The sequence below is a fragment of the Silurus aristotelis genome, assembly GCF_946808225.1.
Source record: "Silurus aristotelis genome assembly, chromosome: 9".
Classification (NCBI taxonomy): Eukaryota; Metazoa; Chordata; class Actinopteri; order Siluriformes; family Siluridae; genus Silurus; species Silurus aristotelis.
Window position 1 is genome coordinate 3,501,497 of NC_139582.1, and position 72,089 is coordinate 3,573,585.

The window sequence follows — 72,089 nt, forward strand, 5'->3', positions numbered from 1 at the left end:
TCTAATTATTATATTATATTGTAATTATATAAATTATTCTGTATATTATATCTTCTTATATATGTACATTATATCCTAGTTCAAATGGCAACATTATATATATATATATATATATATATATATATATATATATATATATATATATATATATATATATATATATATATATATATATATATTCTGTATTCCAATTTAATATTCGTAATGTCTATATTGTCTCACATTGTCTGTATTGTCTTGTCTTGTCTTGTCTGTATTTTCTTGTATAGTCCAAGCTAAATGTATAGTGTTATTTATGTCCAATAAACCTGACTCTGATTTTGATTCTGATGTAATGCAGCGGCCATATATGTAAAACAAATAAGGTTTCAGGCTTATGATCATTTGAATAGATATCAATCAGTGATTTACTTATCATTATCATTCTATTAATAGATCAGTGAGCTGAGAGTAACATTCAAGTCTTTTTACATAAACTGAGTTGATTAAGCAAAGAGTCTTGTGACAAAAATGATAAAAAGCAAACGAAAGCAAATACTTCTGTACTTTTACTCAAGTGAAAGTTTAAAGGGACACTTTGACTCAACTACATGGTTTGTGTACTTCATCCACCACTGAAAATATATATATTTATTATGGTAATGAAAGTTTAAAGTATGACATGTTGGTCATTGCACAATTATCAAACTACTGGGGTATAATCAGAGATGGGAAGTAATGAAGTACAAATACTTTGTTACTGCATTTAGTGGGTTTTTCTGGTATCAGTATTTACTTCAGTATTTATTTTTAAACTTTTTACTTTAACTTATTACATATTTATATTTCTACTTCTTATATTTTTAAACCAGATTTGTTACTATAATTTTAATTCGGTGACACGATCAATATATTTTTTTATTCCTGATCATCATCATCTTTTCTCTGCTTGTGTTCTATATGGTGGATGTTCAGCCTGGATACATTTATTAGAGAACATTTGAAATTATTTTGTATTAATATATTAATATGATGTATGGTTCAGTTACCAGCGTGACACTAAAACAGGTAGTAATAAAGACTACTTTTTACTGAAATACATGTCAGAGCTTGAACGTCTTTACTTGACTTAAGAAAAAACATGAGTATGTGTACTTTTACCTGATTGCCATCTCTGGGTATGAATGCAATAAAATTAGTTCCTGCTGTTTTTGGAAAATGATTAAAAAACCTATTTCTAAATAATCATCAGCTTCACACCAACCCATTGCAATTTTTTCTTGTTTATAGCTTATTTCATGCATTTTGCAAAGCCCTGTTAATAATATAAATTTTCATCGTTACTACATGATATATTTTAGGGGTTATATTTTTAGAAAACATAAATGACACCGCAGGAGACTCTAAAAGACTGCACTTGTGTCATTACAGAAATGACCAAAAGGAAAAAAAAAATTCCAGATGTTTCGTACGAGTTGTTTAATAATATGTTTATAGATGTGTTTGGAAACCATGAAGAAAAAAATACAACTTTTATAAAATACTCTGAACAGGTATCGTAAGCTATTTAATAATTACAAAGGTAACAATATTTACATCAATGTGCTCTGTATAATCATTTCAAACAAACAGTTTTTTATAAAATCATACAATACAATACAATACAATACAATACAATATATACTTAATGGGGAAATCATATTTCAAAGGCAGGGCATAAAGTGACTAAATCCTCAGGCTTGTAATCCCATCTTTATCGCCATGACACCTCTCTGGATTGCAGGACTGAAAGACATAAAAATGGATTGAGCTTTCTAGTGAAATAGAAGATGATTTATCTTTCTATTATTAGTTTACTTTCAGCACACCAGGTTGGACCAGAGATTCATCTTTTCAAACATTTCACATTGTTTATGAGGTTTAGAGGAGTCAGACTCCAGTCCTTAGGGCCAATAGTCCTATTAAAATGTTTTTGTTTCTTTTAACATTACACATTTTGCAAACTAAGGTGTGTTATAATTGCAGTAAATATTAGTTCTAGTTTCTAATAAATAGAAAGAATTGAACTGAACTGAGAATGTCTGACCTTTTAGGACTGTAGTCTGATGTATTGGGAAAAAAAACAGTGAGCAGAAAAAAAAAGGAAAAGTTCAAAAATCCAGGAAAACAAAGTTATCAGTGATCAACTCGACCCAGAACATTGAAAGCTCACAAAAACCACATTGTCCTACATTAAACTAGTGTCAAAGCCCCCTCTCATACAGGTGTCATAATGATCCAGATATGAAATTCATTAGTTGTTAAACAAAAAACAGACTGATTTCCGTACCCCAGATAAAAAGCCATTTTTAACAGATGTATCGGAAGCAACAAGGATGAAGTAAAAAAAGCCAATCGGAGTAGGAACAAAAGACGAGAGGAGCACAGTGAGGAGAGTGTTAGATCTGAGGAGCAGGGAGAAGAAGGCTTGGAAAGCACCACAGGTGGTTCTGAGATGATCATGTCACACATACACACCCTCTGGATGAAGGCTGGACACCAGCGGGTTTTGCAGGCTGCGAGGGTTCCCCAGGATCTGCTTGGCAGTGGTGCGAGGGTTAAACTCTAACACTGAGTGATTGGAGTCTGTGACAGAGTGAAAAACAAAGTTAGACGTTTTTTTCATGTAGGACAAATCTGATCATTTTATCCTCTTCAGCCTGCATGATTATGTGGAATACACTGAAAGTCAATTGATATTATTCCTATTCTTCTGATTAATTTACACACAAATGTTCACACCAGAACCAGAAATTTGTTTTTGTGTTAACGTGCATACCAGCATGTCTGGAGACACATGTCTAGACAGTGAAGACCATAAGTGTGCCTTTGATGCCAAAATATGCATCAGGCTGTTGGGTGATTTTACACGTACTTATACATGTCAGTGGTGAATATTCCCAAGTTAACTAGATGGACTAAAATACCGTAACAACATTCGGCATAAAAAGAAAAAGTCTCCCTTCAACATTTGTGTTGTTGTTAACTGGGTGCCAAAAAACCTCCAGGCACTGAACCAAACTCCAAACTCCTGCTTGTTCATGAATGATCTCTGAACAATCCCACCTGCTCCTGTAGTTATGTTTGTTTCATATTCACATTCATTTAGTGCATTTTAGTTCAAATACACTATTTGTTTTTAAAAGTATCTGGACCCCTAGCATTAATCACAGGCAAATACAGCATACTTGGTGAACATCTCAGGTCAGATTTTGTCTTCATTTACTGCTAACCTCCACTTTCTTTTAGATTATAGGCCATGGTTGTGGGGGAGAATTAGTGTTTAATCAGCTACAAGAGCATTAGGTACTGATGTGTAGGAGGTCTGGGGTGCACTTGGTGTCCCAGTCCCTTCTAAATGTGTTATTTAGGCTTGAGCTCAAGGGGTCTGTTCAGGACACTCATTTCATGGAGCTCATTTTTTACACTGTGACAATGTAAAGATTCTTAGTTCCAGTATACTGCATATAAAGACATTCTAGACAGTTATTGTGCTTTACAGTTTGAGTAAGATCCATGTATGGGTGTGATGTTCAGTTGTCTACTTATTTTTGTTTATGTCACATAATTCTGTGTAGCTTTACAGAGTATCTATCTATTACTTATCGATCTATTACTTATCTATCTATCTATCTATCTATCTATCTATCTATCTATCTATCTATCTATCTATCTATCTATCTATCTATCTATCTATCTATCTATCTATCTATCTATCTAGCGAGCTAGCTAGCTACCTAGCGAGCTAGCTATTTTATATTTTGTGTTTTGTGTACTGTGTATTGTCCTGCACTGTCTTGTGTTGTCTTTTTGCACTGTTTGCACCAGTTGCACACATGCAATTTATGTGGCGAGGATCTTAGTTCTTGGCCCTGTGTTTTTATGTTCTGTGATTGTTATTTTATGTTGTTTTATGTAGCACCTGGGTTCTGGAGGAAAGTTGTGAAATGACAATAAAAGCTTCTTGACTTGACTTGACTTGACTTGACTTGACTTGACTTGATCTATCTATCTATCTATCTATCTATCTATCTATCTATCTATCTATCTATCTATCTATCTATCTATCTATCTATCTATCTATCTATCTATCCATCTATCCATCTATCCATCCATCCATCCATCCATCTCATGTCGTCTTTAGAGGCAAAAAGGGCAACTCATTTATCCAGCATGTTGAAACATTTTGCTGATGTACAGCTACAGAACTCATCCTCAAGTTTTTTTATATTGCACTTCAATTACTTTTCCACATTTCTCATCCTACAACCCATTTACACCCTGGACAACTAGCAATTTCACCAACCACTCTTCCCCCAACCCTCATATATAATGCTTTTGTTTTGGGCCATTTCCTTCTCACTTCTGTCAACCATCATGTGTAATTTTACTTACATATAGTCAGTAATGTGCAATATTACTAATACAATGTGCAATATTATTTATTACCTTCACACATATATATTCATCTGTATATTATTGTTCATAGTACATATACACCTGTAAATTACTGTTTATAGTCCTATAATACCATTCTATTTAACTTATGTAAATCATGTAAACACTGTATATCCTGCACTTGCGGATATTGTACTCTGGTTAGACCCAAACTGCATTTCGTTGCCTTGTACTTGTACATGTGTAATGACAATCAAGTTAAATCTAATCGAATCTAATCTAAAGCATGTACTAATGTACATGTACTGCAATGTACCTGTTTAAATGGCAATAAAACTGAAACTTGAAATGGCTACTGATAATCTGATAGGATGTGTGATCATTTTATATCTACACTGGCGAACTTGATTGGTGAACTTGATTGGATGCAAAACTGATCCCTTCTGTTTGAGGTAAAGTGAACAGTCACTGGAAGACAAGTGAAGTGTAAACCTTTGAAAATTAGAATTAAAAGTATTTTGTTTCATCAGTAAGTAACCTATATATGATAAATATATATGATAAACATTAAACTATTTATGTAATAGTTTATGTATAAACATGTTCTCTATAATTCTCCAAATCAGACAGAATCTGTGTTTATTCTCTTTACCTTCATCGCTCTGTCCGTCTGGCATGAGGTAAGCTAGTTCTGGGTCGTCTGCTGAGACACTGAGCTGAGTTGAAGGAACTGTCTGCTGGATGAACTGCTGGAGATTACACTGCCGTAGTTCCTTACTTACTTCTTCCAGCTCTCTGCTCTTAGCCTGCGAACACAGAGTTCATTACTTTGTATTACTTATGAGTGAATTCATTTACATTTTATTTACACTGAAGCAATAAAGTACATAATTGATGATGATCATGAGCCTCATTCGAAATCTGTTACATAACCTTCCTTTCAACCACACCTCCTCAAATATTACAATGGGGTTTTTTTTGTTGGTTTTTTAATGTAATGTCACTTCATAAATTAGCCACCAGGAGGCAGCAACAAATTCAAAGTTTTAAATCAAACATAATCTCCCATTTGGCAGACATCTTGTAATTTGGCAAACGTCTACCTCTTTGAACGACTTACAATTATGCAATTTACACAACAGTGCAGTTGAAGGTTAAGGGCCTTGCTCAAGGGCCCAGAGGTGGCAGCTTAGTGGTGCTGGGATATAAAATCGCAACCGTCTAATTTGGAAGGTCCAATGCCTTTTTACATTTACATTTACATTTGCGGCATTTGAGGAGACGCCCTTTTCCCGAGCGACGTACAAAAGTGCTTTGAGTCTCTATCAATGAATAAATCTACACTGGTACGCCAGATTACAACTTAAGATAAACCTCTCAACAGTGTTGTAGGCAGATTTTTTTTTATTTATAAATTTTTTTATACAAAGCAAACTTGGAAAGTGTTTTTCAGGAAACACTTAAACTCACTTTACATCACATTCCTTACCATTTGTACTCTTGCAATACATTTAGATGCACTTTTTGTTTCCGCGGGAATATCATACCACAAGAAATAGTGAATACTCTTCGATCAAGGATCTCTCTCATATCTATCGGTTCTGCGTTTTTATGTTTCACATCTTCACATCACAAGTACAAACATGCATTTTCCACCATTTACATTGATCGTTTGCGCCATTTTGGAAATGGTTTCGAATTCAGAATGATTGCGCTGAGTATGATCGACTGCCTGGATTTTGTGTTACTATTTTATGAGGTATTCATTGTTAGACTGTTAGTGTTACTAAGAGTCTTTCCTAACAGTGTATACATGCTACAAGCTTCGTTTCAGGACCTGTGAACAACTATGAACTAGCTATTAATTGACCAAGTCAAGTGCCAGTCTTGTGTGTTGTAATTGTTAATCTTTAACACAATAAGCTTTTTTTTTACCTATAGGTTCATTTTAGGTGTGTTTTTATTTAAATTTTTTCATTCATTAAAAAGTACCGGGATATAAAATGGGATATAAGAACACAACTTCGAGTCTACACATTTGTATCGTCCGCTACCTGTGTGTTCTGCTTCACTAGAATTCATTATAGCTTCTGTAAGAATGATTGCAGCCTTGGAGGACAATAGAACACAATTCTATTCCTTAAAAACCTCACAGGGCTGTGATGAAGGACAGATTTAACTGCACCTTTTAGGCGCAGTTGCCCTGCGGTAAGCTTAGTCACACTGCGTTTACGCTATCTCGCTAACTCACTGTGGTGCCTTGGGGGAAAAAAAAAATAGCAAACAGTGAACTTTGCCTTAATTGAAACATTTTGTGAAGAGAAGATGGTGACAAGCCTGGGCAACTGTTCTGAGGAAATTATAGTGGTTGTGACATCAGGGAAAAGCTCCATTTTAGACACTGTCTCAGCATTGTATGTTAGAGTATATAACAATATTGCATGAAATTACAAATAACTCTGTGTGGAAATGGTTAATTTGCATCAGTCTTTGAAAGAAAATGCCCGGAAAACACTCGGAAAAACTTTTCCAGCCATTTGTGATTGAAAACATTTTCACCACAGAGTTTGAGCCACACGTGTTTGGGTGTGTTTGCGTAAAATTTTCCATTCACTTCAACTAGGAGACCTGAACCGGTTTCATCATTACACTGCCCCTGTACACAAACTCCATGAAGATATGCTTTACATGGGTTGAAGTGGAAGAAGATCTCCTGCTATAAAGCACCTATGGGATGAATTGGAATGCTGACTGCACCCCAGGCCTCCACACCTCATGGTACGACTCAGTGATTTGATGATACGGCCAATTTTAATTAAATCAGTGACATTTCCATTCCAGATCTGATCCCAAATGAAATGCTTTCCGAATTCACCTATACAGGTACCACAAATTGTAGGAAAGACCTCTAGTTAAATATCCTTCGTCTACTCAGAATGATAATACCATAATAAATCTTACCTGTAACAGTTCCTCTGTTATCCAGAGATTCTCTTCTGTTTCCTCAAGGGCAGAGCCCAGATCAGATCCCTGATGCTGCACCGTGTCCAGCTGTGCCATGATCTGTCCCAGAGATTGTTCCACGTTCGCTTGTTGGTAACTCATACCATTTTTCCTCTCCTCGTTTAAATGGATGTTCCGCTCGAGGCTCCCAAACTGTGTTTCTGTTTCGTGAATCCTCCGGTTGTGCTCATCAAGAGCTACGTTGAGCTCCCGTAGTTGTTTGAGCATGCTTTGTTCTTTTTGAACCTCGGCGTGATACTCCGACTCCCAATACTCCCCATGAGCCAGTTCGGCCTCATTTTGCCTAAATTTGTCTCCCAGGTAGTTCATCTCCTCTATAAGGTTTTGGGAAAAGCTCGGGGGTGAAGGCTGCTCCAAAACCCAGGCCTGCTTATCCAGAGCGTCCAAGTGAGCATGGAGATCCTTTAATCTACTCTGCTGATGGAGAATCTGTCGGAAGACCTCTTCTTTGGATGGGCCAGCTTGGGCATGGGATGACCCAGGAGGACCCTGGGGAACTTGTACACCCGGAGAGTCCTTCGGTACATTTTTGGGTTGTTTAACAAAAGTTTGTGAAGAGGTAGATGGCCCCAGGTTAAAGCTGAGGGCCTTCTTGGGCACTTTACTCTTCGGAGGTTCTGGATCGAGGAGTTTTGGGAGGGAAGGTACTCGGTCCAGGTCGGAGCCCTCGCTGCTGGTGGGTCCAGTGCGCCGCAGGATGAATTGTACTTCACTGCTCAACTGGCCCAGTTTAGCCAGGGCTTCCAGAGGACGCTCATTTGCAACCAGCTGACGTTCTTTGTCCCTCATCTTCTGGACAAGAACATAGCGACCTGTTTGCCCTGAAACAATTTCATAGGATTTATGAATGGACAATAATGAATGGACTTCCTCTGAAGATTTATTTTTTTCTCACCACTGGCTCAATTATTTGGGATAAACTTATACACTTTTTTTATATTACTTTATTTACATTAACTGCATTTGGTAGATTATTTTAACCAGAGCCACTTACATTTATCTCCTTTATACAACTGAGCAACTATGGCGTTAAGGGCCTTGTTCAGAGGCCCAGGAGTAGCGGCTTGGTGTGTCTGGTATTTGAACTCACAACCTTCAGATCCTAACTCCAATGCCTTAACCACTAAGCTACAACGTTCCCACTTTATAACTGCTTTATCTCTGTAAAACTGCTTTGAGACAATGTGCATTGTTAAAAGCACTTTACAAATAAAAATGAATTGAAAATTGAATTGAATGTAAATTCTGCTAGGAAATAAATTGGTTTCTTCATTTCTGGCTTCTAATAAAATATTTTCCAGTCTATCACTTAGTTCCAGCCCGAGCTGGAAAAATGAGCTAATCAGTTTGGCTTTTCCTTTAAATATGGCTATGTTGTATACATAACCAAAGACCAGCAATTTCACCCCCATGCAATCTAAAGCTACAGAATCTTCTTAACACCTCACTTGCTGTATAAACTCAGTCTTGTTTTGGTTTAATTTGCTTTGCCTAATTGCTGGAAATGTTCAGAAATAATGATCAGTCCAAATAAAACACTACAGCAATACATTTTTCCATTATGCTTATTCTAAATGGAAATACATACCTATTGCCTGAGCAAGAGCGATGACCACATCCTGACAGGACGTCTCTTCGGACAGGCCGCAGACAACTCGCTGCACGCCATCCACCCACACCTTTAGCTCCATCTCTATGTTCGAACTTCATGCAGCAACTCCTTTCACATGGCAGTGTCCTGCTGAAGAAAGTGGAAGGCTTGTAAGGAAAATAATGAATTGATAATGAGAAGAAAAAGCATATTGTCCACAAAAGACAGGTAACTTGTGATATATATAGCTTTCTAAAAGGACAGTAGGAGAGGGATTTACTGTGAGTTGTTATTATACTGTTCATAAGCTTGTGCAACATCTAGTATATTTTAATTAATGTAATAAAACATAGTGAGTCCAAAAAATGGATACTTCATCAACAAATTTTTTGCCAACGATAGTTGATTGCTGGAACTCTTGGATATTGGCAAAAATCCATCTGATTTATCCGATTCATCTGTTTACACCTGATACTGCACGGAGAGCGCTATATTATATTCATTATTTACAATTAATTAATTATGTAAATGTATTTATTAACACATATTTTTTTCCTCACATTTCGTTTTAATGATTCAATAATAATTTTTTTTTTGTTATAAAGTTTTTATCCAGTATCCATTTTGAAAATCAGTTGATTAATCAGCAAGTACGATCCAACCTAGCTTTTGGTATCGGGTAAATACTGATAAATAGTTATGTACAGAATAGAACTTCCAATCCGGATCAGCTTCTTAGAAAATGACGCATTAAATAAAAAGATCTAGAAAAAGTGAAAATATGTTGGATAAAAATAGTAGCAGTAGTTAAAAATAGTACCAATAAGGAGAAATGACTGAATCATAATAGAACATTTTCTTAGAATCCACTTAAAGTATCTTTCTTACTAAAAAAGTTACGGACCGTCGCTGAAGTGCAGTGGAAAAACTTAACATTGGCTTGAAAACATTTCACTGAATATGAGCTATAAAATGTCACCCGAACCAGATACTGCCTACTCGGCAAAAAAGAGCAACATCATTAGAAGGGCAGCTCCAATAATATTTGTACAACAATTAGAATTTTACAGCATAATTGACTTTGTAAACATGTAACATGATTTCTTATATCATTAGAATGATCTATAATTGATCAAGAAATAAAAAAAGCGAGGAAAATCATATATATTAATGTATTCGACTGGCTGAATAGTTACAGTTATATAATAAAATGTTTATTACTTTAGGAGAAGAAGACAAAGAAAGAAGAAGGAGCAAAAAATAGGAACTTCTACTTCATGATGATCATCTAGATGCTGATATTTTGTGCTTCAGCAGTTGCACTTGTTTCTAGATGAAGAAAATGTGGACTCAAGTCATAGTGTGTGTGTACAAAGGTTTAACAAACAATGGTTAAAGCCCAAGGCACCTAACACTCTAAGCCTGCCGCTACCTCCATGATCAACACCTGAATACGTGTAGTGATACACTTACACACACATTATACTTTGAATACACTCAGGAATGCTGCATTACAGGTTTGAGAGTAAGAAGGACATGTAGTATGCAGATTTATTCATGATATGAGGCAGAAAAAAAAAAACGCTTGTCATGTTTACTGTTGCTCTATGACCATTCTTTATGCATTACATCGCCCAAAATGAAGTTCCTACATGGTTCTTATGTATTATATACATTATATAATCCAAAGCTTTGCGACTCCTGATTTTTCTCAGCCATATTTAGTTCTTCTCCAAAGCCAAATCCAGCTCTATGAAGATGTACCTTACATCCGTTGGAGTAGAAGATTTTGTGTGGCCTGCTATAGAGCTCTGACCTCAACCCTATTAAACACCTTTGGGATGAATTGGAATGCAGACTGCACTGCAGGCCTCTTCAACTAACCTACTTTAGTACCTGACTTTCTGAATGTGGCTGAATGAGTACAAATCTTCACACTCCAAAATCTAGTGGAACATCTTCCCAGAAGAGTGGCGGTTACTATAACAGCAAATGGAGACTAAATGTGGAACGGGGATATTCAAAAAGTAAATTGTGTGTATAGTGTCTGGGTCAGGAGCAAAAATGTGTCCCCAATATCTGTCAAAACTGTAAAATCTGCTCCCAAACACACACTTCTGGAACAAAATTGTTCTAAAAACTAAAGCTTGGGGAGCAAACAATGTCAAGAAAATATTAAGCAAAATTGTTTACATACATCTTGCCTCAATCGGCACACTGATTCATGTCTCCGTAATAAAGCAAGTTGTGAATTTAAAGATCTGCCTGCGAGGCCACGATAAACCAGTCCTGCCATGTCTTCCTTATCAAGATTTTCATGCTCTAGAGGCAGAGCCGACCCTTAGGGCGTTGTTTGCATTTGCACAAGTGAAGACCTGTAATGAAGTGAAGTCACGTCGTACACCACTGACTGTGCGGCGTTAACTTTCTCCTGCGCTGGGTGAGGGTAAAGAGCGATGTGGAGGTGGAGCACTTTTGCACCAACTTGTGTTTGATTCAAACTCCACGCCTCAGGCAATCATTAACCAACACTGACATTCCTGTACATTCCGAAACTCACTCACACAAATCCAACTCAGAATGTGCATTTAATATATGTAATATATGTGTGTGTGTGTGTGTGTGTGTGTGTGTGTGTGTGTGTGTGTGTGTGTGTGTGTGTGTGTGTGTGTGTGTTAGTCCCCTGTACAGTGTTTCTTTAATAATATCTCTATTAATATTTGTATAATATTTCAAATTTTAGGGTTTAGGGCTCTAGTTTGTCAAATTTCTACTGTGACTCTGCCAATTTAACGAACTGTGACTGTGATTGTGTTACTATGGTAACAGGTGCTTAAGTAGAACAATAATCGAACTGACAAATTATTAATCTTAAACAATAATTGAACTGACCAACACTATGTGTGCATTTTGAACAACCTCCAGCCAATCAGAACTGACCTTAGCACGCACACACACACACACACACACACACACACACACACACACACACACACACACCTATACTCTTATTATGCTTCTTTTTCACTACAATACCTATAATACCTATACAAACACACACACACACACACACACACACACACACACACACACACACACACACACACACACACACACACATATACATATATACAGTGGAACCTCGGAGCTCGCGGCCTCAGCGCTCGCGACCTCGCATGCTCGTGACTTTCATTCCGACCGGCGACTCTCTTTCAGATCGGCTCGTGAGCAACCGCGAGCTGCTCAAAACGCTAGTTTTAACATTTCTAATCAAGGTTTATTTTATTAAAATTGTCTAAAAAATGCTTTAAAACTATTTTTATTATGTATTATTATACTGTACTTCTCTACTGCATACTTTGCTGTACCTGCACTTTATTTTTTTTTTAATTAAGCATTGTAATTGCTGTTAATTTACATAAAGTATTGTTAAAATAGTCTAATAATTAAGTGTTATGGAGTGAAATAGTGTTATTTACTCATTTAAATCGATTTCGTATAGTGTTCTTTGGGTTTTTACTGGGTTGGAAGGGGCGTATCAAAAGGTCGTGAAAAGCTCCAAGGTTCCACTGTATATATATATATATTGTTATTGTATAGTCATACACATATACTGTAAGTCATTGTTTTTGATTGACACAAATCTCCAGTAGCACACTCCAACATCTAGTGGAACATCTTCCCAGAAATGTGGACGTTATTGTAACAGGGGACTTAGTGTGGAATGGGAGGTACAAAAAGCACATAAGAATCTTATGGTTTGGTGTCCACAACCTTTTGTTTGTTTAAATATATCAATATAAATATATGAATTCGAATTCATTTTAACGACACAAATTTTATCAACACGCAATTCAGGCAGCGCACATTTCGTTTTTATAAAATATATAAATGAATCAATATGATAGAAGAGAAATTGAAACCGTTAACTCAACACACATTTATTTACGATGTCCTTTTTTTACTCGGATACAAAAAGATTTACGCCACAGAAAAAAATTAAAATGTTCAACTCAAATCGAGCACCAAAATCCGCCAATTAAAACGGTCCGTGTGGAAACATAGCAAAAAAGTGCCGTTTGGTGTCCTGATGATTTACGTCATTTCAAACACCATCATTAATTTAAAACATTGACAAGAATATTTTGCTCTATGTTTAGTTTGGTTTCACTAATAATAAACATACATTTGCATAAAGCGCCCATATTTGACCATGCGCATGTTGATTAGCGTATTAAAAACTTGAAAAGTATTAATTCAAGGTCTATTTAGAAAAGATATAAATGTTGCGATTAATCACGAGTTCACTCATGACGATCGTGATTAATCGCAATGAAATATTAATATCGATTGACAGCTGTAATATATATCTATATATCTTGAAAAGCTTATCATGGCTTTTTATTACGGGTTTGAATTAACAATTTATTCCGGTCCCCTGAAGTATAAGGTTTCTAGTAATTTGTGACGATCTCAACCGCAAAACAATTGCCACCTTAGCTACGGTTCAGATGTAGTCTGTACAAATATACCAGCAATCATAACAGTACAATACAATCCTTACAATCCTACATGATCTCTCAACTTATCAGGTGGATACAAACTACTACAGAGACCCATATTATGGGATTTACTGTATATTTGCTTTACATTATAGGATTTTTCTTAGGACAAAACAAGAATGCTTTCTTTTTTCTCTTATTTGGATCACATTCCCTTATCAGCATCCACAATTTCTTAAATTCTTATACTTTATTGAATTTGGAAGTATTGTGACGTCTATTGAATATTAGCAATTAGATGTAAAGTAACGACAAGGTTTCTGTGAAACTATCAAATGTCACAGAGAACAAGTTTCCCTCGAAACTCATCTATAACACAAGCCTTAAGGTTGTTTTTGAGAAGGTCAGTAAATGTTTCACACAAAGCTGTAATTATGATTTTCCTGTATAGCTCGAGGGTTTAGAGAGAGAGAGAGGGTTTACAGACGAACTGCTTTCTCTTTTCCTCAGATTTATATTTCCACATGTATTGTTGTATTTGTGTGAATATTTAACGAACCGAATTGAACACTTCTTGATGGAATTCAGTGTTTTCTTGTTGGGCTTTGGTTTCGTTAAAGTGTTTCTCAAGTCAGCAAGAAGTCAACAAGTTTACTGTGGTTTTTCTCATCACTAGGAAACATGTTGTAGGTAAACGCCCAGATGTCATGAGGTAGACATTGGTGTAAAAAATATTTTGGTGGTCATGAATTTGATAAGTATTCGCAGCAGGTGTTTAACCAGACTGGATAAAAAAAGGTGAGAATGGAAAGGTAAACATGAAAATCATCTTTGCAAGGTCTGTGAGTCTAAGGGTTGAATATTTCACTGGAGATAAAGCCTTGTTTTGCTTTCAAGTTATCAATTATTAACTGATCCCAAAACCATTTCACAGACCGTGTTAGAATGGCAGGCGTTTACTTATTTACTTATTTACTTACTTACTTATTTATTTAATTTGCTTGTTTGCTAATTAATCTATCTATCTATCTATCTATCTATCTATCTATCTATCTATCTATCTATCTATCTATCTATCTATCTATCTATCTATCTATCTATCTATCTATCTATCTATCTATCTATCTGTTGGTTTGTTTGTCTGTCCATCCGTCCGTCAGTCTGTCTGTCTGTCTGTCTGTCTGTCTGTCTGTCTGTCTGTCTGTCTATCTATCTATCTATCTATCTATCTATCTATCTATCTATCTATCTATCTATCTATCTGTTGGTTTGTTTGTCTGTCCATCCGTCCGTCAGTCTGTCTGTCTGTCTGTCTGTCTGTCTGTCTGTCTGTCTGTCTGTCTGTCTGTCTGTCTATCTATCTATCTATCTATCTATCTATCTATCTATTGGTTTGTCTGTCTGTCTGTCCGTCTATCTATCTATCTATCTATCTATCTATCTATCTATCTATCTATCTATCTATCTATCTATCTATCTATCTATCTATCTATCTATCTATCTATCTATCTATCTATCTATCTATCTGTTGGTTTGTTTGTCTGTCTGTCCTTCCGTCCGTCTATCTATCTATCTATCTATCTATCTATCTATCTATCTATCTATCTATCTATCTATCTATCTATCTATCTATCTATCTATCTATCTATCTGTTGGTTTGTCTGTCCGTCTATCTATCTATCTATCTATCTATCTATCTATCTATCTATCTATCTATCTATCTATCTATCTATCTATCTGTTGGTTAGTCTGTCCGTCTATCTATCTATCTATCTATCTATCTATCTATCTATCTATCTATCTATCTATCTATCTATCTATCTATCTATCTATCTATCTCTGCATCTGTTTGTTGAAAATGACACAACACTCTTGCACAACATAAAAAAAAAAATTACATACAAATTATAATACACGGATTAATTGCTAACTATTTATTTATTTATTTATTTATTCATTTATTTTATATTGCAAGGTTACAAAAAAACACGGAAAATAAAATAACATTTACAATAATTTTATAAAGAAATTTGAATGTATTTATTTATTTATTCCCTTATTTATTTTACAAAACACAAAACTAAACTCTAACATTAGAAAAAAAAAAAACTATTTGTTTGTTTGTTCGTTTATAACCAGTTCTTTCTATTTGTTTAATTGTATAAAATTGTATAAAATAAAATTATAAAATAATAAATAAACTAAACGGGCATACAGTTTTCTTAACTTCTTAAAACACACACACACACACACACACACACACACACACACACACACACACACACACACACACACACACACATATAATATATTACATTCCCAAAGGTATCAGTGAGCAGAGTGTCAGTGAATAAGTTCCTGTTCTGCTCTGATCAATAGGGATATTATTAAGGTTTGGTTAGTGCACACACCACTGATGTGTGTGAAATTACACACCCTTTCTCCGAGTCAGCAGAGCTGCACCTGATTACAGTCTGCTGAATGTCCCTGACAAAAGAGTCATCTGTTCTCTGAGCTTCTCTTCCAACCACTCAGAGGGAGCATATGAAGGATGAAAGCAGAGGGACAGAGAAGCCAGTGCAGGTGTATCAAGTCCATGTGGGAAACTGGGGACATCAAAGATCCAGGTGTGTCTGCGTTCATAAGGAGTTTTAATAAAGAACAAACCATGGTGTATGTGTGTGTGTGGTGGTAGTGATCGCTAAGATGAAATGCATTCTTTCATTTAATGAAGTTTTTTTTTTTGGAGCTTCTGGTATCCATAAACACTCGCATTTTCCCATGTTTTACCATCAACATGGAAATTTGATCACTTGGTCAGAAGGAAACGGCAACATAAACAGTAAAATAAATACAGGTGGAAAAAAATCATGCTGGTTTTCCTGGACATCATTCTTTCTCCAGATACCAGATACCCAAGGAGTTCTACAGCGAGTGTGTTATGACTGTATGAGAGCTGTCAGTGAACAGAAAATCATTTCTGACCATTTCTATCCATCAAGATGGACGGAGGAGTGAGTGTCCTTTCCTTTTCAGTAAAACTCTCTCTATATGATACTATGAACAAACCCTGTTTAAACAGTCCGAATTCCAGAGAGTACATGACCCGACTCTAACATAGGCATCGAGTTTCGCATGTCAAAAAGGGTGAAACGCATTCTCAGAGCCAGCATATCTAAGCCTTCCTCATTGTGTACAAAGGGAGGAGTGTACTTTCTAATTCCTCTATGAGCTCACGAGCATGGAACTAAAGAATGATCGCAAGCCAAACACCAAGCTGATGGCATGCGGTATTTCAGGTGGATCAACTCACTGCCCAGGAAGTCCCTTTTCGAGAAAAAAAAAACAGAAACTGAGCAAATATCCTACTAGAGTTGAAATAGCATGAATTTTTTTATTTTATTATATTATACTATATTATATTTATTATATTATATAATATTATATTTATTATATTATATTATTTTATATTAGATTTTATTTCATTATATTTATGATATTATATGATATTATATTTTATTATATTTATTATATTATATTATATTATATTAATTATATTATATTATATTATATTATATTATATTATATTATATTATATTATATTATATTATATTATATTATATTATATTATATTATATATTGTACTAATGATTGATTTGGGAACAACATGGGACTTCTCACTCAGACATTTTCCACACTACTCAATGTTGTTTATACTATAATTTTGCCTTTGAGACACACACAGACACACACACACACACACACACACTCAAAGCACAAAATAGCCTCGCACAACTGATCCTTGCAGTCCAACGTACAACAATGTAATGGGAAAAAAAAGGGCATCATTCACTAACAGCTAGTTGCCCTTCTTTTTTTATGATTGACCTCATATTTACACTTCAGCAAAGCGAATTTATTGTACAACTTTTGTGCTGCGGGAAGGTGGAAACCAAACACACACACACACACGCACACACACACACCTTTATGAACTGAAAGAGAAGGGACCGGGTTGTTGCGTTTGCATATCCAAATAAACTGTCATCAGATACAAGGGGCTGGAGTTAAAAAAACAGCTGAGTGAATCATCACAGGTTCCTGGATGACTTCATGTTTAACCCCTTGTGCTCTTGCAGGGGAACAAGATCGTGGATTTAAAATAGAACCGCTTCAATATTAATCTATTAAACAAGCTGTGTTGTTTATAAAAGTCCATTCTAAATGACATAAGGATTAGTTATGGACATAAATGCATCCCAGGTTTTATACTGCCTTATAAGAAGGAATAGTCCATTTTTGTTCCAGGTTTAAAAGCAACTGTTTTTTTACAGAAATACAGACATGTACGTCTTTTTCAAAAAAGCACAAGCACAATCTCCGAGTACAACATTCTGTTTATCAGATGATACAAGTGAATAATGATTGCTATTAAATTTGCCCAAACCTTCTTTATAAAAGTTTATAGTAATCAAAGGTCTATGTAAATTGTTTTACATCCTACTTTTAATTATAATATTGATCATATACCACGTATTGTATGGTATCGTATTAGTATTGAATGATAGTATATAGTATAGTGTAGGTATGGTGTTTCTCAAAGCATAAACATGACTCTAAATACAAAAACGTCCCTAGAAAATATATACAGCTAAAAAATCACACCGACACGTGAGCAACTGAGAGACATCATGGAGATATACTTAACAATGCACTAAGGGAAATAATGTAATGTATAGTAATATTTTATAGAGCCTGAAGCGCCTTTCAAGAGCTACTAATTTATACTAAACTATAGTCTAAGGAGATAAATGAATCCTTTCCTTGCAGTATAGTGCTGATTATAATACTGCGTATCATTCTCAGCCTGTAATCTTAAATCAACATAATGACATATCATAGACTTGTGGTATATCATTTTCAACTGATCTTTTACACATTAAACATCTGGCTTTTCTATTGCATCTCAGGTTAAAAGACTAGAGCAGACATGAATACTGGAAGGAAATCAGGTACAGGTACTGATTGACCTTGTGGAAGAACTAGACAAACCTGCTGCTCAGGCACAGGAGACTATATTTACCTTCGAGCTGAAGCCTCTCTCCTGGGCGACAGCTTTTCCAATCACCATTCCGAGCGAAACCAATGAAACTATTGCTCTGTAGGAAACACTAAATCCAATAATGTTCAACAGGTGATATTCTGTTTCCAACTAATGAAGGAAATGGCGAAAGTAAAGTGTCAGAAAGTGTCTCTTTTTCTCCTCCTTTCCTTCTTCTAACTACTATGTTATGCTGGCACATACCATGGCTGTCCCATGCTCCTCCCCTCCAACAGGTAGGAGTCACAAAAATGCACTTCCTATTTAATCTCTCTCTCTCTCTCTCTCTCTCTCTCTCTCTCTCTCTCTCTCTCTCTCTCTCTCTCTCTCTCTCTATCTATCTCTCTGTGTGTGTCTCTCTCTCACTCTGCCTCTGTCTCTTACACTCTCTCTTTTGAATTTGTCTAAGGTGTTGGAAAGAAACCATGGCAACGGGAAAACAACACAAACTTTGTATCTACATTTTACAATAAAATAAATACACCTACTACACAATACACACCCAATGACTCGAATTAAGACATACACTCAGTATGTAAACAATATTAAACAGTATATATAAATGTGTGTGTGTGTGTGTGTGTGTGTGTGTGTGTGTGTGTGTGTGTGTGTGTGTGTGTGTGTGTGTGTGTGTGTGTGTGTGTGTGTAAAGGAGCTCTTTTTAGGTATAATATTCCCATTTACATGTTTTAAAACAATAATATATTATATATAAAAGTTATCCTCTAAGGAAACCACCTCAGCAGCAATAAAAGGAACTTTTTATTACCGTTTTAATGAGAATACTACTGAAGAGAGGATCCTTCCTCTCTTTTGGGACAATGAAGTTCCTTTACCAGGTAAAGATTTGTATAAATATGAACAGTTATGTACACACACACACACACACACACACACACACACACACACACACACACACACACACACACACACTAAAACAAACACAACACAACACTTTTTATATTATTATTAATATTAGTAGTAGTAGTAATAGACATAGTCGTAGAACTATTATTGTTATCATCATCCTAGTCTTTATCATCACACCATCATATTATTATTATTGTTATTATCATTATTATCATTTTTACTTACAAGATTTTTTTTTATCATAGCTTGAAGCTTTAGAAAAGCATTGTCTTGCCTCGACACTTATATACAATGACGCCTTTGTTGTTTAAAAAAAATAAAACTACAGATGAACTAACATTGTGAATGAGAATTCCATACTCAGGTTACACCCCCTTAATCTCACAGCCCAGATCAAACCCAAACCACTAAAACCAGAAACCCTGGTCCACTGATTATTCCTCAAATCACAAAGCCGGCACATTCAGAATCCTTGTGTGGATCTTGCCAAGATAGCTGTAAATAAGATATAATCCAGACACTACTCATTCTTCCACCATTTTACACATTACTTCAATGTCTTTTCACCTCACAACCTACCTCAGTGACAGCACAAGCACACCCATCTACAATTATTTTATATTTCTGTTATGTTTGTGCACATTACAATATTTTCTGCGTAACTGCTGTTAAGGAATAAGACTTGTCTCTATGCAATATTTTAATATATTCATTGTATAGGGAAGCGTTAGCTCAGTGGTTACTGATCTGAAGGTTGGCGGTTCAAGCCCCAGTATCACCAAGCTGTTGCTTTTGGGCCCCTAAACAAATCCCTCTTAGCCCACTGTGTTCCCAGTGTGCTTAACTTCCTCCTTGATCTTCTTCTTTTCCTCCTTCCTGGTGGCTCCATCCTCAGCATTCTCCTACCGATATACCCCATGTCCCTCTGCACATGTCCAAATATCTCAATTAATCTTCTCTCACTTTGTCTCAAAAACATCCTAAACATGCTGACCCTCTAATAAACTTGTCTAATCCTGTCCATCGTAGTCACTCACTTCAGTTCTGCTACCTCTAGCTCCACTTCCTGTCTTTTACTCAATGTCACTATCTCTAAACCATACAACATCGCAGTCCTATACATTTTCCCTTTCACTCTCACAGATACTCTTCTATCACAAATCACTCCTGCTATCACTCTTCTCCACCCACTCCACCCTGCCTGCACTCTTTTCTTCACTTCTCTAACACTCTCTCCATTACTTTGCACTGTTGACCCCAGGTACCTGAACTCCTCTACCTTCTCCACCTCTTCTCCCTGCAACCGCACCCCACCACTGCCCTACCTCTCATTCACACACATGTACAATGTCTCACTCCTACTTACTTTCAGTCCCCTTATCTCCAGCACATACCTCCACCTCTCCAGGCTCTTCTCCACCTGCTCCGTACTCTCACCACAAATAACAATGTCATCTGCAAACATCATAGTCCACAAAGACTCCTTTCTGACCTCGTCCTTCAACCTGTCCATCACCACTGCAAACAGGAATGGGCTCAGGGCCGATCCTTGATGCAGTCCAACCTCCACCTTGAACCAGTCTGTCGTTCCTACTGCACACTTTTACAGCTGTTACACTGTCCTCATATATGTCCTGCACCACCCTCACATACTTCTCTGACAGACCAGACTTCATACAGTACCACAACTCCTCTCTCCACCATGTCGTACGCTTTCTCTAAATCCACAAACACACAATGCAACTCCTTCTGACCTTCTCTATACTTCTCCATCAACATTCTCAAAGCAAATAATGCGTCTGTGTTGCTCTTCCGCGACCTGAAACCATACTGCTGCTCACAGATGTTCACCTCTTCTCTCAGCCTGGCTTCCACTACTCCTTCCCATAACTTCATGGTGTGACTGATCAACTTTATTCCCCTGTAGTTACTGCAGGTCTGCACATTTCCCTTGTGCATCCCTTAGGCATTCTCTCACCAATCTTGTTAACAAAATGTTTAAAAACTCCACTGCCTTCTCTCCTAAACATCTTCATGCTTCTACTAGTATGTCATCTGGTTATTGTTTTTTATTACAATTTTAAATATCATTTTGTACCTCTGTTCCATCTGCTTTTTATAATCTCCTAAAACTATAGAAGACTTTTACTACTTTTTGCACTCTGGTTGTTATATTAAGACTGTAAATATTCCAGCATCTGCCTTTTATTTACATACTAGCAAGCTATATTCTCCTGCGGCAAGCTCACACTGGCAAATAGTTCCCTTTTAACGATCTTCACAGTGTTAACAACAAATCACTGGTCAGGAAATGAGCGATAATGGAACGAGTACACGCTATCTGCTACCATTTGCTTAAAACGAAAAGCAAGAACAGTATATAGTCTTCTTGTAAGCAAAGGTAAGAATCATGATAACGATTAACACAAAAAAACACGTGTCTGGGTGTATAAATATTACCATAAACGTATCTTTTTAGCAAAGCCTACACATAACATACGTCTCACATCATAACCTTGTGCTCCAGAACATCTGATCACATGCACATTATCAACTTGTGCTGTTAATATCATGAACAGCAGCTACGCTAATTCCTCTCCACTGCTTCTCTTTCTCTCCCCATCCCGAGGCATTCTGAGGTTGCTCCAGCTCCAGTCACGTCCCATCTCTTGAAGATTATAGACCTTTTGAAGAAGTAGATGCCGAACTCGCAAACATCCCGAACTATCTAGAGACGTACCAGTGCCAACTGGATCCCACTGCATGTGTGGAGTTTTGACATTGGACCTCCTGGAGTGTTTAAAGGCTCTGGCATGGAGATGCTGGTGCTGGATTTGTGATGATCACAAATGTTGAGCTCAGTAGCTCCCAGTTTTATAACCATAAAGACTGTATAAGACTGTAGAAAGAACTTTACTTATAATCTTATACTCCAGTGCTCATGTTAGTTCTCACTCTTCAGTGTTCTGTATTGTTTAAAGATTATAATCACAGTCTTGATGTCACCCAAATAAGGATGAGGTTCCTCTTTTGAGTCTGGTTCCTCTCAAGGTTACATAACATCTAAGGGAGTTTTTCCTTGCCACAGTCGCCACGGGTGATCATCAGGGATAAATACACACCATTTACCTTCACTGTTGATTTCAGTAAAGCTGCTTTGAGACAATGTCTGTTGTGAAAAGCGCAATAGAAATAAACTTGACTTGACTTGACTTGACTAAGTGTTTTTCACATTGTTTACAGGTTGGTCGTTTTGTCATGCATAATAATATATTTAGCATTTTGTGTAGATGTATTTGTATATATATATATATATATATATATATATATATATATATATATATATATATATATATATATATATATATATATATATATATATTTATTTTGCATTGCACAAATGATCGTCAGATATTAGGTGAACATTACAAATAAACTTGAAACTTGAAACACTGACTCTCCCCCCCATCCCACACACACACACACACACACACACACACACACACACACACACACACACACACACACACACACCCCTATACTGTTATTATGCTTCTTTGTTTCACTACAATACCTATTCAAGCCCCTGTCAGCCTGACAATCGAGCCATGACGTGAAATAGAGTGTGTGATTACTCTGCTGTGTACTTCCTGTCATGATGGCCTCCCTTTTGAGATAACACTCTGTCTTGCTTGATTTCCATTACACACTGTTATCAGTTTTGCAGGCTCTGATACTGACAATGGGCCACACACATGTTGAACGAATATGTCATGTGTTTGGATTTTAAATCGTAGCATGATATCCGACAAGCGCTGTCCTACAAATAACACGTTTTATTCATTCTTAAGGAAATAAGCGAGAAAATTCATATGACCTGTTTAATTTGAGATTTTTATTTATTCCTGGTTCATAATTTAGGTTGAACATACACTATATGTGGCAAAAATATCGGAACGCTCAATTCAATATTTTTTTTCTATAGTGCTTTTCACAATGGACATTGTCTCAAATGAGGTTTACAGAATGCAAGAACAAAAAAATTCTAATATATATAAATGATGTGTATTTATCCTCTGATGGAGCCTGGGGGCGACTGTGGAAAGATGGTATGAGGAAAAAACCCTGAGAGGAACCAGACTCAAAAGGTGAACCCATCCTCATCTGGGAGACATTAAGAGTGTGAATATAAATCATAAAAACAATACAAACACTGGAGAGTGAGAAATATCATGAGCACCGGAGCTCCTGAGCGATAAATTTGCTCAAAATCTGAGATCATTATAGATTCAACACCAACTCCTCCATGCCTAAACCTTAAAATTTTCAATGATGGAGAAACAGCGTATGTCGAATGTTATTTTGAGCATTGATTAAGAGGTTGTTTATCCCCAAAGTCCAATGTCTTTCATTACATTTAGCCTTTATTTGAAATAAAAGAACCAAACCTGTTCCAGCATCACAACCCAAGCTTTATGAGATGCTTTACATGAGCAAGAATGGATATACAATAGTCTACTTTAGAGCTTCGACCTAATGAACACATCACCTTCATTAGTACTTGACTTTCCTAACACCCTTATGGCTGAATGAAATCTCACAAATCTCCAGAAGCAAACTCCTAAATCTTCCCAGAAAAATGGAGATTGTTGTAAGAGCAAATGGGGACTAAATGTGGTGGTCAGGTGCACACAAACCTTTCTTCATATAGTGCATGTGTTTTCAGTCCAGAGTCAGAAGAAATGTGTGAATACAGTAAGGTAGGCATCTGGATAGTGTAATAAAAAAATGCTGTCACATATGGCTATTGAATATGGTAGAAGAGTAGCAATAACAGGTGAAACGTCTAGGTTTTGTTTTTCGAATCTAGTACCTGGACCCCTAGTGCAGTTTAACATTTCCTATTTGAATTTTTTTCATATTATTTTATATACATTGACTTATTAAAACTCTTCTGGTCTTTATTGGAGTCAGTCTAGTCAGTTTTACACACTTCCCTCTAAATGCCAAAAGAAGATACACAAATATAAGGTGATTCCTTTTTCTGTGTAAAGTGTAAGTACCTCTATTTACCTTTTAAGCATGTCCAATGACTGCAAACAAAAGGGCCAATTTTGTAAATTCAGCATGACACACTGTAATTAGTGAGCCCTAATGCAAGTATGTCTTAAAGAAAATAAATAAAGAATCGACAGTACCTTGTCGATAAACTCACCTGGTCTAGACTCACGTCCATGAGGCAAAATAGTGAAGAAGGAATAAGAAATGACAAAGAAAAGCCAAAAAAAATGGATCAGGGTGACTTAGCCAAGGCCCCAGCATTCGAGTGAAGAGGAGCTGCAGCTCTCCGTTGCCGTAGATACGGATGCTTTTTCAAGCAAATCAGCCAATGGGAAGCTGTCATGGTGGGACAGACAAAAGACCATGTGACAGGCTTTCAGCAAGAGAAGGAGACATGAAGGGCAAGGATTACTGACTCAGAGAAAGGCAGCCCGAACTTTTCTTTACCTCACTTAGCTCACTAGCGCGAGTGAACACTGTGCTTTACCATGGGCATCAAACTGTAGAATCAAGTAGAATATAATATCCTATCATGATCATATCAGCTATATAATATCTACATACAATCTCCATATTGTACATTTATATATCCTACATTCTCTACATTCTCCATTTTGAAGAAATTCTTTCTTTGCATATGCAAGCGACGTTAGGAAGGAGGTCAGAGCACAGGGTCAGTCATGTTATAGCGCCCCCTAGAGCACAGAGTGCTAAGGGCCTTGCTCAAGGGCCACAAGAGTGGCAGCGTGGTGATACTGGGACTTGATACAGTAATCCCCCGTTTATCGCGGTGGTTACTTTCCAAAACCGCCCGCGATAAATAAAAAAAACCACGATAAACGGACGCCAGCCCAAAAATGCTATTTTATGTATACAGTACTGTACTGTATTAACATTTTACTTCCTTTTATAATTAATAATTATATTTATATTAATAATTTCATTATTTCAAAATAAAACTCCAAAAAAACAATTCCCTATAAGATTTTTGGTCCATCAGCCAAACAAATGAGTTATGTGGCAAATGCAATTCCGTGATAATTACCGCGAAATTCGAACTGCGGTAAAGCGGGAGATTACCGTATATATATATGTATGTATATATATATATATATATATATATATATATATATATATATATATATATATATATATATATATACATACACACACTTATCTGGGCTCTGGGTTGCGGATCGGAGCGTCGGGTGTTTAAGTCCCAGAATCACCAAGCTGCCACTCTTGTGGCCCTTGAGTAAGGCCCTTAACACTCTGTGTTTTAGGGGCGCTGTAATATGGCTGACCCTGTGCTCTGATCTCAGCTTCCTAATGTCGCTCGGATTTGCAAAGAAAGAAGTCGGGGCTTTATGGAGGTCAGAGCTTTATGGCAGACCAATCTGCAAAGATCTTCCATTCCAACCCATGTAAAGCATATCTTATAGGGCTGGTATTGTATACAGTGGCATCGTCATGCTGGAACATGAATAATTAAATGCTACCACATCCACAAAAGACATTGTATACAATTGTGTGCCACAAATGTTGTGGCAACAGTTTGTAAAAGAACCATATGATTGAAAAAAGTGTCCCAAAACCTATACAGACACACTGGTCTAAAAAGAGCTGTGAGCCTGCTATGGTACAAAACAGTTTCCTGTCTTGACATAAAGCATGAACTGCTGCACTCTGCTGGAGTTCTGTGTGCCGTACAAATGGGTCATTAGAACCGATTAAAAACGGTAAACACTTCAATCAATCATCATCAATCACATACTTATGAATAATTAATAGTATGATTTGTTTACATTACTGCAGGGCTGAGCTGGTGTTACATGCGAAGACGTTTTTGCATTCTCAGTAGCCCTTTTCTCAGTACCTTTTTTTTTTGTGTATTTATTCAATATATATATATATATATCTGCTCATGTTTACATTTATGGAGCGTACCTAGGAATAAAGCAACGACTTTACAATTATTGAGTTAAAGACCAGAAATGTCTCCTCTGATGGGTTTGTCTGAGGTGTCTGTGTTCAATATAGACTAATACATTTCATGTAGGCTTTCAGATGCAGTTTGGAAGGTAAACAAAGTGATTATTTCATGCTTGTATGGTTTCAGAGTGAACATTCAGTGAAGGCCAGAAGATCTGCAGCTCTGAGCTGTTAGGCTTGGGCGTGGGCTGCAGCAAGTAGTAACAGGGTTGCCAGATTGGATATGTTTCCCCCTCACCCACCCTGGATTGAATAATTATTTGAAAGAGGAAGCTGAGTTAGAAATTAGAAAGGAAACAGCAGGCATGTTGAAATAAAAGGAAATGCTTACATTTTCAACAAGGCATCAGTACCAGTATGAGTATTTCAGAATCACTCATATTAGTTCTTATTATTTCAATGTGGTTTGTTCCAGAGGTGGGAGATAATTACTTTATACTTTAGTTGATTTTTCTGGTATCAGCATTTTACATGACTATTTATTTTTCGGACAAACTTTTCACTTTCAGTCAAATGTTTTTTTTTTTTTTACACAAATGTCTGTACTTTCTACTTCTTAAATCTTTCAAACCAGGATCGTTACTTTATTTTGAACCTATTTGGCGATGTGATCATTATTTTTCTTTGTACTGCATGCCGTTTTCAGACCATCAACCTATTTCTTGTCATTTTATGGCTTTTTAAATCTAACACTGGTGTATCATTTCCTGGCTATCACGCACCACAGACGTGGGCTAGCTTATGAAGCTAACAACAAGCAAGGCAGAAGGCAACAAGAAATCTGGGGTTAACGTGAATGAGACAGAGAAAGTCAGCGATGTGAACATTCACTGAGAACAGAAACATTCCTGATCACCTGATTAACATCATTTTGTCTTTGATAAAATGTGAAATTATTTTGTATTAATATATTAATATGATGTGAGGTAGAAACCTGAGCGGGACGGATTTTTGAGTTCTGTCCCAATCTGGTCCGCTTTCTCGCAAAAATATGTAATATTCTGTAATGTAATGTTTCGTCCTGCGAAAAATCCCACTGGAAAAATGCACAAGTAGTTTTATTTTCAATGCACTGACTGCGTCTTCCTGCTACTCTGCTTTTTTTGTTTTTGTTTCACTTACTTCCCTTTTAAATATAAAGATAAAAAAAGATATGCAAAATAAACACGTTTCGTTTTATTCAAATTTGTCTTTTTTTTGTGTAAACGATAAACATGGACATGAATTGGAACTTTCAAGAACATCGACTGAAACGATATCAACTTTCACCAGAGTCTTTTAAAACATGAGTACTGTATCTGTACTTCTGTTTGAGTGAAGGATGTGTGTACTTTTGTTATCTCTGGTTTGTTTGCTGTACTGCATGTACTGCATTGTAAAACGTTATACCTGTATGAACATAACAGCACAGTGAAATTCCTGAAGATCCATAAAGTTCCCTCTTGAGTCTGGTTCCAATCTCATGGAGATTTTTTTCCTCGCCACAGTTGCCACTGGCTCGCTCACTAGGGATAAACGTACAATTATAAGGAACAAACTTATAGGCACTGAACTTCACTCTTTACACCACCATACACTCTTTTATATATAACTTTATCTCCGTAATGCTGCTTCGAGACAATGTCCACTGTTTAAAGTTCTATACAAAGCAAAATGTATTGAATTCTTCTTTGCATATCCCAATGATGTGAGAAAGCTTTGGTCAGAACACAGGGTCAGCCATGATACAGTAATAATAATAATAATAATAATAATAAGAAGAAGAATTAAAAACAGCAAATTCCCGTATCAAAATCAGTCAAGAAGTGACCTAAAAACCTGTTCGGATTTGGTTAACCTTTTTGCCACTGCAAGAACCACCACCTGTTCCCAAACCTCCCAAAACTGTCTTGATTAACGTTTCCACTTAGTGGCCATCTAATTATTTTCAGTCTTTAAAATAAAGAGAACCTTTGTGGTAAATGCTTTTAGAAAATGTTTGTGCTCATATCAAAGCAATTCCAGCAACAGACTGCATAATTTCTTACCTTTACCCATTCCAGACTGGTGCAGATTGGTGGACATGGCACCTGGAATGCAGTTGAACAGACACCCACCAAGAATTCCACTATATGAAAAGATTGTCCTGTGTAGAATTAATTGATTTAATCGCAGATGCACTTACAAGAACAATAACAAGACTTTTGAAGAAAAGCTGAACAACCTGAGAAAAGGTCACCCAAAACAGTTCTTTTGGTTCAGCTTTTTAATGAGCAATTTATACTTTTTTATTTCTTGTAGAATTTGCACACGGTTTTCATTCCAAATCTCCAGAAGAACCGTAATGCGTGGAGAAAAATTGCACAAAAAAACCCGGGTCATTTATTGAGGTTAATATTGATGCTAGAGATGATGCATGTGGGCAGTGCAGCTGTGGCTACAGTGAAAGGAGACTTTTTAAATTGTGATCATTGGGTTTCTGTAGTAATGCCATTTATTTTAGCTGAATGAGATTCCTGTCTGTGATGCAGCGCTCTGTTATTCTGCGTTTCTCAAAAATACTGAGGGTTTCTAATGATGGAATTTAAAGATGGGAGGTAATGAGGTACAAATACTCCATTACTGTACTTAAGTAGGTTTTTCTGGTATCGGTATTTTACTATTTATTTTTTTGGTTTTTCTTTTTACTTTCACTCATTACATTTTTACACAAATATCTGCACTTTCTACTTACATTTTAAAAGCAGGTTTGTCAATTTAGTTTTAGTCTATTTGGTGATATTTTGTGCACCATTTTCAGCCCTTTTTCAACCTGCCACTGGTGTATCATTACCTGGCTCTCACGCACCACAGATGTACTGTAAGATAACCTACGAAGCAAACAACAAGCAAGGCAATAGGCAGTAGGCAACAAGAAGTCTGGGGTTAAACTGGATGAGACAGAGGAAGTCAACGATGTAAACATGACTAAAAATAGAGACATACCGGATCACATGTTCATCATCTTTTCTCTGCTTGTGTTCTATATGGCTGTATACATTCATTAGGTAAAAACATTTGCCATTTTTTTCTATTTATATATCAATATGATATGAGGTTCAGTTACCAGCGTGACACTAAAACAGGTCGTAGTAATGTCTACTTTTTACTGAAGTACGTCAGAGCTCGAACTTCTTTACTTTAACTTGAGCGAAAAAGTGTGGTCAGAACTTTAACTTTCACCAGAGTCTTTAAAATCATGAGTATCTCTGCTTCTACTTGATTAAAGGATGTGTTTACTTTTGAAATGTTTGCATATATACGTATATTATTATAGGAATATTATAGGAACTATAGTCAAAGTTGGTGTATGTAGACGTGCTGGGGGACCTGATTATTGAAAATTTTACATGTTACTGTATTTCTAATCGAAGGAACGAAATGGATTTTAAAAAAACAAGTCACTAAAATGATTCAATCTTCCCATCATGATTGTCCACCATCTCATTTTCTTTACACATATTTTGCTTTTCCAGCAATCTGGCAACCCAGCTGTGGTAACGGTGAATTCGAACCTGGGCGGCAGCGCGCCGTAGTGCAGCCAAAGCACAGGGACTGAACACCAGGCTGCTGTATTTCCACCCCGAAAACCCCTCAAATAACAGCTTTCTTTTCCTTTTTATTTGTATTTCTTTGGTCTAATTATTGTTTTAAACCAAGCCTGGACGGATTCGAATGGTCTTCATGCATCTGTGGACCATTAAACCACGACCCAATCCCGAAAACATCTCGACAGGAGCAACAAGCCAGAACTGGATCCATGTAAGTAGAGCAAAGAGGAGTGTATTTTATTGCGTTTTCTGGTTAATTTTGTGGAAATTGAGTAAGAAATCCTTCCAAACGAGGTTCAATCAGTGCTGTCGGATTGTCTGGCTGGATACTAGAGATACTGAAGACCTAGCAAGCCTGCTAACTCAGTGATAATCCTGGAGAAATCCCAGGAAATGGTTCTTTGTTAGATATTGGCGTCAATTAGTGATCTATATATATTGTTGGTCAATCTCGAGAAGGTGTGTGTGTGTGTGTGTGTGTGTGTGTGTGTGTGTGTGTGTGTGTGTGGTTTCCAGATGTGGCTGCAGTGTTGACACGGCCTGGCTGAGAGATATCAATACGCAGTGATGTCATCCATCTCGCCCATCAGTGCTGCAGGCTGAGGGACATCAACACAACCTACTGAGTGGCCTACTACATCTCATGCCCAGGGACCACCGCTTCCTCCTTCTCTAGTTCATCTAAATAACACATATATTACACCTCGGCTTGCCTCGAACTGAGCGTCTCTCTCTCTCTCTCTCTCTCTCTCTCTCTCTCTCTCTCTCTCTCTCTCTCTCTCTCTCTTCTGGACCTTCTGTGTCTTGGTCCAGGGAAACGCCCTGTTCTGAACCAACAAGCAGCACAATAACACCTACAGGGGTACACTAACTTTTTCTTCCTGGCAAGGCAAGGATCTTTTTTAAATATTAGGTTTAGATTATGATTGTGTTCTTTTCTATTTCCCGAATCGGATTCATTGTTTGAGTTGACATCAGGCTGAGGTTGATTCGGTTTTAATTTTTGGGTTGTGGAGTTTAAACCTGTTTCTTACTTCGATTGGGTTAAAAGCTTTTGACCACCTGAACACCCCCACCTTTCCAAACACACGTACCCCGAACACACCCGACTTCCCAAACAACAACCCGACACACCTCCAAACATCCCTAAACACCTCAGCTTTATAACCAACTCAACCTGCCCCCAAACACACCCATACCCTGAAAACATGCACATTCCAAACAACCTAGCACATCCCCAAACACTCCAGTCTCCCAAACAACAACCCAACACGCCCCCAAACACACCAGTCTCCCAAACAACAACCCAACACGCCCCCAAACACACCAGTCTCCCAAAGAACAGCAACCCAACATGCCCCCAAACACACCAGTCTCCCAAACAACAACCCAACACGCCCCCAAACACACCAGTCTCCCAAACAACAGCAACCCAACACGCCCCCAAACACACCAGTCTCCCAAACAACCCAACACGCCCCCAAACACACCAGTCTCTCAAACAACAGCAACCCAACACGCCCCCAAACACACCAGTCTCCCAAACAACAACCCAACACGCCCCCAAACACACCAGTCTCCCAAACAACAGCAACCCAACATGCCCCCAAACACACCGGTCTCCCAAACAACAACCCAACATGCCCCCAAACACACCAGTCTCCCAAACAACAACCCAACATGCCCCCAAACACACCAGTCTCCCAAAGAACAGCAACCCAACATGCCCCCAAACACACCAGTCTCCCAAACAACAACCCAACACGCCCCCAAACACACCAGTCTCCCAAACAACAACCCAACACGCCCCCAAACACACCAGTCTCCCAAAAACCACAACCCAACACACCCCCAAACAAACCAGTCTCCCAAACAACAACCCAACATGCCCCCAAACACACCAGTCTCCCAAACAACCCAACACGTCCCCAAACACACCAGTCTCCTAAACAACCCAACACACCCCAAACACCTAAACAACCCAACACACCCACATACACACCAGTCCCTTAAACAACAACCAAACACACCAGTCTCCAGTTTATATTATGATTTTTTACTTTTCTATACACGATGTTTTTAGTTGACATCAGGCTGAGGTTTATTAGTTTTTATTTCTGGGTTGTGAAGTTAAAATTTGTTTCTTTCAGTATAAACCTAAAAATACCTCGATTGGGTTATTATGTAGAATAGCCTTTATTCGTCACATATACATTACAGCATGGTGAAATTCTTTCTTCGCATATCCCAGCTTGTTTAGAAGCTGGGGTCAGAGCGCAGGGTCGGCCATGATACAGCGCCCCTGGAGCACAGAGGGTTAAGGGCCTTGCTCAAGGGCCCAAGAATGGGAGCTTGGCGATAAGGGGGCTTGAACCCCCGACCTTCCGATCAGTAACACAGCACCTTAACCACTGAGCTACCACTCCCCATGTTTGATATCTAACGCCCCCACCACCTGAACACCCCCACGAATATTGATTCCCTGAAGCATTTTTAGCCCTTACATAACTGTGAGAAATAACGTTTGCGTGGATCTGAACGTGTTCTAAACGTCCTCCGTATTTTGATCTCTCGATGGATTTTTCTGCTCGTTATGTTGATGGACATGGTAATGCTCCTGAGTGTAAACACAGGACATGATTTTTTTTTTAGATATGCCATCTCCCATGATGTTTTGGCATCACAGTGGCGAAAACGTTCTTGAGCTCAAGTTGCATTGGTGCATCACAGTGTATAGTGGAGGAAAGAAGCTATTAATGTTATTTAATATGCGTTCCACGCATATATATGAATTATATTAATAAATATTAAGGAAAATAAATACGCATTTAAACTGAAACAAAAAGTTATACTGTAAATAAATAAAAACAGTTACATCTAAAATTTATTTAAAAAACGCACTTTAAAAAAAACAGCAAGTGGTGTCAGTGATTTGCCTCTAGTGGCCGCCCTTGTATGTATAACGCACCCCGGAAAAACTATTGGTCTGGATTTTTCACGTTAGCTGAACATTAAACAGTTTTGTCTCCGATTTCTGACATGGGAGTGAGGAAAAGACAGGCTGGTGGTGAGGGATCGAAATGCGTATGGCAGTTATAACGGTGGTAATAATCTTGTTGACCCTCTATAACATTAAATGGCGTAACCAAAAACAGAAAATATAATTATTCGTTTTTTAATAATGCATAAAATATGGATGTTCGCCCTTTTTTGTTGGACACATTATAACGGCTATTATGAGAGAGTTTGCGGGAACGAATGGAAGGGATTGATTCGGAGACCTATTTCCAATGGCATCGTACGAAAGACGACGTTTGCCGCAGCAGAAAACCAGCCTCTAAACTTTCTGGAAGGTGTTGAATGGGGCGAATTGTGTCCACAGAGCCGGCTCTTCCGGTAGCGTGAGCTACGAATAGTTCACAGGCAGGGGTTTTTGATGAGGGAAAACCTCACCAGAATAGCTCTCTTTTTTTTTGCTGCATGCACGTCACAGTACAAAAGGTTGTCTCATTTGTCATGGCAACAAAAGGCAAGGTGGCTGGTTGCCATGCGCCGTTCCGGTTGAGTTGGCTGCGGAGAGTGTTTTACTTTTAACGGAAAGCAGGGAGGTTTAAACCTGTTGTGGCGTTCATTGTTGGCGAACTGATGAAGCCAAAGCTCTGATTTCTGGTGTATTTTTGTATTTTTTTATTAACATTAATGCAGTTGGGAAGTTAAAGGCCTTGCTCTGGATTTGAACCCATGACATTTTTAACAGTAGTTTATTAGGGTGGTCCACCACTTAACACGTTTGATGTTTTCTGATGCTCCTTAGCCCTGTGTACCGTTGCACGCCTAGAAGTCTAACATCTTATCTATCAAGTCGTCACTTCCCAAATCATTGCAAAAACTGCTTACTTTCCCTGAACGAGGCCATGTAAATGACCTTGCAAATGATCAAGCCCAAACCTTTTCTACAAATCAAGGAGATTATCTCCTGTATGCCTGGTATATGGCTGTGACTTCTAAGCAGTTGTCTGAAGGCTATTTTCCTTGTCTTCCCGCCAAAAACCAGCCTGTAGAAATTCTCATTCTGCAGTACGTTTGCTGCTACGACCTACGTGTACCGACTAACCAACTTGGAAAGGTGTATTGATCAGTGTGACATGGTGCTGAAACTTCTATTCCACAATAGGAGAAAAAAACCGAAATGGAAATATTGGAATGTATTGGAGTTTTGGTTACCAGAATCCTTTCTTCTAGATTACCTCAAGCTTTCTTCAGTAAACTGACATCCCAAGATGATCTCTTTTTGTTTCGTGTTTCGTTTACCACTAACACACGCTGATGACGTTCTAAACCAGGGGTCGGCAACCCGCGGCTCCAGAGCCGCATGCGGCTCTTTCATCCCTCTTCTGCGGCTCCCTGTGGCTTTGGAAAATAAATAATGAGTATTTAATTAAAATGTATTTTTATTTTAGTTTGTTAGTTTGAAATGTAATTATAAATTTGAAGATTTTGGTGATCTTGTAAAATCTAAATAAAACGTGTTAAAGTTTTTTGTCGCTCTTCATATGCGTCACAACCGCTAATGTGCGACACCCACCGGCACGCGACTTCTTAAACTTTGGTTGACGGCACACAGAAGAGGACGACATTTTTGGTTTGCTGCCGCTGGATAATTTATGTTCGGCGTTCTTTTCATAAATACAAGAAGGACTCAAATAGACATTGAGTATTTTACTTGAAAGTAACCTTCAACCCAATGTCTTTTTTTAAGGAGTTCAAAATTTTTTTGTTGCATGCAAAAATGTAATTTCATTCTCTCTGCAGTTCATTGATTTCATAAATGCAACACATTATGGTTTGATTATACATAGCATAAAGGCAACCAAAAAAAACCCGTTACATGAAGTGTTATTTCAATTTAAATGTCAAAAGGGTTTTGTGGCTCCCAGTGTTTTTTTTTCTGTGGGAAACCGGTCCAAATGGCTCTTTGTGTGGTGAAGGTTGCCGACCCCTGTTCTAAACTAATTGCAATGTTTATTCTCTATTATATATTTTTGTCTCCATTTTTTTTCTTTATGGCATTTGCGTTTTCCCATTAACACAACAAACTGTTATTCGCTTCAAGAAACTGGTGGTGAGGGACATTTTTCTTACCTTTTAAAGACTGGACACTAGACTCTCATTTTTATTGCTTTGTTGAGTATATTTTTCTTAGTATACATTTTTGTCAGAGTAGATCATTATGGAAAGCCAACGAAGATTCTGAAGCTGGCAGCCTGAACAGTGCTTAAAAGGTACAAGATCTGAAGCCGAGGCAAAAGTAAGCATGCGATTAAACCCGTCCCTCTTTCATGCAGTTGTTATCTTAAATCGATAACATTGGGAAACAGGGTCCAGATCTATTCTTTGTAACATCCGGGTGTGGCCTCGATCGGCATCCCTCTGCCCGAGTCTCTCAGCCCACAGCACCAGTAGACAGAATCCACATTGTTCCATGTGACATGTACAGACACGCTGAATTATAGAGTTACGCTATGCTTGCTATTTCTGCGTTCATTCACTCGGTTGTTCAGACTTGAATTGACCATTCAGGAATGAGCACGAGTGGCGAGATTCTGAATTGTTGGCGCCCTTGGTAAAAGTTTTTTTTTTTTTTTAAAAACACGTTTATGGGAAAAGGGTTCTGGTATTATTTGTGAACAAATTATAACAGAAGCATTGATGCAAATGATGTTTGACATTAGTGTAGGAAGATTTTAGCATTTATGAGTCACTTTTCACTAGGGGATAAAAATGAGGTGAGAGAAAGGCCAAAAAAGAAAGGAGGCAAAATTGTGTTGAGCTTCAGGTGATGTAAAAAGAGGTTTAAAAAAAAAACCTCTCCCAAGGTGTACTTTTAGTGATTTTGTAGATGATTTAGCATTTGGGATCCAACTTTCAAAGTTGCTAACCCAAATACTGTTAATCTGTAAGTCATGCCAAACCTACCAAACCTGCCGAATCTTCTTTCAAAGGTAGGAGTCTGGAGGCCGATAGACGCTACTGGAACTTTATTTCAGACCAGACGAAATTAGCTTTTTCTCAACAAACGCTGAAGCTAGGTTTGGTTTACAAAGGTGGATCGTTACAGAAAATAACCTATTTCCTACTGTGATCTGTGATGTTATGAGGCTGGTCTTATCCACAAAGACCATGGAAAGAAACCTGGTTAGGATGGAGGATACAATGAAGTAAGACAAGCGGACCTTCCGCTTTTGCAACCTCTAAAGCAATGCTGCAACACTCTTGCGTCTGTTTTTTGAAGCAGCTTCTTCACCTGACACACAGCACAAGAACTTCTTCGATGGACCCTTGCGAGGCCTGTTCCTAGTGGAACCAGTCTTAGAAAACCTCTGTATGACCCTGACCACTGTAGTGTAACTCGGTTTTAGAGTGATCTTCTTATACCTTCTGCATCTTTGTGGAGAGCAACAATTCTAACTCTCAAATCTTTAGAGAGTCTTTACCATGAGGTGCCGTGTTGAACATCCAGTGGTCAGTATGAGAGAATTGGACCCGAAGCACCACATTTTAACTGTTCTAATACGAGATACACACATTTGTATGGTTCTGTCACTCAAAACATGATGAATAGGACGTGTGGTTTTGCACAGTTAGACCACATACAGCTGATATTGCTTGGGGTGTACTCACTTTTGTTGCCAGTTCTTTTAGTTATTTACGGATTATATACATTTCCCCGAATTCCTGGTAAGATTCCAACTTGGAATATTTTAAAAATTCCCCAGATGAAGTTCCAATGAAAAGCGGCGTGCCCTTATGCTACTTCCTGTCATTGTTCAAGTTCAGAAATAAGGAGACTGCCATCTATCTAGTGCTCAAAACGTAACAACTGAGATGAATCTTGTATATATATAAAAAAAAAAAAAATCACTTATTATTGCGTTTTTGAGAATCCATAAAGTATCGGCAAAAGAAAATCGCGATACTCTCGTGGATCGATATTTTCGTACACCCCTATTAAATAGTACTTGAGTTTAAGTAGTAGTAAGTGATGCACTAATCCAATTTCTTTCATCTTTCCCTTTTCAGATTTGATTACGAAGGGCGTGAAAATGACAGAGTATAAACTGGTGGTGGTTGGTGCTGGTGGCGTGGGCAAGAGCGCCCTCACCATTCAACTGATTCAGAACCACTTTGTTGACGAGTACGACCCTACGATTGAAGTAAGACTCGATCCAAAAAATGGAAACATTGTTACCCCTTACTCATTTTTTATTCTGTAGAGGTACATTATATTTCCAAAAGTATTGGGTCACCTGGTCATAAGTCTGGTGGTCTGGTATGTGATTTCTGAGCATCGCATTCCACATTTAGTCCCAATCTGCACTTATAATTCCCTCCACTCTTCTGGGAAGATGTTCCACCAGATTTTGGAGTGTGCTTATGGATATTTGTGTTCATCAGCCACATTGGTGTTATGAAAGGCAGGTACTGATGTAGGTGAGGAGACCTGGGGTGCAGTCAGTGTTCACATTCCTCCCAAAGGTGTTCAGTGGGGATGAGATCAGAGCTCTATAGCAGCAAGATCTTCCTCTCCAAAGCATGTAAACCAGATCTTCAGAGAGCTCACTTTGTGCACAGGGGCATTAAATTGCTGGAACAGGTTTGTGTTTCTAAGTTCAAACGAATGCAAAGTTTTATTAAAGCGCCATCTAAACGTCCTGTACAATTGAGTGCCTCCAGTTTTGTGGTAACAATTTGGAAAAAGAACCACATATAGCAGGAAAGTTCAGGTGTCCCAATACTTTTGGCAATATAGTCTTGATTAGTATGGTATATAAAAAATGCGTCATCACGCATTTTTTAGACTTTAGACTGGATGTGCACAGCTGTAATTTGCTTGTTATGTCACGAGGGCAGCAGCTGCCATGGCAGTACAGCAGCTGCCATGGCAGTACAGCAGCTGCCATGGCAGTACAGCAGCTGCCATGGCAGTACAGCAGCTGCCATGGCAGTATGGCAGTACAGCAGCTGCCATGGCAGTATGGCAGTACAGCAGCTGCCATGGCAGTATGGCAGTACAGCAGCTGCCATGGCAGTACAGCAGCTGCCATGGCAGTACAGCAGCTGCCATGGCAGTACAGCAGCTGCCATGGCAGTACAGCAGCGCCCTCAACAGTGCGACTAAATATGAAAAACAGCAGAGATTCTGATTCTAACATACATCAGATATTGTAACGTAACACATGCCATATTCTGAATTTTAAATCATTATTTCAGATGTTTAGTATGGTCTTAAAGATCTTCAGGGAATTCTGCATATTTACGTTTGCAAAAGTATGGAATTTATAAATGAAAAATGTGTAGGAGCTCTTCTTTTAATATATTATGTGGTCCATTTTTCTTTCTCAGGACTCGTACAGGAAACAGGTGGTGATCGATGGCGAGACATGTCTGCTGGACATTCTGGACACCGCCGGTCAGGAGGAGTACAGCGCCATGAGGGACCAGTACATGAGGACAGGAGAGGGCTTCCTCTGTGTCTTTGCCATCAACAACACAAAGTCCTTCGAGGACATCCACCAGTACAGGTTATTGCATCCCACGCTTTATTTGACCCAAGACCAGATCCTCAGTTCCTGGCTTGATTTGGTCAATCTTCTTTACAGGGAGCAGATCAAAAGGGTAAAAGATTCCGATGACGTCCCCATGGTGCTCGTGGGTAATAAATGCGACCTGCCAGCTCGTACAGTGGACACAAGGCAAGCCCAGGAACTGGCCCGCAGTTACGGCATCCCTTATATCGAAACGTCCGCCAAGACAAGACAGGTCAGGAGCAATTTCCAAGATGTAAATTCAGTTGGCGTGGATGTTTAGGAAGTGCTAACACGTGTGTTTTTTTTACGCAGGGAGTGGAGGATGCGTTCTACACACTGGTGCGTGAAATCAGGCAGCACAAGCTCAGAAAGCTGAATCCACCGGACGACAACGGCCAAGACTGCATGAACTGCCGTTGCGTCGTGTCATGACCAAGCAAGTAGCCTTCATTTTACAATCACATCACATGTTCAGCAACGGCGGCGGAAATAAGTATTCAACACATCGGTTTTGTTCTCGTGCAGACATTTTGACAAGACGTTGTTTTTAACTCCAAACCTGCACAGAGAAGAGAAAATCGTAACATTACAATTCAATGCCATTCATTCACTTTTATTCCTTTCGGTTCAGACAGACAGCAGATTGTTAATTTACTTAAACGCCTCCTGACTTCTTACACATGGCCCCTTTCACAAACAGGCTTTTTCCTGTTGTGTCTGCAGGAAGACGCAGCTCTACCTCTGCCATGTTAATCTGTATTCTATGTGACTCTCAGGACACCGTAGTGTTGCGATATTTCATGTTCACGTTAGCGGTGCTGAGAGAACGCGCTCGAGAAACAGTTTAGCGAGGAGAAATCGAAAAAACTAATCTAAGATCGTTTTTTCTAAGATGGGTTTTAGAATTGTTGCCCTCCACAAAGATGCCGAGGCTGGAAGAAGATCTGAGTAACAGTACAGTGGTCAGGTTCATTAAGAGGTTTTTCAAGATGGGTTCCACTTGGAACAGACCTCACAAGGGTCCATCAAAGAAGTCGAGTCCTCGTGCTGCTTCAGAAAACAGCCGCACAAGTGCTGCAGCATTGCTTTAAAGGTCTTGTCTTGTCAGTGCTCAGACCATATGGTTTGCATGGCCATCGCCCCAGAAAATTGTGTCTTGCCTATAGTCATGCATGGTGGTGGTAGCATCATGGTCTGGGGCTGCATGGTACTGGGGAGCTGCGGTTCATTGAGGAAAACATGGATTTCAACATTTACTGGGACATTCTGAAACAGAAACTGATGCCTTCAGAAACTGTGCCGAATAGCAGTTTTCCAAAATAATAACAATACCAAACACCCCACCCAGATAACATCTGCTTTGCTGAGGAAGCTGAAAGTGATGGAAGGTGATGGAGTGGCAAAGTATGTCTCCAGACCTGAACCCTATTAAGCCCCTGTGCGGTTCCTCAAGCGGAAGGTGGAGAAGCTCCATGTGTCTGACATCCAGCAGCTCTGTGATGTCATTATGGAGGAGTGGAAGAGGATCCCAGCAACAACCTGTGCAGCTCTGTTAAATTTCATGTTTAGGAGGATTAAGGCAGTGCTGGATAACAATAGTGTTCACACAAAATATGGACACTTTGGACACAGTTTTGACATGTTCACTGAGGGTGTACTTACTTTTGTTGCAAGTTGTTTAGACACTAATGGCTGTATGTTGAGTTTATCTTCAGAGGACAGTAAATCAGAGGACATGCTGCATATTTACTACTTAAATATCTATACATTTGATTTCTATAGTATTGTCCCAATGGTTTTCAAAAGCTCACGGTATTCATATTCTTCTGGTTTTTCAGGTTGCTCACATAAAACGGAAGAGACTTTTGGAGCGTCTGCTTCGCTCCGACACTCTGATGCCTCCACTGATGTTAGAGGTTTGGACCGGACTGTATAAAAAGGATAACCCTTAACATTGGCACAAGTGGATTGAACTCTCCACCTTGTTTTTTCTTTTTTTTTCTTTGAGGGACATCTCTGACAACGTCCTCCACTGGAGAAAACTTACCTCAAAGACTGTAGTCTCAACACTGGGTTTGCTTCGGGAACGTAACACTTCAATATATTATCCCACACTTTAATACAGCACTATCTACTCTGTGCTGAACACAATAACCTCGCCTTTCCACCTCATCAGCTTTGGATTTGATCGCCGAACTCGAAGGAGGAATGTAGAACTTTTACCGTATTCGCATTTGTGAACGCTTAGATTAGCAAATATAACGAGCCGGGGGGGGGGGGGGGGGGGACGTACATTTTTTATTGAGAGGGGTCTAACTCGATGTGATGTATATATACTGATCTCTCGCAAAAAAATACGTCTGTTCCAGTGCAATAGTTTGTTGATGAAGGTACAGTGACATGATAGCGGAACACACTGCTCGGGCATCGTTGATTTGCACACGGCATCAGACTGCGTTTTATCTCTCAGTCTCTATTAAAAGGATAACGCAAATTTTTCCGATCTTGTCACCGAACATAGGACACGTTTGCTCCTTGGGGTTATTTGCGCTTTTCTTGAGCATCAGTTCACGATGCCTGTAGGTTGCTCTATACTTTATACTATATCCAGAGGGCAGACTCGTAACTGAATTGCACATATTGCAACCTTAAAAGCCTAAAGCACTTACATTATTGCCATCACTGTGCTTGTTTTTTTTTGTTTTGCTGCTCAGGGCACAATACAGTCTGGAATGGAGTCTCTTGTCTTATTGTGGACCAAATGGATGTTAACAACCATGCTCTTTTTTTTTTTTTTGCAAGTGTTTAGAAAGGGACACTGAAGTTCTATGTGATGTGAGCAAATCAAATCAGTGCTCTTTTAGCTCTGATATTATTGTAAATTTTTTTTTCTTCCCCCTAACATCTTTTTCTCTCTTTTTAATGTATGTCAAAGTGACTGCGTCATAGTCGATTAACAACCTTCGGAGCAGGTCCACTTGCCCCTGAATGTTTTTCTTTCATTGTTCATTTACATGTAACGTTATTAAAAAAAAAAAATTACAAAAATTAGATATGCGGATTCACTTGCTAGTTGGAATGGTTTTGAACATTAAACATTTCCCCCCCTCATTTATTAATAATCGTTTTAATGGTTTCAAGACTCCACTTATTCTTCAACCAAGTCCTGGATCTTCTGAGATGCTATGCTTAAATGGAATATCCCCCAATTCTGTTCATATTCATTATACAGGGTGGCGGCGCAGGGAACAGGGAAACTTTGGAGTTGGCACCCCTCCAATGTTTTTTTTAACCAGTGGTGTATATAATGAAGTGAATGTAATTTGTTATTGTACGTTAGTAGCTTTTTCACGTGTCTGTACTTTACTGAAGTATACTAGCACTTTGGATTAAGTACAATAGAAGTTACTTTTACTGAAGTAATATTTTACCTCTTGCGTCTCTACTTTAACTCAAGTACATGTACTTCATCCACCACCGTTTAAAAACCCTTGCCATTAGTCATAATGGAGCAGTGGACTGGTGCGTTATTACCAGTTAGGACGTCCTGATCGTGTCCTGAGTGTGTAATTTTCAAGAAACATTTAATTTAATTAAAAAATAATAATTCCCCAGGTGGTGTTCGAACGGCTGTCGGATGGGTCTCAAATCAGTCGTGTAAATACTAAAGTATTACTAACAATTGCAAACAACCAGGAACTCCATCCCGCAGGAAATTGTGCATTTATTGCATTGCTGCAAATACCTAATATCTGTTATTTAACCGATCAAAGGCTTTAACAGTGCTATTAGATCTTTCTTTAAATAATGAGCTGCTCCCGGATCTTTCCATGACCTCGGCTGTTATCTGGAGAGTAAGTTCAGTAAGTCACACATTAAAGCTGTGTACATATGTGTTATGACTGATTATGAGATGTGTGTTCTGAGTGTTTTGAAGTATTTCAGTGTTTTTTTCATGTATTTGTTTTTAGAGTGGTGGTGGAGTCATGATTATTTATTTACTTACTGCAGGTGGGTTTAAGAGGCATAACCTGGGGTTCATGCTATTATTATTATTGTTATTAATATTATCATTAATAATATTAATTAAATTACTTTTATAAATAATAAAAAAAAATTTTTTATTATTAATATTAATTAAATAATACAAATAATTTAATTAATATTAATAATCATTGAATAATTTTTATTATTTATACCTTTATTTCACTGGGTTATGAACAGCGTAGCCTATGGGTACATAATTGTTTGATTAAACAGTAATAACTCAGTTATTATATTTGTAAGTACAGATGTTATTTATTAGCTGAATTCACCAGACTATTAAATGTCATTTAGTTAATTGCGTTTAATTATTAAATATTGAATTACCTACTCGGTTAATAACTTTAAATCATAATAATGGATTGTGAGACTCCACTTTAACCAGTAAATAATTAAGGTTGTGGGAAGCATAACTGAGTGTCTGTTTTTACATTAATTAGCACTTAATAATTAATTAATGACCTATTTATTTATTTATTAATTTATTTATACAAAAAAAAATCACATGCCCTTGTCTATGCGTCCCACAGACCACTACTATAACTGTATAAATAAATAAATAATTATCACCACAGACCCTTGTTTAACTTTTTAGCTTTCTATACCCTACTGTAATAATGGCAAAAAGTATTGATTGATTCATAGTTTGATCGATTGGTTGAAATTAATCAATAAAAAGTAAATGATGTAATTAATGTTTATTAGGTTGATTGATTGATTGATTGATTGATTAATTGATTGGTTAATTAATAATAATTTGCATCATCACAGTGTGACTCCCATACGTCAGTAACTGTATAAAGTAATTGATTAATTGACTGTTTTATTGATTGATCGACTAATTGATTTATTAATGATCATGACCACCACCATCACAGACCCCTAGTGATTAATAGTACTGAAAAAAATTCGATGATATTATTATTATTATTATTATTATTATTATTATTATTATTATTATTATTATCATTGCAGGATGCTTACATCACTGCAATAACGGTATATTACCGGTAATTAATTAGTTGATTGATTGATTGATTAATGGGTTGATTAATTGATTGATTGATTATAATCACCACCGTCATCACAGACCCTTGGTTTTTCTCCGCACACCGCACTGCAGTATGTATGCGGCTAGATGTTTATTTTATTGTCTCAGAGTGATTTTATTCTCATTAATAGAAGGTTGTCTCGATAAACAATATTTCTACCTAAAAATACACACGTGTAGAAATTAGAATGAATTATTTTTAATTTCTTTTTAAACGATTTTTCTATAAATCGTATTTTTTTTGCTGCAGAAAACATATAAGTGTGAAATAATCTTCTTTAGTTGTTTACGTGTCTATTTTTATTCAAGTATAAAAAGAAATCATTTGCAATCGAACTTCATACTGTAACCACATCAGAGCCTGGTGAGCATGTAGTCAGCTGACCGGAAGTGGCGCCGGACTTCCGCATTTTGGGGCCCTCTGGATGTCAGTGAGCATGCGCGATGTCGAGGCGGAAGTAAACGAACTGATCAACAACACAAAACTGGAGAGTTGATGATGATTTGTATTGTTTTTTGGAAGGTGAAATAATAAAAAATTATTCGAAACATGGCTGTGAATGAAGTTGCTCTGCGGAAAATGCTGGCTAAGGTAAGCGCCTTATCGGTTTCTTCGTGTGTGAATTGTGTGTAATGTTTGTGTTGAAACTGAAAGGTTTTGTTTTTTTGTTCAGAGTTATAAATACAGAGACTCGACCCTGAGGGAGATCACTAATGTGATGAACCACTACAAAGACCTAAAGCCTGTAATGGACATTTATGGTGAGTTTAAGATAAATCACGATATACAGCAGGTTTATAGTTTAATCGAATTGTATACATTCACAATATAACACAGTCTCTTAAAACGTTAAAACACAACATAAAAAGGTTCATTTTGCTGTTTATATCCATCTTAATATCTGAATCTCGGTAATATTAAATAGAGGATTACAAGACTTTAAGCCACGCCCTTTTGGCATTATGACGTCATGTCTTATGGACTTGAAATACCTGTTTCCTGTTGTAACCTGTAAGTCAGTCATTATTTATTGCTTATGTAATTAATATTATCTAATTAATAAATCTACACTCTCTTATATATATATATATATATATATATATATATATATATATATATATATATATATATAATTATTATTATTATTATTTTTTTTTTTTCTGTAAGGAGGTGTTTTGAGGGAGGTTAGTGGTTAAAGCGTTAGACTTTCCATACAAAGATTGTGACTGTGACTTTAAATATGTCACACCAAGCTGTCACTCCTGGGCCCCTGAGCAAGGCCCCTAACCCTCATAGCTGCTCAGACTGGGTGCCAGTGGAGAGAAACATGCACAGGAGTAATAGACAAATTTTCTAGTTTTAGTCAGCAGCATTTTGAACAAGCCCAGATACTTTGAGGCCCTCAGGTAGAGCGCATTATAATAATCGAGCCTTGAAGAAATAAGGTGCGTATCACAGCCAAAGTTATGAATGGCTTGAATGGCATCAGTACTTCATTAATGAAAGCTGCCTTTTGAAAATAGATATCAATGCTGGCATGGTGTTAAAAAAACAAAACCAATAAACAAGCCAACAATTTTCTTCTTCTCATGGGACACGTCACATCACCAATTACTCCCACGGTCGTCTTAATAATGCACCCATTCACCTGTAGCATTTTATCTTAGAACAATGTTCTGCATAGAGTTAAACCGGACCTGTAAAGCGTGATTCTATTCATCGATTAATTTCATTTGGTTCAGGCTGATTGTCAATTTTTTCACAGTGTTCAACGATGGCAGCAACAGAGAGTTACTGAGTCTTACAGGGACTGTACCAGTGAGCTTTAAAGGTAAGAAGAATCAGAATGTACGCATGATCTGATTGAGCTGCTATAGTCATGTAATAAACCCTTATCACTTTCACTTTACACGTTTCCTCCGAGCTTTGACCTCTGATCGACTGGTCTCACCATCTCTCAGGGTGCACGAAGACATGCTTTTAGACTCTTCTCTGTCCTGGTATCGACGTGATGTTTAGAGATGATTAGATGTTTCTACTGAGATCAAAGTCTTAAATATATTCCCTCCTAACACAGGTTTAGACTCATGGTGTTCTTTAGTCTGTGAATGAAGCAGCCTCAGGATATATTAAACGATGGAGACTTCAAAGCATGTTTGTAAGCAGCAGTAGCACCTCGGTGGCGCTGGGATTTGAACTCATTAGCTTTCGATCAGAAGTCCAACATCATGATGGAGCTGCAGCATGTAGACTTTTAGACTAAGCTGATCTTGAGGCTCAGTATCACGGATAAATACTGGTTCAGCATGACAATGCCCCATGTGCAAGTGCGCTCTATGTAGATATGGTTTCTATTGGTTGGAGTGGAAGACCTCCTGCTATAGAACTCTGTCCTCAAACTTATTAAACAATGAATGTCAACACTGACTGCGCCCCAGGCCTCCTCACCTCACCTACATCAGTTCCTGACTTTACTAACACCCCTGCGTCTGAATGGATCTCCACAAACTCTTGTGGAACGTCATCTCAGAGGAGTGGAGGTTATTATAATAGGGACTAAATGCGGGATGTTCAGAAAGAAGCAGATACCCATCTTATGTTCAGGAGTCTACAAACATTTGTAGTGTATGTGAGGTATAGAGTGGTTTCGATAAAGGCGTAAGATGAAAGATGTATGGAAACCTGTTTCCACCACGTAAAAAACGAACTTTGCCTAATTGCGCTTCTGACTTTATTTATTCACGATTCCGACTTTGTTTATTCACAATATCCACTTTATTCTTGCAATTCAGATTTCCTGCAATTCCGACTTATTTTATGTATGGAAGCCGGTTTCTGTTGCATAAAAAAAAAAACCCTAAATGTGATTTTATTTCTCCCAGTTCCGACTCTATTTCTCGCAGTTCCGACTCTATTTCTCGCAGTTCCGACTCTATTTCTCGCAGTTCCGACTCTATTTCCCGCAGTTCCGACTTTATTTCTCGCAGTTCCGACATAATTTCTCGCAGTTCTGACATCATTTCTCGCAGTTTTGACATTTCTCGCGATTCCAACTTTATTTCCTCACAATTCCGACTTTATTTCTTGCATTTCTGACTTTATTTCCTCACAATTCCGACTTTATTTTCTGTTTATTCCGACTTTATTTCTTGCAGTTCTGACTTTTTTCACGATTCCGACTTTTTCTCTCTAACAATTCAGACTTTTCTTTTTCACAAATCCGACTTTATTTCTCACGTTCTTTTCGAACAACCAAGAGGTTGCTTGAGCCTCACTTCTACTTTCTCTTTAATGGTACAAGGCCACGGACCAGAGCTCAGTCCATTGATCGATCTTTTAATTGTAGCCTATTTAATTATTAATTTGTAAAACTCTCTGGCACTACAGAGGGAGCGGCACTGCTCAATTGCTCCCTAAAAATTTCGGAATTTGGAATCGGAATTGCGGGATAATAAATTCGGATTTGTGAGCAATAAAAATTGGATTCACATTAAATAAAATCACAATTAGGCAAACCTGCACAAAACTCTCCTTTTGTCCTTCTTCTTTCTTCAACTTCTTTCACTTCTTTATCTCTGTGCATGATCTGAAGCAGGCAGAATTCCAGATCCGTCTATAAAATGAAAATGAAACAATACTTTAACTTGTACAAAGTTGTTCCGTGACTATAGTATAAGCGTAATGATCAACGGCTAGGGGGCGATTTACACCATTTCGATGCCTTTATTGCCTTATCGCACGTTAAAATGGTGTTAAAACGAACCTAGTCATGAACCATCCTCACTCACAGCACTCTGTCCTGACAATACTGAGCTCTAATGTAGTGACAGTTTTGAGCATATTATAGAAACAATGGTTTTTCATACATCATTTAAAATTTGCAGGTTATACAGTAAAGAATGTTTGATTTTCTGCATTTAGATTTCTTTACTTTTGTTTTATTTTAGGAACCGTGTACAACATTCCTATTTGCCTGTGGCTGCTGGACACATACCCGTACAATCCTCCAATCAGCTTCGTCAAACCCACTAGTTCCATGATGATCAAAACAGGGAAGCACGTCGATGCCAACGGGAAAGTCTACCTCCCATATTTGCATGAATGGAAACACGTAAGTTAACGTTCTTAACCCTTCTGTTCATCCCTTACCAAAGTCATGTGATTCCACTGGCAAGCTTTATTTTTTTTTGTTATATTAACTAATACGTAAAATTTTTTTTCTTCCTTTTTTTCATTTTTTCCCCCCCTCCACCGGTTCTTTAGCCCGAGTCAGATTTGTTTGGGTTGATCCAGGTGATGATCGTGGTTTTTGGAGAAGAGCCACCAGTTTTTGCCCGTCCCACCACACAAAACGCGTACCCAGGATTCCAACCTGCTGGTCCTCCTAATGGTTTGTAAAAAATTATGATTATTTTTTTTACTTTTTTATTATGTTTTATGAGCAGGGTGGCTTTTGTTTTATGTAATAAAAAAAAATGGAAGGCTCCATTCATGCAGGAATTGAACTTTATTTATTTGTTTGTTTGTGTATTTATTATTTTAATATATTATCTTTCACATTTTTCAGGGGACTTACAAATATATGGCAATCATTCACAGATTGTTATTATTGTTGTTGTTGTTGTTCCACTAGATTTTAGAGTGTGCTGGTGGAGATTTATTTAGCAACAAGGGTGTTAGAAAAGTCATGTACTGATGTAGCTGAGGTGTTGAGGCCCGGAGTGCCGTCAGCGTTCCAGATCGTCCCGGTGATGATAAAGGCTAGAGCAGGTTACTCAAGGTCACTCCAATTTAAAGTTCGACTGATAGTGGATTTTACCAGTGGCTAGGTCAGATCGTACTTGCCAATAACCAATTAATCAACGAATAGTTTTTAAAATTAATACTAGTTTAAAAAAAAAAACTAAATAAAACAAGCATAACACTCAATGTAAAATAGTACTGAACTTTATTACAAAAAAAAAACCAGTTCTGAATCATGGAAATGTGCAAAATAAAGTAAAAATTTAAATATTAGATTAATAAATATTGAGGAAACTAAAAGACTCAAAAAGAAAAACAAAAAGTAACACTGAACATGGGTACATACAAAATGAATAAAAGACCCAACAAACAGCATGCGGTGTCAGTAAATCACCTCTAGAGGCCGCTGTCGTACTGTATAAAGCAACCCGGAAAAACTATCTGTATTGATTTTTGTCCAGCAATCAACTATCGGTGGCAATTAATCGGGCAAAACCGATGTATTCCAATCTGTGTAAAGAGCATCTCCATGGAGCTGGCATTGTGCAAAGGGACATTGTCATGCTGAAACAGGTTTGGATCTCCTAGTTTAAATAAATGAAGATTTAATTCAACTTCATCCAAAGGCGTCCTATACAATTGTGTGCCTTCAACTATGTGGTAACACTTTGGGGGAGAACCACATCATCTTCTTGTTCTTCTTCTGCTTCCGGCTGCTCCCGTTGGGGGTCACCACAGCGGATCATATTTGGGGAGAACCATCTGCTGCAAAGTTTTTTTTTGATGATTTGGTACTTTGGCAGTATTAGCAATCAAAAACCTATGACACAACATAGCATAGTTTTTCATGAATGTCATCTAACAGTTGTGCTGATCAAATATTTGTTGCTTTTTTGTAGCCGCTTACTTGCCAAACACACCGAGCACACCGTTTGGCCAGAGTTACTCTCCTAACCCGGGGTAAAACATCTTTTTTTTTTCCCCCTCATATGTGCTTATATAATTATATCTTGCTCTATAACATCCTTCTTAACGTTTCTGGTAGAGGGTTTCAGGGTTATCCGTACCCTGCTGCTACATCTGGATACCCAGCCACACCTGGAACACAATACTATACTCCTACCACCACTGGAGGTAATTTATTTATTTGTTTATTTTTTATTTTATTTATTTATTTTTTTTTTTGTGCGCCGTCCAAAATGTGACCACCTGTTTAATTGTCTCAGGTCCGGCTCGTGACGCGACCATTGGCGAGGACACAATCCGTGCCTCTCTGGTGTCTGCAGTGAGCGATAAGCTGCGTTGGAGGATGAAGGAGGAGATGGACCGCTCCCAGGCCGAACTGGACGCTCTCAAGAGGACCGAGGAGGACCTGAAAAAGGGACACCAAAAGCTGGAGGAGATGGCGTCCAAACTGGACCAGGAGATAGTATGTCTTTTTCTGAAGGATTCCCTAAAAATTCACAGTTTTTAAAGAGCCATATCCTAATAGTGAACAGTGTATATTTATTATACGTGTGTTTTTTGATCGTGTTGCATTCGTGAAAGTCATACGAATGGTTTCAGTTTGCGTTTCAACTGTAGTGCAAACTTGTCTCATTACTCTTGTCCAGTCTGATGTAGACCGAAACGTCGAGCTGCTGAAGAAGAAGGATGAGGAGCTCACAGCTGCTCTGGAAAAAATGGAACAGCAGTCGGAGAACAGCGACATCGACGAGCTCATCGTTCCCACAGCACCGCTCTACCGCCAAATTCTGAGCCTGTATGCCGAGGAGAACGCCATCGAAGACACTATCTTCTACCTGGGAGAGGCGCTACGCAGAGACGTCATCGACTTGGACGTCTTCCTCAAGGTCAGTCATCTTTCTTTTCTTTTTTTTTTTTTTTCTTTGCTTCCATTCAGAAATGTCTGTTTTCAGGGAACGCTTTGGATATTTGAGCAAGACAATTCTAACTGCATACTATACCTATTGCAATAGCATGACTTTATATACTGGCCTGCCTGCAGTCTAAACCTTTCACTATATGAAAACTTTTTGTGCAAAATGAAATGAAAAACACAACAAAGAACACCCAGAACTGTTAAGCAGCTACACAGTACTACATATGACTAAAAAACAGCTTTGAATATAAAATGACCTTATTTTTTTTCTCAGTTTAAACATTTGTTTGTTGTTGTTTTGCTTTATTTTGAATAGAATGTATTTATGAGCTATGCAAATCATCGCATTCTGTTTTTATTTACATTTCGCACATTTTTTTTCTGAATTGTGATTGTATATGTAACACTTAAATGAATGATTAAATCAATATAATGTGCATAATAGTAATTTAATATGTACAGTATTGCGTTTAGTTGGGTCCGTGCGTGAAACTAGTCCGTGGTGCAAAAACAAACAAACAAACAAAACGCTTGGGGACCTGCTGCAAAGGAAAGTAGTGCATAGAAATTGTGGAAAGTATGTGCAATGTTTAAAAAAAGGTAAGGAGTCAAGATGATGTAGAAGCTCGTGTTTATTTTGTTTGTGCTGTTTTTCTATTGTAGCACGTCAGACTTCTCTCACGGAAGCAGTTCCAGTTGCGGGCTTTGATGCAGAAAGCCAGAAAAACCGCAGGCCTCAGCGACCTCTACTGACCAATATGAAGCACCACACTTTTCTCTCTCTCTTTTTTTTTTTTTTTTTGTTCGCTTCTTCTCTATTAATATCTAACCCTGCAAACGAGTGCGTTATCTTCACCTTATCTACACAAGTTTCACTTCATACAACAATCAGATATAACCATACTGATTAGTATAGTGATGCTGGGTTTCCCCCCCCCCCCATGCATCTACCATGCATCGGGCCTGGACATTGATTTTGAAAAGTTTGCACACACACACACACACTTTATCTGACCTTTCACTACAATCCTAAGGACATGGGAATCAAGAACTGATTAACTCTGATTTGTTTTTTTCTCGCATGCCTTTGATTTATAAATGTGAAGTAAGCTTTCCATACGGATTTTTTTTTGGACAATCGCAATTTTTTCCTCAGACACTCAACAATCTTCTCAGACACTTTAGGAGTCACAGATTTCTTTATAGTGATGAACTTGAAGTAATGACGGATTTAAGAAGGCTTATTTTATATTCGCCAAGAAAATACAGTACATTCCAAAATTGTTTTATTTTCCTTTTGCTTGAATGCATTGCACCATTTATTTGTATGATTTCTGCAAGTGAGGAAAATTCATAGAAATACATTTGCTACCCAGGATTAATTAATCTCTGATCTGCTATATGGACAAAAGTATTGGGACACTTTCTTTTTTTTTTTTCTCCACACTGTAATCTTTGGATGAGGTTGCATGAATTATGCAATGCCCCTGTGCACAAAGCCAGCTCCATGAAGATATGCTTTCCATGGATTGGACTGGAAGAGCTCCTGCTATAGAGCTCCAAAGCTCCTATACATTTTTCACACTGACTGCACTCCAGGTCGCCTCACCTTACCTACATCACTACCTGACTTTACTTTTATGGCTAAAGTATCTCCATAGGCAGACTCCAAAATCTAGAAACATCTTCCTCGAAAGAATGAAGGTGCAACAATTTGGGACTGAATTTGAATGAGATGTTCAAAAAGCACGTATGGTCAGGTGTCCAAAAACATTTGGCCATATGGTGTATTTACTGGTGTTTGACTCCGAAGGTGGTAACGATCTTGCTCGAGCTTTATTTTGAATTTTGTTATTTTTTTCATTCTACATTTAATACTAATATTAGTATTTTTATGGTTAAAGGAATTCTAAGTTTGTGTTGAGTATTTATGGTTTTTGTATTTTTGTTATATAACATTATATATATATAATTACATACTTGAAAGTAACCTGAATACCACCTTTACTATATTCTTGCAAAGGGAATTTTCGAATAATTAATTTTCCATGCTTTACTACTTCTTTAACACATCGGTGTGAAAGAGATTGAATTAAAATCATGAAGCTTGTGTAAATTATTATTATTATTTTATTTATTTTTTTTCTCGCTCTTGCCTTCTAAATGTGATTTTATAAGAGTTTGGAATTGAAGAAGAAATTAGGCAGCGTGTCAGATGAACGATGTACATATTGACGCATCATGATGAGGGAGAGAATGTGAGTGTGTATGGCTGTGGACCTTGTGACCCCGTGTCGCTCCGATTAAGATCCAAATCCCCGGAGATGATGTGTCGAGGTTTCGTGTAGATCTGAAATTTCAATTCGATTTGATTTCTATAGCACTTTTAACAGTGGACTTGGTCTCAAAGCAGCTTTACAGGATGTAAGAATTATAGAATTGACTTGTTTTTCAGTTTGTCACTGATGAGCAGCCTGAGGCGAACGTGACAATTAAAAACTCCCTTAGATGGTATTATGCAGAAACCTTGAGAGGAACCAGACTCAAAAGGGGAACTCGTCCTCATTTGGGTGACAATTAAAAATCATTAAAATATAACAAACACCGGGGAGAGTGAGATTATCATGAACACTGGAGTTTGTGAATATGAGAAATGTCATTTCTACAGTACGGTCAGTTGGAGTTGTGGCACCAGGATCTCCTGAGCTACAGCTGAGATCATTCTTCATTCAACACCAACTCCTTCATGCCTCTTTAAATGTTCACTGATGGAGAAACAGCATATGTAGAACGTTATTTTGTTTGAAGTTCTATATCCAAAGTCTTCATGAAGTGGGACACAACTGGTGCCCGTACATCTCAAGTTGCCTCTGGTTTCTCACGGGGTCTGAAATCTTCATGATGTGAGATACAAGTTGAGCTGGCACGATCTTGTAGATGCCTCTGGCTCCTCACTGGGTCGGCATCTTCTTATCCATAAGTCCCGGGGGTGGTCTAAAGCTAGGATGCGGATCAGCCGGTCTGGGTGGGAGGCTTTGTCCTGCTTTGAAGGGATCTATACCTTGGTTGCATTTAATCAGGATACAGACGGGTTTACAAGTTCAGCGTCCTACAGCATGTCATGTATGCGATAAAGCTGTCAAGCAGGGGGTCTGTGGTACAGGTCTTTTTATACACAACATTTCTTCTCTTAAACTGATTCTATACTCGATTTATGTGATGATCATCAAAAATATTTAGCTTGATCTAGGGTCATCAAAAAATGTTTGCAGTTTTGCAAATATCCGGACTAAATAATTTATTCAAGATGAAAACAAAAATACTGATTGAAATATTTGATTAAAAATCTACGGAAAAATAAAATCTCATTTTTTTTAAAATAAATTAAGACCATTCATTTTTTTGGGTTCCCAGTTTTTATTTCTTGTTTTTCTTCTTGTCACAATCCAAATTATTAGTGGAATGATGGGATTTGTTTTCCTGTGGCACAAACAAAAGAGGTTGAACATCCAGAACACACACACACACACACTACAAACTTGAGAGTTTGAGTTTCAAGGCGTTTTTAACACTGATTATGATTAGATATGAATAGAACATGAATTTATTATAAATGTGAAAGTGAAGAGACCCTCTTCAGATGATTTATAGTGTTTCTGACAGTTTTATTGGAACATAATTCTTTTTTATTTTTGGCTAAAAGGTAAAGCAAACAACTGCAGGTGCTTTGGCTAAGAAAACATTTTGTACTTTTCTTTCATTCCCAGACAGACGCAGAAATACATACAGTAGATTCACTACATTATATGGAAGAATTGGGACCCCTGATTTTTTCAGCCATATGTGGCTCCTCCCCAAACTGTTACCAGAAAGTTGGAAGAACACGATTTTATTGGACGTCTTTTTAAATTTTCTCTTCACTTCAACTAGGAGACCCAAACCCCGTTCCAGCATGACGATGCCCCTGTGCACAAAGCAACTCCATGAAGATCTCCTGCTATAGAACTGTAAACATTATTAAACAATAAATTGGGACACCGACTGCACCCCAGGTCTCGTCACCTCGCCTGCATCGGTGCCTGACTTCACTAACGCCCTTTTAGCTGATTGAGCACAAAATCTAGTAGAACATCTTCCCAGAAGAATGGAGCTTATTATAACAGCAAATGGGAACTTCATGTGAAATGGGATCAAAAAAAGCATTTACTAACCTTATAGTCAGGTGTCTACACATTCATTCCTGTCCATATATTATAGATTGATTAATTAATTAATTGCTGCGATTCTAACTGAATTATGCATTATTCATTTTATTTGTATAGCAATATTCAAGCGTGACATTTTTTTTAGGCGTCATTGGAGATCTTTACGGTGGGAACGAACCATCTAGAATGTTTATGGTAGGTTTATTTTAACAGAGAGAGAGACAATATCAAAAAATCCATCGAAATAACTTTAAAGAAAGGTTATACATTAAATACATAATATCAATTTGTATATATTAATATAATTTGAATATTCATTTGCATTTGATTGAGTGAAATAAGTATTTGATCCCGTAGCAAATTAGCAAGAATTCTGACTCCCAAAAACCCAAATTAGTCCTGTCCCTTTAGGAAAGAACTCCTAATATCAACTCATTATATTTATAAAAAACGATCATCACAGACTCGAAGTCTTCCATTTCAACCTCTCCACCACCATGGGCGAGACCAAAGAGCTGTCAAAGGACGACAGGGACGAGATTGTAGACCTGCACAAGGCTGAAATCGAATTAAATCGGCAAGGGATCAAATATCAAACAGAAGAGGATGTAAAAATCCTGATATCAGTACTGAGATTAACCATGATGACTCACAAGCAGAAGCCTACCTACAGTAAGAGGCGCGGCTGCCATACAATATCCAAGATCTGATTACGTACTGAATATTATACATTTAATGTGAACCTTTAACCTGCCATCTTGCAGGCCTTCTGTTCAATCCCCTTCCATCCTCGACACACACCCACATGTGGCCTCTTCCCACTCGGCCATCCGAAATTTCATTTCACAGATGACGGGCTTCGGCCTCTAATCCGGCAGCTGTGAAGGAGGGGACGACCGGCCAACTGTTTCAACTCTAATCAGCTTTTATTGCACGCTGAAGGAGGAGAAAAGGCCCCCCCTGCTACTCTAAACACGACTCAGCTTGGGCTTGAAGAAGCTGCTGACTTTAATTCGGTGGACAGGCCAGTGTCAGCAGAGCCACGACTGTTAGTTGGGTTGCCATTGCTCATGATTTCACCTCTTAACCTTCTAACACTGTCGCTTATGTGCCGTTTGGTCGGTCACGAAAATGCAACCGGTTGTAGGGCGGAATGTTGTTTAATCCTGATATTGGATTGAATCTTTTTCTGGATGTATGATTTGCTAACAAGATCCACCACCAGACAAAAACCACCAAGATTCTCTCCTGGAGAGAAAAGGTATACCGAGAGTAAAGTCAGGTCTCTACTCTTCTGCTACTGACTGGCAATTCGAGGTGGATCTTGAGAAATGGCTAAAGATCCCAACCAGACATGATCATTGTCTCAGATTCCACCAAGCAATTGATCTTACTGGAGCTCACTGTACCTTGGGAAGAGCACATGAACGAGGCCAATGAGAGTTTTAAGTACCAAGAGCTAGTTGAAGAGTGCATGATGCAGGACTTGGAAACTCTTTGTGCGCCTCTGGAGGTGAGCTACAGAGGATTTGCAGGGCGTTCGCTCTGCAAAACATTTACCCTACTAGGTATAATTAGGGAGGCAAAGAGAAAGAGGATTAGAACCGTAACCAAAGCTGCAGAGAACGCCACTAGGTGATGTGTCCCAGAGCATCTGCATGATGTGCCTTTCGCCTATACTGTGTATTTGCATTCACATACAGCTATAATTACATAATTTTGTGTATGATTAAAATTATAAGGATTATTTAATCTTATTAAATAATTATGGACCATGGTTTCAGTGGTTCTGGTTCTGGGAAAACTGCAAGACTGGGAATATATGTATATATTATAAGAACAATATAGCATTGCTGAGATGTTTATTTGTTTGTTTTCATGGAGGGAGGAGGCCTGGTGGAAGTTTGTGTGAACTCATGGAGAACATGTGAAACCTCACATAGACTGTAATGCAAGCTCAGGATTGAAAAGGAGTTGTGAAGCAAAAATATTAGGACACCTGACCTTTCAGGTGTCCTAATATTGGACAGCTCCATGAATGAATGCTTTACATGGGTTGGAGTGGAAGATCTCCTGCTATAGAGCTCTGAGCTCAATCCTATTGTACACCATTGGGATGATTTGGAAAGGTGACTGCACCCCAGGCTTCTCAACTCACCTACATCAGTCACTGAGTTCACCAACAACCTTGTGGTTGGACGAGCACAAATCTCCCTGAGCACCCTCCAAGATCTAGTGGAACATCTTCCCAGATGAGTGGAGGTTCTTCTAACAGAAAATTTGGCCTACATGTGCAATGGGATGTCCAGAAAGCACATTTATTATATTTAGGTGTCCACAAACTTTTGTCTGTATTGCGCATGTACAAAATTGAAGTCGAATTAACATTTAATGAAATGTCATGTTATTGTAGACCACACAGTTTGCCTGCCCTTTCTTTCCTTTAAAAAAAAAGAAGAAAAAAAAGTAGATTACTACCCTCCTGGGCATGCACACGACATTGCTGTTTGACTGGGACTGCTGTGTGTTTGATATATTGTGGCACACAGTAGCACATCAGGCTTGTAAACGCTTCGACAGAAAGCTCATAAATGTTACACAAAAGGTCATAAAGGCATTTATGGGGCTTAATGTTCGGCCGTGGCCTTGTCGATTTTTACTGGCCTCTGGGTGTGAAGCTGAGACGCCCGCTCAACGGCTTTTTCAGACGTCAGGCGATTGGCTCTCAGAAACCAAAGACTTGGTGGCCAGACGGCTGCACGGCTGCCTGCGTCTCCGTCCATCCCCGAAACCCCCGTAAGCGACATTTTACTGACCTCAATCGAAAAAAGGCTTTCCAAACAAACGCTCAGGTCACTCAGATTTGACCGCAGCGTCCAATTTGTATCCCTGGCGAATCCAAGTGTCTGCTCAGTGCCGTTAGGATCGTCGTGTCGGAGGATCCGGGCTTAACCGACACCATTTATCATTTACAGCCAAAGCCTTAGGAGCTGAAGTCACTTCTAGGAAGCGGAGAACAAGTGCACTGATGACAGGTTCCATTATAGCGGCAGGACGAGGGAATGCTGTTTGTTTAGTATATCCCAGGAAACCTTCCTGCTGAAAACCATTGGAAATGTTTCTACTGAAATGGTCTGATGTGCTTGGTGACCCTGGGCATCTACAGAGTCTGTCAAAAGTTTCGAAACACGTGCATGCTCCGTTTCTTAATATGCAATATAGATAAATGGGCAACACCACACAAAAATCTAAATCAGAAAGAGATTTATTGCTAAGTATGTTTGCATTAAAAAGGGATTTGTTCCAGAATTAAATCAAATCAAATGAAAAAAATGGTATTGCACATTTTTTTTTATAAAAATTTTTATAAAATATTAAAAGCTGTTATTGCGCAGAGAAATAAATAATACAAACTTTGATCCACCATGTGAAATTGTGCCACTGCCATCTTTAAAAAATCTGCACACTGATCGCTGAAAGGACCGGACTTGAGAACTGAGGCGCCCTCTACAGGCGTCTCTTCGTTACTGTACTCAAGTAATTTTTTGGCTACTTTTGACTTTCTTTTTGGCTATTTCTAGAACAAAAGGTGTAACTTTTACTTTCTACTCAACTACATTTAGGATTTAATAGAATTTATGATTCAATATATTTTATATGATATTCAATATATATTCAATAATATTTCTTCTTCTTCTTTTTCTTTCGGCTCCTCCCATTAGGGGGCGCCACAGCGGATCATCCGTCTCCATACCACTCTGTCCTCAAAATCTGCCTCTTTCACACCAACTACCTGCATGTCTTCCCTCACCACAACCATAAACCTCCTCCTTGGCCTTCCTCTTTGCCTCCTTCCTGGTGTCTCCATCCTCAGCATTCTCCTACTGATACCCCATGTCCCTCCTCTGCACATGTCCAAACCATCTCAATCTCTCCTCCCTCACCTTGTCTCCAAAACATCCTACATGTGCTGTCCCTCTAATAAACTCATTTCTAATCCTGTCCATCATACTATTTACTTCATTATATTGTAATGGACAATGAGGGTTACCAGTTACATTTTGCACCTCTGTTGAAGACGTCATTAGCCTTAACACTCCTCTACCCACATCTGGTGCCTACTTTTTAGCACATCTGGCCTCATTTTTAGTTGAAAAAAAAGAGCTTAAATAAATTCTAATACAAATATTGACTATTGAATAATAACGGCTCTTTTTCTCTGAGACATTATATTGTCATTTTATTTGTTAATTGAAGATCCCATTATGAACGATTTGTTCTTCTTTTTTCGACCTGAATTGATCTTTGTTGCATTCTGGCGTATTAAAGAGGTTGTTGTGTTGATGGTTAATGCAGTGTTGAGGTGAATAATTTGATTTGTATTTTAGGAAATAAAACCTTAAAAATCAACTGTTTTGAGCTTTTCACTAACATGTGTCTTGGTGTTGAGGACTTGTGCATCTAATATGAGTCAAACACTAAAGTACTGTTCAAATCAAATACTCAAATACCAAAATAATGGTGACTTTGAACTTGTAATGGAGTAAATTTGTATCTATACTTTTACTTAATAATGATTTCCGGGTGCTCGTTACACCTCTGTTATGAAGGGTCCAGCAGTGGCAGCTTGGTGGTGCTGGGATTTAAACCCATGACTTTCCAATCAGAAGTCCAACATCTAATCAAACTAAGCTGCCACTTCCCTCTGCAGATGAAACACGGCTCTCAACAAGTAGCCCAATTTACACAATTAAAGCTTGTGTCTTAACCCGAAACATTGCTCTGTAAGTCATTTTGTGAAAATGCATTTCTTCTGAGCAGCTGCATTTTCGAGAACGACTAATCAAAGATAACAATAACAAACACAGGACGTGAAGACAGTCATGAACAGCATCCTAAAATCAAGATGGAATGAGCGCCGAGTGGGAGGTGTGTACCAGAGGCCTGGAGGAAATCTCAGTGTACCGGTGGATTGGGGGGTAATTACGAGAGCCTGGTTAATGTAATTGCACTGAGTTGCAGGGACGAGATTTGCAACCCAGCATTCTGTATTAGCCACTGTGCAATTATTCAGTCAGCACACACCTAATTATCCCTGCCAGCATTCAAATCTTCTCTTGATTGCCAACAACTTGCGCCTTAAATGCTAATTGTTTGCCCCAAAATCATGCATATTTAATAAGAATTAAAAACAGGGGCATGTACTTCTTTTCTGACCGACCACTTTGCATGAAGGCATTTTATTGAAGAACTGACAAAGAGATGGATTTTGCGGCTACGGATCAGAAAACCGGTCGAGAAAGATTAGCATTCGGGAATTGATTACAGGATCTCGAGGTTCTCCTTGTCTACTGCGTTCGGCTTTCAAATGCTTCATTCATGTACGAAGTCTTGTGATTACTCTGAGATGGCATGCTGAAGAGACGCGGCTGCTCACCTTCAAAAAGCTGTGGGTACAGATTCAGTCGTTATTCAAAGGCAATGTCTACTCAGATTAATGGATGCACAGACAAAACACACACACACACACACACACACACACACACACACACACACTGTTTTGTTCAGCAGGCATAAACTTCACAAATCCAATCTGCTTTATCTCTTGGTCATTTGAAGAAAATCCTAAATGGTGATGAGAGTCTGGTAGATCTTTATGATGGGTTAGTGACTAACCCTGTTTTAGTCAAATCAAGTCAAGAGGCTTTAATTGTCATTTCAATCATATACAATTTGTACGCTACGCTGTGCAACAACACAACGCTAATCCAAGAACAAGGTGCTATATAAGACTGCATAGAGTTACACATGCCATCACAGAGCCAACTGGGACATCAGCAGACCTACACTGAGGACTGCAAAGTAGTAAAACCTATGAGAGTATTTCCCAAACTACATATTCTTTCTGTATATCATTTTACACATACACACTTCAGTAAAATATCAGCTAGATAGAGGAATATATAATGGTGCAAATAGTAGCACTGTGCAAATTAAATGTGGTTAAATATGAAAAAATATGTCCTTCATCCTGACTGATGTGACAGAAAAAAAAAAGAGAATTTAACTGACGATGTAAAACTCCTCCGAAGTTACACACAAACATGAAGCCCCTTCTGGGATATCCCACTTTTTTTTCAACAGGATAAAAATGTGCACTGAATTTCTACGGCTACTTCATTCCAATATTTATACTGACCTTTTTTTGTAATCAAATTTCTATCCACTGCTGTAAAATCGTAGGTCCAATTAGCGAGGATACAACATTTGATGCAATGAGCAGTGGATGTTTCTGTTGGACGCACAGGTTTCCTCAGGGATCGGCTCATTATATTGCCTCTAGGTGTGTGTGATGTTTTTCCCAGATTATTGACTTGCACCCAGTGTTTCCAAAATCTACTGCAAACCTGACCAGAATAGCTTCACCAAATAGAAGCGAATCAATAAACTATATGATACAAACTGAAACCTAGAGCGAGCGATACGGATCTCAGGATAAAACATGCATTATTAGATGTTTTTGGACACAACATAGCAGTCACTATACTACAGCACATCAACATATTGAATTGTGATCAATATGCCAGAAGGCTTTGACTAGGTCCAGTTTATGTATATATATATATATATATATATATATATATATATATATATATATATATATATATATATATATATATATATATACAGTACAGACCAAAAGTTTGGACACACCTTCTCATTCAAAGAGTTTTCTTTATTTTCATGACTATGAAAATTGTAGATTCACACTGAAGGCATCAAAACTATGAATTAACACATGTGGAATTATATATGGAATTATATACATAACAAAAAAGTAAACTGAAAATATGTCATATTGTAGGTTCTTTAAAGTAGGCATCAAGAGAATGCCAAGAGTGTGCAAAGCAGTAATCTAAGCAAAAGGTGGCTACTTTAAAAGCAAAGACTACCAATATATGGGAAACAAAAAAGGTCATTATTTAACAAAGATAAATGTGTACATGTTGATATAGTGACGCTTCAGTTAGTCGCTCTGTCATGTAAAGTGCTACGCCAGACAGCTGATAACTCAGTGTTTAGGACATGAAACTTCTGTTTGTAAGGTTGTAAGTTCAAACCCCAGCACTACCAAGACCCGTAACCCTCAACTAGAGCTTTAATACACAGTGATGCACAGGCAGGTGAACAGAAATCAGTTCTGACTTGCATTATACCAGACTAGAATCAGATCAAGATTCCAAGTCCAGTTTATTTCTTTTGCGCTTTTCACAATAGACATTGTCTCAAAGCGGCTTTACAGAATTGAACAGTAAAGGTGAGCGATGTGTATTTATCCCTGATTAGCAGCCATGGAGACTGAGGCAAGAAAAAACTCCCTTAGATGTTATGAGGAAGAAACCTTGAGAGGAACCAGACTCAAAAGTGGAAGCCATCCTCATTTGGGTGACTTCAAGAGTGTGATTATAGTCTTTAAAACAATACAGAACACTGGAGAGTGAGAACTAACATGAGCACTGGGGTGTGTGATTATGAGTAATGTTCTTTTTACAGTATTTTACAGTCGAACACTATAGGGTTAGCAACTACAGAAACAAAACTCCGATAGAGCAAAGAGTTCGAAATAACAGCAAAATCCTTCTATAGATGAGCTCTGAGTGAGCGTGAGAGTGTGTAATCGAGAGCAGGTGCGTCTAATCAATATGACTGTGAACGTTGTAAAGGGTGGGAAATAGAGAGTCTGTGGCCATGTACACACTAATAGGTTTCAGTTAAAAAACGCATTTTGTTCTCTCTGTTTTTTTTTTTGCTTGTAGGCTGTGAAAACGGAGGCTTTCGAAAACGATGACACGTTTCTGAGCTGGAAAGTAAATAAACAGCGTTTTCAGGCGTTTCGTCGGTGTGGATCAACAACTTTTTGGGAAAGGATTGAAAAAGAAAGTGTGGAAGCGATGCGTTTTTAGACGAAAACTTTTTCTTTTATCCGTAATTGTCTAGACCTAGCCTATGTCTAGCCTGTGTCTAGCCTGTGTCTGGACTGTGTCTAGCCTGTGTCTAGCCTGTGTTTGAAAGCTGTGAGTTTGAAATAAGCAGTGACCTGACACAGCTTAAACACTGCATTATAAACACTGTTTTAATATATAATGCAAGAATATAATACACTCTGCTACATCTTACAGTTTGCTGTAATTTAGTTCAGCATAAGCGTTTAGCTGATTCAGCTGTAAATGGGAACAAGCTGTAATTTTATGTCAACTCCTGAATTTAATATTATTCAATATATTAATAAAATAAATTAGCTTTTTTTTGTAGCTTGTGCCCCTTTGCTGTTATAATAACGTTCACTCTTCTGGAGGGTAAGTTGGATGGACACAATTGTATAGGGTGTCTTTAGATGTGGTAGCGTGAATATTGGCCCTTCACTCAGACTTGGAGAACCAAACATGTTCCTGCAAGATAATGCCTCGTCGAAAAAAACAGCTCCATGAAGATATACTTTGGATCTGAAGAAATCCTAGTACCACCAAGCTGCCACTGATGGGCCCTTGAGCAAGGCCCTTAACCCTCACCTGCTCAGTTGTTCGTTGCTCTGGATAAAGGCGTCTTCCAAATGTTGTAAATAAGAGGCCTGTAATAGAGCTCTGACCTCAACCCTACTGAACAACTTTAGAATGAATTGGAATGCTGGCTTCACATTCGTTTGAATTTGGAAACCCAAACCTGCTCCAGCATGGCAATGCCCCTGTGCACAAAGTGAACTCCTTGAAGATCTAGTTTACATGCTTCGGAGAAGAAGATCTTCAGTGGCCTGCTATAGATCTCTGATAGATCATTCCTACTGAACACCTTTGGGATGAATTGGAACGCTGACTGCACCCAAGGTCTCCTCACCTACATTACCTGAAATTTTGAGCACGAATATTTACAAACACATCTATTGGAACATCTTTCCAGAAGACTGGAGGCTATTAAAAGAGCAAATTGGGACTAAATGTGGAATGGGATGTTCACAATACACACACATTTTCTATGAATATTAGATGTTTACAATCATGTCCATATAGTGTATAATCCTTCAAGAACAAAAAGCAGAAAGTTATTCCACAGTCTTCAGTTTGGTTAATTTGACACTGGAAGATTTCAAATAATGATCTATGAAGTTACTGAGGAAAAACACGTGTGTATCTGGACTGTAATTAATATCAACAATCTGTTTCATAATAATGATGTAATCTTATTAATGATGGAACTGTAATGAATGGACATTGGGTGTTGAGGATGAAGGCGGGTTGCCTTTTGAGTCTGGTTCCTTTCCAGGTTCTTCCTCTTGCTATCTCAGGGACTTTTTTTTTCATCACTGTTGCCAATGGCTCACTCATTAGGGACAAACTTACAATTATTAGCAACATATTTTCTTCTCTTATTGTATCTATACATTGTACTGTGTATGTACTGTATATTATAGTATGTGTATATTCTTTTTATATATTTGCATTTATCTTTATTTCTTTCCTTTGCTGCTGTAACAAAGAAATTTCCCCACTGTGGGACGAATTAAGGTTCATCTTATCTTATCTTATCTTATCTTATCTTATCTTATCTTATCTTATCTTATCTCTTATCTTATCTTATCTTAACAAACATATACATTCTTTTAGAACTGCTTTATATCTGTGAAGTTGCATTGAGAAAATGTACATTGGTAAAAATGCTCTACAAATAAAAATGAATTAAATTGAATTGAAGATGTGTTTTTGAGCGCTTGCCTAGAAGCCGGCTCAAGAGTGACACATTTCACAGAAAAAGAAATCAGGATTGATTGATGGCGCTGAAGTTGTGTATTTCAGAGCTAAAACAATGCATGAAATGTCACAAATAATGGAGATGCAAATAATCAAGAACTGACTTGTAACTAAAAGGTCAACTTACAAACACTGACACACACACACACACACACACACACACACACACACACACTGAAGTCTTTTTCGAGATTTGCCTTCTCAGGGTGATAAACACTATTGGATTCACTGATTGGAGAACCTTTTTCCACTTCGGTTTGGATTCCATTTGCCATGAATTTATCTGGACACTCTTTCATACAGCTGAAACTATAATTCTTTAGTGCACGACTTCTATGTCAGATTAGTCTTCTTCTTCTTCTTCTTCTTCTTCTATTTCCCGTTTTCGGCTTCTCCCATTATGGGTCGCCACAGCGGATCATCCGTCTCCACACACCCCTGTCCCCTACATCTGTTTCTTTCACACCAACTACCTTCATGTCTTCTCTCACCACATCTATAAACCTAACATCCACCCTAACCCCCACTCTGCTTTCCCTGCCGTCTCTGTAGACGTCTTCCTCCTCTCCTTCTCCTCCTTCGGCCAACAGTAGCCCAATTTCCACCGGTACCCTGTTGGCTAACGATCCCTGTGGCGGTCGTTGTTAACCCGGGCCTCGACCGATCCGGTATGAATTTCTCTTTCGTGTTCCGCATATTTGATTTGGCACATGTTTTACGCTGGATGCCCTTCCTAACGCAACCCTCCCCCATTTACCCGGGCTTGGGACCGGCACTAAGAGTGCACTGGCTTGTGCAACCATAATGGCTGGGTTCTATGTCAGATTGGTATTTTCCCATTATCTCCAGAATTGCAGTCATTTTCTTAGACTACAGCTTTCACCTAGTCACTTGATGTTTGGGAAACATTTCAAGAAGATCTTGAATTTTCTTTTGATAGTTCACAATGTTCTATGTTGAGGTGTTAGAAATCTATCAAATAGGAATTTTTAATAATCATTTGAAATGTTGTGTAGGTTGTTTTTTTATTACCCTTTTATCACCCCAGTCTTGTCCTACTAAAGCCTTCCTGAAGGTTTGCCTTCAAAATCAGAAAATGACGACTCCCTTTTAAACCCTAACGTAGTGTCCTCCCATATGGACACCTTGGAACGCTGCACTGGTAGCAATGTGCCAAGCCAGTAATATCCCTTTACTAATGGACTCATCTGTTGAGTGGACAGTTTCCAGGCCACGCTCAAAGTTCTTTTATAGCACTGCAGCGACCCACACAGGGCCTGGCTTACCTCTTTAAATAAAACAGACTTACAGTACGCTCGTCTCGATCAAAGCTTTTCGTAGACAAGTTGAAAGGGACAGTGTGGCTCCACAAGCTTCTACCCAGCCAGATGTTCATGACTTTAAAAGAGCACAGTAGCTCGGAAGTGAAATTTGGAAGCTGGTTTTGAAAAAAGTTCAATGTTGCTCTCGGTAGCAACTGACCATCCGTGTGCCAGATTATAAAGCCAAGAACCACCATGCAGATGCATTTTATTCTGACGGAAGCCACTTAGGAACATCTTTCAAAAGTATCCGTCTCATTGGGCAGAGTTTGAACCGTAAGGATGCAATTTAAGAATTGGCACCATATGACTTCATTTTAATAAAAAAAAAATACAATTAAGCTAATTAATCATTTGGAAAGTTTGAGTATATTAAAAGAGTTCAGGTATAATAATCTCGCTTTAACTACGCTTTAGAGATATACAGCAGTTTATCGAATATAAGACAGTGTAGGTTTAAGGTGAGCTACAAAACCATTCTAAAAATTAATTATGTACTACATAGGAAACATATATACACCAATCACATTCACACAGGACTTTACTTCTTAGTTGGAGTTTGGTAGAACCTCAGAAGGAAGCTACAGAACGATTGTTCAGTCTTTATCCTAGAACCAGTTGATGGAGATACTTTCATCAGATGGAAAACCAACCATGACCCCCATCACCACCACCACCAAGCTTCACTGTTGGAATAGTGTTTTCAGAGTGATGAACACTGTTAGATTCACTGAACCTTTTTCCTCTTTACCTGGGAGTAGGGTTTAAAAATTATTTTAGTTTTTGAAACTTTCCATGGGAATTAATGGGAATAAATGGGAAAAATTGGGGTCTAGTGGTTAGGATTCGGCGTTCTAACCGCCTCGGCCTGGGTTCAATTCCCGTTATATTAACACCAAACCCAGCCATTAGGGTTGCACAAGCCAGTGCACTCTTAGTGCCGGTCCCAAGCCCGGATAAATGGGGAGGGTTGCTTTAGGAAGGGCATCCAGCGTAAAAACATGTGCCAAATCAAACATGCGGATCACGAATACGGATGATCTGCTGTGGCGACCCCTAATGGGAGAAGCCGAAAGAAAGAATTTGGAATTTACAAAATTGCATGTTAGACTTTAAGAGGAAACTTAAATGTAGTTAAGGATAATCTTAGTTACAACAACCAGAATTATTCACTAAAATTTCTACTTTCATCAATCACATGCACACAGCACACTTACTGCAGTGCTACTGAGGCCACGCCCCCTACATGCTACACTGTGTATTCCATAACATTACACACATTTCTTGAATCCTGCATGCAAAATAATAATGTAATAATAATTATAATAATGTCCATCTTAGCAATTATTCACGTAAACTACATAAATATTACATACATTTATGTTTAAAACTTGCATAAGATTATTACATTTAAGTAACAAATTTTATTTATTTTTTAATTTTTTATTTGTATTAGTTTTTATGCAGGCCAGCTCATGACAAAAGAAATTGTTTATAAGTATGTTTGTATATGATACAGTTATTTATTTATATATATATATATATATATATATATATATATATATATATATATATATATAAAAACTACATTTCTTTAAAAAATCCCAAAATTTCTAACAAATTCCCATAAATTCCTGGTAGGTTTCCAACTTGGAATATTTCCAAAATTCCACAGATGAAGTTCCCAAAGAAATTCTATCTTTTTTTTTTTTTTTACTCTTTCTGGTCTCTTGGTTGCTTCTTAGACTAAAGCCTTCAGCACTGATGTTTGCAGAACTTTTAAAAAGCCCTTCAATTTCTGATAGCTTTTGATGTTCATTGTTGAGGTGTGAGGAACGTTTGGGGAAGAAAATCCCCAAATACTCAATAATCATTGGAAATATTCTATATGTTTCTTTTATCATTGTATGTTTTTTTTTTTTTTTTTTGGCCTTCAATTTTATTTTTATTTCTTTCTTCTCCTGGTCCACACTAAAGCCTTTCAAACCTGGTCAACTGTTTTTGGGATTTTTTTTAAACCCTGTTACACGTTTCAAGAATTTTTACCAGATTATTGTTATAGCTCACCATGCTGTTTGTTGAGGTGTAGCAAACTTTGGGGTCCACACTGGAGAACTTCCTCCAGCTGATTATGCTTCTGTAGAGCACATGTTAGGAATTGCAGAGGTTTCAGAAGTATTTGCAAACCATTTACAGGAACACTGCAGGACACAGAGATTTCTTCTGCCCCAGTAATTAAATCAATTTTCCAGATATAATGCTTACATCTGCAGTAATATATGAAATCAGGGCGAAATGTCAATCTGTGACTGCAGAGATTTATTTCTGATATAGATCTGAATTCCAGGAATGTGATTAGAAGCAGGCACTTTTTGAGGCAGCATGAATTACAATGTGCTTGCATGGGTTGCCAGATTGATCTGTTCAATACATGTGTATGTTTTTATTATTATTATTATTATTATTATTATTATTATTATTATTATTATTATTATTATTATTATTATTATGATTATTATTATTAATTTAATTCTATGGTCTTTATGACGTCAATTATATAGATCATGTAGACATTCCAATGAAAATCTAAATGATCTCAAATTAATGATCTAATAATGATGTTAAAATGAGCTTCTGCAAAGTCTTTACCACCAAACATTAGGGGTGTGGTTGTGTGGATTTGCACACATTCATCTACAAGAACATTAATCAGACCAGACACTGATGTCTGGTGAGGTGGTGAGCACTTGACTACAGGACTCTTGAAGTCTATCATTCCAACCTTCAAATAGCATGTCTTGCAGGAGCTCCATTTTTTGCACAGGTTGGACATGGAGCTCATTCATTTCTATTTCAGTTTGATCTCTAATGATTGATCCACAGCTAATGGTGGAGATGAAACCTTCCATGAGAAGATGTGAGGAAGAAACCTAACAAGGAACCAGAGACAAAAAAGTGTGCACATATGTGATGGTGTGATGTCCAGGTGTGGACACAATATTTCACAGGTAGCTATAAATGGAAAACTATTAGGTATGCAATCTAATAACTCATTTGGCATCTCATAAGTGTGAGCTGGAGCGTGCTGTCTTACGCCATCTGTAGGAGAAGAGAGAAAGACAGTCCATGAGAGAGAGAGAGAGAGAGAGAGAGAGAGAGAGAGAGAGAGAGAGAGAGAGAGAGAAGAGAGAGAGAGAGAGCTGGGCGGGGAAGGAGTTGCTCTAGCTCCTACTGGCCTTGAGAAAGCCCCACATAGCGGACTCGCAGCTGATCGCTTGAGCATCGCTCCTTTCTTCACTCCAAAGCTAAAATGTCCTCTTTACCGGGGAAGGAGAGCAGCGCTCAGCACGCCACCTACGTGGGACCGTACCGGCTGGAGAAGACGCTGGGCAAAGGACAGACAGGTCCGTGCGCTTTTGTGCATTTCTCTCTTTCTTATTCTCTTTCTTTCATTCCCTCTCTCCCTTTCTCTATCTGTATGCATGTATCTATTAGGCATCACTGATGCTTTCGGCACGCGCTCTGAACTGGCGGTGATGCTGCGCGCATCACGCACCTGCAGGGTTGTGTCTCATTCCACATAGTGACAGCAGCACAGTTGGACACTTTGGACACACCTGGGGTCTCCTGGATACTTTTTGTGCCCAGTTGCATGGTGCTGACATTCGTTTGTCTACTAGACATGTATTGAAGTTGCTGCTTTGTCACTTCTGATCTTCAGAAATCAGGTATGATCTTCTCAGGTCTGATCTCCCAAGGTTTGTTCATCTTAGGTCTGATCTCCCCAGGTTAGTTCTGATGAGGTCTGATTTGCTCAGGGGTTTTTTTTAAAGGTCTGATCTTCCAGGGTCTCATCTGCTCAAGTCTGCTTTGCAGCTTATTTCGTCTGGTTAGAGCGTTAAATCCGGATTTTGCGCCGTCCTACGACTTTAGCTGGCATTAAATGTGATTTGAGATAAAATGCTGCTGGTGTTGGGCTTGGACCGATCTGGTATCCTGAAGCAGCGTTTCTTCATCATGCTATGCGTAACTATGCACATGCGCCCCCTGCTGGTCACAAGCACCATCAAGAACAAGAATTTTAATCTGGGGGAAAAAAAGGATATTTGAGTGTGTGTGCTGTGGATTGAATTCATATTTCAGCTTCACTAAGGTGCTCAAGATGTGTTTTTTTAATCAAAGCAAAGTGGAGGTGTAATGGGAAGCATGGTCACCTTCAGACCTCTGCGGTTCGCTCTTGAGCTTGGGGTATTGTGTTTGTTGGATTTCACATTCTCCCAGTGTGTGTGTGTGTGTGTGTGTGTGTGCACATCATACACTGTGATATACTGCTGTCAAATCCAGAGTGTATTCCTGCCACATCTGAATAAGCTGTGTATCCACCATGTCCCTGAACCGTGATGCATTTCAAAGTCTTATCTGCTAAATACTGGGATTCAGAAAACGATTTCTAGAATGTTGTCAAAATGTGCTGATTCACTTTCTTCAGTATCATCTCTGAGAGTAGTTTTAGCTTTACTGTATATATTTATGAACACTATCGTACCCGTAGTACTCAGAGTCTTGTATGGCTTCATGCAAACAGAAATGCATGTAGTTGTGTGGTAAAGTTTTCTATGAGGCGATGGAAGGAGTCTCCAGTGTCGGCGCCATCGAGTTGTACAAGCAAAAAGTCTTCAGAAGACTCATGTTTACATTACAAATTGTATTTGTAACCTTTTTGAGAGGAAAAATGAGCCCCTGGAGGGTTGGAAATATTGTTTTAAGCTTCTATAACATAAGCGACGGGGACTAACGGTTTTCATGAACGTATCAAACATGGCTATAAAAAGGTGTTGTTTTTCACCACTCATTAAACTGTGACCAATTCCATGTTTATCAGTTTGCTTTACAGTAAAACCCCATAATTCGTTCTTAAAAATTGCCCGTGTGTCCATTTGCTCGTACGTTCGAACTGATTTTTCCCATAAGAATGACTGTAAAAGCGATTTAATCCGTTCCGAGATCTCATTCGATCGCTTATTTCTGCACTTAAAAAGTATTGGTAGCCTATTTTAACAAACAAATACACCGCAAATTATCGTAATGTAAACATAATTTAACACTGACCCATGTGGTAGTGGTTGATTGCGAGTGTGAGACGCGCACTACGCTCGTAAACTCCTCGGTTTCCATGTTAATTCTATTTACTTTCGTTTACACAGCACCATCACTGATTTTCTTGGGAGACATTTTTCAAGATTTCTAGTGAAATAAAAATATAAAACTAAAAAAAGTTAAGTTTTTGCTGCACTGAACAACGAGAGCGACCGAGTGATACGTCATCAACTAAGCGACTGATGCGACCCTCGGCCGAAAACGGGGAACCGGCAGCGTGGAGCTTGCTCGTGCCTTCAAAATTTGCTTGTAAAATAGGGTTAGGTCGAGTAAGGTCGCTCGTATCTCCGTTTGCTCTTACAACAGGGTTTTACTGCATTACATTTCAACCCAAATCACCCAAATCATTAATTATTCTGGGGTAACTGATCAGACTGTCAGGGGTTCAAACTCCTGTGATATCTCCAAGCTGCCACTCTTGGGGCTTTGAGCAAGGACCTTAACCCTCTGTGCTCTATTGTGTGTGTGTGTGTGTGTGTGTGTGTGTGTGTGTGTATTCCTGTGTATTCCTAACATCGCTGGAATATGCAAAGAAAGTATTTGTGTGCAGTCATGTACATGTGACAAGTAAAAAAGCCTCCCCCTTTAAACTTTTCTGGAAGGTTTTTCTAAAGAGATGCTACATTTAACCTTGTCCCATTTGAAAACACTGTGGTAGGATTCAGCATCCACGTCTTTGTCTAGTGAGGAACCCTAGAGGATTTAAGGCTTACGTTCCTTTGTAGGAGTATTTGCATGATTTGCTGATATGTGATTATACGAAAAAAAAAGCCATATACCTCTTTTGTATACTTTAATTTATATTGTAAATATATCGTATCGATACGTTTCTACAACACTTATTAACATATTATCCTCTTGATGGTCAGGAATTGGTGGCTGGTACACCAATCATAAAAGCCCAGATTATTATTTTTTAATCAGTGCTTATTTAAGTGTTTAATAAAGTCATTGTCCTGATCTAAAGCATGCCTGTAACTCCGCTGTTTCCGAAAGTTCACTCCACCACCTTGGAATCAGGACAGAGAAGTCCTGAAGCAAGTCTTCCCTGAAGACTCGTGGTTCAAATCAAGCTGTGCAAGATTCTCCAAGGGTGTGTATAGACCAGATAGGGGGTTGATCAGTATCTTCAGGTAGGTCAGGTTTTTCTTTGGCGGCCAGTGGAGG

General features: G+C 38.2%; 4 protein-coding genes and 2 long non-coding RNA genes across 16 annotated transcripts in view; 3 read left to right on the top strand and 3 right to left on the bottom strand.

Annotated features, from left to right (window-relative positions):
* Positions 1 to 1,631: 1,631 nt before the first annotated feature.
* rassf7b (Ras association domain family member 7b) lies at positions 1,632 to 18,867 on the bottom strand. 4 transcript variants are annotated; one of them, XM_083550036.1, is made up of 6 exons: positions 18,617 to 18,867; positions 9,029 to 9,178; positions 7,378 to 8,261; positions 5,069 to 5,222; positions 2,497 to 2,604; positions 1,632 to 1,764 (listed from the first exon to the last, which is right to left on the bottom strand). In XM_083550036.1, the coding sequence occupies exons 2-6, from the start codon at positions 9,129 to 9,131 to the stop codon at positions 1,733 to 1,735; spliced, it is 1,281 nt and encodes a 426-aa protein (XP_083406162.1). In that variant the 5' UTR covers positions 9,132 to 9,178; positions 18,617 to 18,867; the 3' UTR covers positions 1,632 to 1,732. The 4 variants fall into 4 exon arrangements, with proteins under 4 accessions (XP_083406162.1, XP_083406161.1, XP_083406164.1 ...); XM_083550035.1 differs by having other exon boundaries at positions 9,029 to 9,181; XM_083550038.1 differs by lacking the exon at positions 18,617 to 18,867 and adding an exon at positions 11,229 to 11,446.
* Positions 18,868 to 29,893: 11,026 nt separating this feature from the next.
* Positions 29,894 to 41,833, top strand: hrasb (HRas proto-oncogene, GTPase b). 4 transcript variants are annotated; one of them, XM_083550082.1, is made up of 7 exons: positions 29,894 to 30,337; positions 30,643 to 31,015; positions 37,207 to 37,340; positions 38,530 to 38,708; positions 38,787 to 38,946; positions 39,027 to 39,150; positions 40,553 to 41,833. In XM_083550082.1, exons 3-6 carry the CDS (start codon positions 37,230 to 37,232, stop codon positions 39,144 to 39,146), a joined length of 570 nt encoding a protein of 189 aa, XP_083406208.1. In that variant the 5' UTR covers positions 29,894 to 30,337; positions 30,643 to 31,015; positions 37,207 to 37,229; the 3' UTR covers positions 39,147 to 39,150; positions 40,553 to 41,833. The 4 variants fall into 4 exon arrangements, with proteins under 4 accessions (XP_083406208.1, XP_083406210.1, XP_083406209.1 ...); XM_083550083.1 differs by having other exon boundaries at positions 30,070 to 30,337; positions 39,027 to 39,154; XM_083550085.1 differs by lacking the exon at positions 40,553 to 41,833 and adding an exon at positions 39,442 to 39,570 and having other exon boundaries at positions 30,070 to 30,337; positions 39,027 to 39,154.
* Positions 30,738 to 32,899, bottom strand: LOC310730869. 2 transcript variants are annotated; one of them, XR_014534990.1, is made up of 3 exons: positions 32,155 to 32,899; positions 32,041 to 32,098; positions 30,738 to 31,352 (listed from the first exon to the last, which is right to left on the bottom strand). It is a non-coding gene; the product is annotated as an uncharacterized lncRNA (long non-coding RNA). The 2 variants fall into 2 exon arrangements; XR_014534991.1 differs by lacking the exons at positions 32,041 to 32,098; positions 32,155 to 32,899 and adding an exon at positions 31,390 to 32,034.
* Positions 41,834 to 44,218: 2,385 nt separating the features above from the next.
* On the top strand, positions 44,219 to 52,551 carry tsg101b (tumor susceptibility 101b). Its single transcript, XM_083550045.1, has 10 exons — positions 44,219 to 44,401; positions 44,484 to 44,571; positions 45,576 to 45,641; positions 47,758 to 47,921; positions 48,074 to 48,200; positions 49,453 to 49,513; positions 49,599 to 49,687; positions 49,780 to 49,982; positions 50,167 to 50,406; positions 51,099 to 52,551. The coding sequence occupies exons 1-10, from the start codon at positions 44,360 to 44,362 to the stop codon at positions 51,186 to 51,188; spliced, it is 1,170 nt and encodes a 389-aa protein (XP_083406171.1). The 5' UTR covers positions 44,219 to 44,359; the 3' UTR covers positions 51,189 to 52,551.
* LOC310730875 lies at positions 48,219 to 49,443 on the bottom strand. Its single transcript, XR_014534997.1, has 2 exons — positions 48,734 to 49,443; positions 48,219 to 48,594 (listed from the first exon to the last, which is right to left on the bottom strand). It is a non-coding gene; the product is annotated as an uncharacterized lncRNA (long non-coding RNA).
* A 16,368-nt stretch (positions 52,552 to 68,919) lies between the features above and the next one.
* brsk2b (BR serine/threonine kinase 2b) overlaps positions 68,920 to 72,089 on the top strand; it is a 195,533-nt gene continuing 192,363 nt past the window's right edge. For 2 of the 4 annotated variants that reach the window (XM_083549913.1, XM_083549914.1), the window contains exon 1: positions 68,920 to 69,169. In XM_083549913.1, the coding sequence (XP_083406039.1) occupies positions 69,076 to 69,169 (94 nt within the window). In that variant the 5' untranslated portion in view covers positions 68,920 to 69,075. The remainder of the gene's footprint in view (positions 69,170 to 72,089) is intronic. The other 2 variants (XM_083549912.1, XM_083549911.1) reach the window with 1 other exon arrangement.

Coding starts and splice junctions, on each gene's coding strand:
- hrasb (XM_083550082.1), top strand. CDS start 37,230: ATGACAGAGTATAAACTGGTGGTGGTTGGTGCTGGTGGCGTGGGCAAG. Junction 37,341..38,529: donor AGTACGACCCTACGATTGAA/GTAAGACTCGAT, acceptor TTTCTTTCTCAG/GACTCGTACAGGAAACAGGT. Junction 38,709..38,786: donor GAGGACATCCACCAGTACAG/GTTATTGCATCC, acceptor TCTTCTTTACAG/GGAGCAGATCAAAAGGGTAA.
- rassf7b (XM_083550036.1), bottom strand. CDS start 9,131: ATGGAGCTAAAGGTGTGGGTGGATGGCGTGCAGCGAGTTGTCTGCGGC. Junction 2,605..5,068: donor AGACGGACAGAGCGATGAAG/GTAAAGAGAATA, acceptor ACTCTGTCACAG/ACTCCAATCACTCAGTGTTA. Junction 1,765..2,496: donor GTCCAGCCTTCATCCAGAGG/GTGTGTATGTGT, acceptor TATGTCTTTCAG/TCCTGCAATCCAGAGAGGTG.
- tsg101b (XM_083550045.1), top strand. CDS start 44,360: ATGGCTGTGAATGAAGTTGCTCTGCGGAAAATGCTGGCTAAG. Junction 47,922..48,073: donor ATTTGCATGAATGGAAACAC/GTAAGTTAACGT, acceptor CCGGTTCTTTAG/CCCGAGTCAGATTTGTTTGG. Junction 49,514..49,598: donor AGTTACTCTCCTAACCCGGG/GTAAAACATCTT, acceptor CGTTTCTGGTAG/AGGGTTTCAGGGTTATCCGT.